Source organism: Vicia villosa, linkage group LG3 (genome assembly GCF_029867415.1).
Source record: "Vicia villosa cultivar HV-30 ecotype Madison, WI linkage group LG3, Vvil1.0, whole genome shotgun sequence".
Classification (NCBI taxonomy): domain Eukaryota; kingdom Viridiplantae; phylum Streptophyta; class Magnoliopsida; order Fabales; family Fabaceae; genus Vicia; species Vicia villosa.
The window spans coordinates 181,922,340-181,994,428 of record NC_081182.1 but is presented as its reverse complement, the minus strand read 5'-3'; the positions used below and the strand labels follow the sequence as shown (position 1 = coordinate 181,994,428).

Below are 72,089 nucleotides of genomic sequence, written 5' to 3'. Positions count from 1 at the left end.
ACACAAAAACACAAAAAATGGTTATATTGCAATATTATAGAGTGCATATATTACACTTTGAAACTAGATAAATACATCAAAAGATCTGTCGCCGGCTAAATATATTGGCGGTTCCAATTTTGACTTTTCCGCATTCGAGATTTTATCGATATTCTTTAATCTTTCGAATTCATGCATCCTATCAACAAATACATTCGGCCACGTCTCGGAAAGTTCAGTATGATGAAGATTCCATTCCGGTGACGTAGGTGGTATGGGGCATCCCGGTTTCAAGTAAACTTGTACAAAATGACGCGATTTGACGAGCCACCCAACACATATAATATGATCAATTGGATTTGTAGGAGGTGCGGAGCGGAAAAAAGATTTCCGAAAAACCATAACGCGTCAAGTCAATGCATACCATGTCATATGCACATGCAATAAGATGTCCTATTTCCGAGAATCTCATCCAATGCGAAACCGGTGCGTAGGCGCCCTCCCAAGGAACATGAGCTTCGTTGACCGATTAAAATTTGGTTTCGTCTCCAAATACCCGCGTGTACGAGTCTTTATGGTTCACCAAATCGACGATAAGATCATGACGGACTAGCTCATGGGCATCCTCTCCCTTACAAAGTAAAGCTGATACGGCCCGAAATCCGCAATTACCGTCCCCCACCACATTGACGATCCGGTCGATGTATTTATGCATAAAAACCGGCATCTCGTCAATGAATGGAATTTTTGGAGCAATTTGTACCTCTTCAATTGATGGAGCAATAGGTGTTGGAATTGGAACTTTTGGAATAATAGGTGTAAGAGGTGTCGGAGGCGGTTTGCTTAGGCGGGCTCCCTTGTTTGAACTCTTTTGAGGTTTTTGCGATTTCGGAGTTGGTGAGTCGGGAAAGAGTTTGTCGACGTGCTCACAATATGAAGGAGACCGTGTTGTTGAGTTGTCATTTGGCATAGACCTCACTTTCTTCGGAGCACCTTTTGTCTTAACGGGTTGAGACGATGGTTACATGTCGGTTGTTTCGGGAAATCCAATCCTCTGCAATTGTTCTTTGATGTATAATTTCGTGTTGTCATCATCCTTCAAAAATCTCTCTTGTATCGCCTCCAATTCGGAAATAATAGAGATATTCGAATCTTCTTCGACACAACCATCATCATCAAAACTAAGTCTCTTCCAATAAGGAGTGATTTCATTCATTATTATTGGCTCACCTAATCTCACTTTTTTAGCAATAGCACAAGCACACGGGAGACCATATGTGATAGTAATATTGCAACCACACTTTGCGGTATCGCCACCAATTGTTTCACCTCGATTCGCCTCGTGAAAGATATAATTCAATCCGGCCCGAGATACATTGCCGATCAATTGAGAGTAAAGGATGTTGTTCTTAAATCGATGCTCCAAAACCGTAATGCTCTGACCAAACGAAGTTTGTATTTCGTTGTGTTGGTTCGAAATTATGTGATTTATGGTGTCTCATGCTTTACACAAATCACCTTTGCTATCACACAACCAATTTTTCAAAGTAGTATGTGCCGACTCAACTCTATTGGTGGTTGTATTCCCAAGGTGTCTGACCATTTCAGTCCACGCACAAATAAACTTCTCCTTCACTTTGTCAAGAATGTTGCTTTCAATGTATTTCAATAAATCGGGATATTTTTCACATATTTTCCGAAATTGCAATGCGACATCGGCATATAATTCTTTTGTCGACGAACTTGCAATACGAGCCCATGCATCCATTATTTGGTCAACAATCACTCTAGGTTTCAACACTTTCCCACCTTCGGTCGCTACTTGTTTTGTCCCCACAACGGGTTTAATCTTACTTCTCACATTACATGATATGTGATATCGACAAAGTAATGTATGAGAAGAAGGAAATGCCTTTTCAACCACATTCATCAAAGCGAAGTCGCGGTCCGTAACAATTGTCTTGGGCATCTCAACTTGTTTTTTCAAAAGTGAGCGACACACCTCCAAGGCCCACCTAAATTTATCCTCTTTTTCACACTCCAAAAAAGAAAAACCAACGGCAAATGTCTTCTCGGTGGATGTAACACCGACCATCTCGAATAATGGGAGTCGATACTTGTTAGTCATGTAGGTAGAACCGAGAATGAGCACCGTCGAGAAAGTGTTGAACAACTTTATGGAATCCGGTTGAGTCCAAAAAATATCTCGGACCGTAACCTCGTCATCGCAATATTTGTACCGCACCACATATTTGTTATCATCCAACATTTTCAAAAAATGTTGCATCTCACTCCTATCTCCCCTACTCGCCTTTTTATTGCGGTACCGTTGATTATACACTTGTCTTATATTTGAAATGTTGTCGGGTTCCTTCCTTTTCAAAATTCAAGGACATGTCTTTAATAGATGCTTTCTCAATCGGATTGAGCCTACATGCCACCGGATGGCCTTGTACTTTTGCGCACAAATCATGGTTATGCAAACCACAAACAACAGAGCATATCCACTTCGTGATAGCCAACATGTAACAACGGATTTTAAATGGACACTCGTATTTTCTAATACCCGTGTCGTCTCTTTTAAAATTCTTTAGAGGAGGATGGTATTTCCCGCTTATTTCGCACAATATTGTTACAAACGGGTTTCTTCTTGCCGTACCATTATCCGAGATCTTCCTATCACCACACCAAAACCAAGACTAGTTGCGTTCCTACGAATCCATGTTAGCATGCTTTCACGATCATCAAAGTCTTGCTTGCTACAAAATCCACCTCCGACATCTACCACATTTGTGACTACCCCATCGATACTCGTAGCTACATTGAATAAAGTAGCTAATTCTCTTAAAATATTATCGGGGTGCACCATACCTATTTTGAAAAAATCACACAGAATTACAAGATGCGGGAAAAAAACTGCTGGGACTATTCCGTAGATGCATCTACGGAAGTGTTCACCTTCAAGATGTTCCGTAGATGGATCTACGGAAGCAACGTAACTTTTTTCCAGAAAATTTCATTGATAATGTGAAGAATGTAGTGGTTGAAAGTGATTATTTACCTGAAATTCAGACTCTTCTTGCTCCCTTTTATTTGTTGCACCAAAAACTTTGAGTGTTGGAGTGAAATAAGGTATTGATGATGTAGGGTTTTTAGGGTGTGGAGTATGATGAGTTTGGAGAAATGAAACAATGAGGGGAGTGATCATGCTGGTTCAAACTATATCAGACTCTTTCGTAGATGCATCTACGGAACAATGTGGCGCTAAGTTATTCCGTAGATGTATCTAAAGAAGCTTCCATTAAGATATTTTAATGTGTATTTTTATCTCATATACACTAGTTTATTACCTTCCCGTAGATGCATCTACGGAAGGAATCAATTTTTTTCAAAATTTGGGGTGCTTCCGGATGTGGATCTACGGAAGCTGAAGTCAAATGTGGAATTTTGTGTGGTGTGTAAGATAACCATGGGGTGGGTTGAGAAAATTTCCAAAAAAAAATAGAAGAGACGAAAGATTAGTGAAGATGAAAAAGAAAAAACAAATTAGAGAAGATGTGCGATAAAAACGAAACTGAAATAGGGAACATATGCATAAAAATAAAAAGGTGAAAAAGAAAGAATATAAGAGAGTAAAGATGAGAAGAAGAGGGAAGATGTATGTGGCAAAGAATGCGCGATAATGCTACTAGATATTTGAGAAGATCGGGACTGAAATCATGTGTAAGGATGAGAAAATTGTTCGTAATCATAAGGCTAAGGTATAATAGGTTTAAGTTTAGGTTGGATGTGAGTTAAGTAAAAGTTAGGTTGTAATATAATGCAGCTTGATTCGGTTTGGTTCGGTTTACAAAATACAAACCGAACCGAACCGTGCGGTTTTGTTAAAAAATGACCCAAACAAATCCAAGCCAAATGCGGTTTCTTACGGTTTCGATTTGGTTTTATTTGTGATTTTTTATTGGGTTGATTTGATTTTGAACACTCCTAGTTATGCCATTATTTATTTATTTTTTGTTAAAATTAAAAATATTTAAATATTTTTAATGTATTTATTATAAAGAGATATAAATTATAATTAGTATTATTAATAAATTAGATATGACATATTAGACAAGAACTATCAACTACAAAAATATTATTTCATTTTTATTATATTTTAAAATAAATGTGCATACTATACCAATATTCATGCGACCGCACAGATATTCCATTAGTTTAAAAGATAAAAATTTTATTTTTAAATATCAATTTTTTTTCTTTATATTTTAATACAATTGAGTTTATATAATCATGACAAAATATTCATTTTGGTCCCTTAATTATACTATTGGGTTCTGATTGGTCCCTTAATTTTTTCCATGTCACCTTGGTCCCTTAACTTTCTAAATGTTTCATTTTAGTCCTTTTTGTCTAATTACCGACGAAAAAACTTTGAAATCGATCGCTAAATCCATCTCTAATTAGACAAAAAAGTCTAAAATAAAACGGTTTAGAAATTAAGAGATCCAAGTGACAGAAAAAAAATTAAGAAATCAATTTGATCTTAAGTGTATAGTTAAGAATAAAAGAGAAATTCTCCAAGTTGATTTAGATTACTCTCACACAAATTTATATCAAGTTTTTTTCTCCGAGTTTGAACCTCTTTCATTTCTTTCAAGGGATCCTTTTATAGCCAGTCTCATCTAGGGTTTAGTGAGGTATTGGATCATGGGCTTCTTGATTATCCATCACTTATAGTCCATGATAATCAACATATTCCCTCTATTTCTTATCCTTCGTACCATTACTAGGATAGGTACACAATGCATGCAGGGGACAAAGCGTTCGATGGTAAGACTGTTGTGAAAAAGGGGCAAGTCGCGTGCTACAGTGGCTTTACTATTTTAGAGTCTGTTGTCTTCTAGTACTTTGATCTTATCTTCGCTAGTTTTAGCTCAAAGGCACTCCAATTCTCTGGTTGATGCCACAAATGCCCTAAAGCTATGAACATCCACTCTTCGTAACTTCCATTGCATTTTACACTTAGCTGAAAATTGGGGTTAAAATGGTGCTCCAAATCTGTCATACCAGAACTTATCAGAAATCAGTCCTACACATGTAACAAACTGTAATACGGTTGGAGAATTGACTTTTTATTTTGTTATTTCGTAAAACATGTTACGTTAAGCAAGAGTCACCACCGACTTTTATTTTATCCAATTAGGAAAGGCAAAAAGAACAGGAAAGAACTTTTTAAAGATTTTGAGTTCAGGGGATAGGTTATACAAAGAGAAGGTATTAACACCCTTTATATCCATGGTTACCCATGGGCTCTTAATTTCTTAGCTCACTTGTTTTGAATTGTTTGACTTGTGTGTGTTTGAAAATATTTGGTAAGAGAGTTAACTTTGTAATGATTCATCATTCGAATATATACAAAGTATTTATCTTGAAAATATTTTGAGAAAGATGCTTGAAAACGCTTTTTACTTTGTAATGATCCTTGTATGGATATATACAAAATATTGTGTTTGAAGTTGTTTTGAAAAACGTGAGGTGTAAAGAGCATTGTGAGTAAGCAATCAGGAAGACCTACCTATTAAAGATTGTCTTTCCTATTCTATGCCTTTTCTTGAGATAGAGTACTATCTATACCATTAGTGGGTAGGTAGTCCTATCTATTGGATGTGAAGGAACATCGAAGAGTCATCGAATGGTCATAGAAGGCAACATGTAAGGATACCTTAGCAATTCAAAGGGACTATCATCATTTTATCGTAGCGTCATTGAGGGACAAAATCATTTATTCGTAGGCAACTCGAAGGGACTATGATCTTTATATCAGAGGGACTATGATGATTTGAATCGTAGGCAACATTTGCTAAAGGTACCCCTACGCTCGAGGGACTTGACCATATATCGAAAGGCAACAAGAGAGGGTTACCCTAAAGGTGCAAGTGTGAAAAGTGTGTTTGATTCAGACATTTTATCTTGATTATGGTTAGCTATGTTCAATTTTAGTCTTGCCATACAATCCTAAGACATACATCTAACAGATAAATATAAGGTGCGGAAAATAAAAATCCTACGCTATTACATGGCTTCGAGATGGGGGATTTACAATTTGCCAAACTGGGATAAAAAATTATTACAAATCCAAACAAAAATTAAAGCGAAAAAAGGAAAATTAATATATACAAAAATAATTAGAATTGCAAACGTCCATGAAAAAGAGTCTGATGCCTCAATGATAGGAGTACCTCACAAAAATAAGAAATGTTAGTGCGGATATATATATATATATATATATATATATATATATATATATATATATATATATATATATATATATATATATATATATATATATATATATATATATAAAAAGAAGCATATCAAGTGAGATGAGAGGAATAAATATCAACCATTGGATTCATCAAGAGAGAGAATGTCAATGCATTAATGTGGCTATTAATTTCTCTCTCTTGATGAATCTAATGGTTGATATTTATTATATATATATATATATATATATATATATATATATATATATAATTATAGATAAGAAGTAATAAAAATAACTAACAAATGTTAAACATATTAAATTCTAAAAAGGAAGTTAAAATTAAACAACATATTAAATTATTTTGAATATGAGAAATTAAACTAATCTATTTTTTTAATTTTATCATTAAATGAAAAATAAAGAGACAACTATTTAAACAAATTATAAAAAGCACAAACATGTAAATTGGCTAAAAACTAAGCAAATACGGGGTGGAGTTCAAAAATAGGGCGCTGGGCCCAAACGGAAATGAGGCGCAAAAACAATTAGAACATAAAACCTCAGAGGGAGGTGCAAAGTGCAAGAAGAGGTGATAACAAAAAACGTATTGGGCTGAAAACTATTAAAAACAGAATATGATATTGGGCCTAGCTAAAGCCCTAATTCAATTTTGAAAACACATCAGGGAGGGGTATAGACGCCAAAGAGAGGGTGCACAGAGAGATTCGGATGGGCCATAAACGCCTTGGCCCAAATAACACCAAAAACTCTAAAACTAAAGACAATTTCTTTATAGACCCCCCAACCTTCTAAGATACCCGCGACGAAATTCTCAAAATGCCCCTATATTTCTAAAATTAAAAGCTATAGAAATCTAAAAAATAGTAATAACAATAACAAAAAAAAAGAAAAAAAGAAAAAGACAAAAGTGTCAAAATAATAGAGGTGGTGGGGTTTGAACTCAGATCTTTTCACATATTTAATTCCTCACACTCACCATACTATCCGCTAGGCCATTACATTCATTCGACATAAGATTGCATAGCCAAATGAATCGTGGAGAAAACCCAAATGACCAGAAATTTCTTGATCTCATACCTTAAAATCCTTTTGAACTAAGGTGTTTAATTGTGTGATTGCACGCGGTGCAAATGACTTAAGGGAGTGTATGCATGTGAAATGAGAAACATAAGTAAGACAAAAGTGAAATCAGGAGGGAAAATTTTGGGGTGCAACACAAACACATAAAAAGTCAGAAATGAGACCACCTATTATGCTTTTCACAAACTTACTTAAAACAACAAAAATTAACTCAAAGTAACCTAAATTCTTACTTAATAATAAGATAAAATCAAGTATTAAGTGCTAGAACACCTCACACATAGTGAGTTATCTTGTCACATGCAAGTAAGTGTGGCATTTATTCTAGGGTGCCTTCCAAATGTAAGGATAATTTCTCGAAGTTCTGTGGTCAGAGTCATTTCTTGGCTAAGGCCAGATTTTACGTTTATCTTCAGGATGGCTTGTATCAAGAAGAGAACAATTATTTGGTGATGGTTTCCTTGATTCCCTTGATAACTTGTTTTCATATAATATGAAGTGCCACAAAGAAAATGATTCAAATGAAGAGGACGCCTGGGGCCACTTATTTTCTTTTAGAAGTTGTTTTTGTCTCGGCTTTGGGAAGAACTCTAAATATGGAGCCCACTATTGAATTGTCCTCTTTTACCATTCCTACCCCACCAGGACGGAGGTTCCTAGTTCACCCAATCAAAATGAGGTAGGAGATGCTCCATATTTGTCGTCACATGAGATTGATGATAATTACTTGAAGGGATATTCCCCTAATGCGCCTTATAGTCGGGGGAAGAACATCAAAAGATCTTGGATAATCATGCAAAACTTCAGAGGATTTGATCTCGGGGGATGCTCAAACTTAACTCGGGTGCATGGTCATTGCTACTTCTATCCCGCCCTAGTCCCTAAATGACTAGGGAACTTCACTCTTTTAACAGTAACGAATATTATGAATATTTTTCAAGCAAGGTTGAGGGTGTTCATTAAGAAGAGTTTATAGAAAATGTCATATCAGATGTGTTAGGAGTCAGTTGTCCTAGCCTTTGGTTCCACCAGTAATGGAGATGTCTTCTTTCTTAAACATCTTCAAAAAGAGAAAAAGGCGCTTGTCGAACGTGCTAGTACACTTACTATCAAGTGGAACTATTTTTTTTGGAAGATCTCACAAAGACGGGTGGTCTGTTGGCGGAGATGGGGAAAAAGATACGGTATTTAGGGTACCCTCGTCTATAATTTGAAAATGTGGAGTTGTTAGCTCTAGAGATAAAGGATTAGGACGCTTCCCTATCATATGCTTAAATGATACTATCCAAAACTGAGGTTGCTAAGTCGATGCCACTCAAGCACAAAATTCCTCTCGTAAGAAGGTAAAAAAAGCTAGAGATGGCTTTGAAAGAAGCTCAAGAGGGTTGGTAGAAGGCTTAAGTTGACCTTTAGGAGATGCGTCTCAAAAACCTGAATTTATCCAAGGAGTATGCCAAGTCAGTGAAGGAAAGTTATTCCGTTCTACAAATTTCATTTGAGAATGCACTCAAGCAATGGAATTTTTCCATCTCGAGGTGAAAATTTCAAGGGAGCAAATTTGACTTAAGCAATAGGTGATGGATGGATGGCCGGTTAATATTAAGTCTTATTCATAGTTTTTTGTGGTGCTCTTGCTCGATGTAATACGTGTTGTTGACTAAATTAATATTCACCGATATGACTTTATTGCATTATCTTTCTTAATTTACTTCTAGGGGTAGAATAGGTCAGGCCAACTAACAAGGGCCTATGGCCTAGCCTACATAGGTCCATACCAGCTCAGGCTTTTTTTAAAATAGAAAAGGCCTAGGCTTTTTTAAAAGCCTAATTAGCTAAAAGGCTAGGCCACATGGCATACAAAAGCCTTTTAAGCCTATTTGGCAGGCCTACTTAAATATATATATATATATATATATATATATATATATATATATATATATATATATTCACATATATATATATATATATATATATATATATATATATATATATATATATGTATATATATATATATATATATATATGTATATATATATATACATATATATATATATATATATATATATATATATATATATATATATATGAATATATATATATATATATATATATATATATATATATATATATATATATATATATATATATATATATATATATATATATATATATATATATATATGAATATTTTGATTATTATAATATTGTATTTATACTTTGAATTAAAATACAAAAATCAAGCTTAGTCATTTTGAAGAGCTGGTGAAAATTAATTACAAAAACCTTATGAACAATGTCATAAGTTGTTTTCATAAGTTCTTTCAAACAAATAGTATTACAAAATTTATTTTAATATGTAAACTTGAATAAAGAAACACAAATAAGCATTTAGTCTTGTTGATCTTTTAATTTGTTAGTTTATTTCAACATTAGTTAAATTTGTTATTTACAAATGCTCAAATAAAATAGGCTTTTATGTAGGTTCTTTGGTCAAACAGGCCTTCAAAAGGCCAGGTTTAGGCATAAAAATAAGCCTTTGATAGGCCACAGGCCAAACTTAGGTTTTAAAATTTTTTACATGCCAGGCTCAGGCTTGGCAAAGCCTAGCTGAGCCCAGCCTATTGTCACCCTTATTTACTTCCCATTATTTTTACCTGTTATGTACGTTGCCTCGAGTCTCGAGTTCTCTTTATTGGGAATTATGTGGCGCTAGAGGTCATGCTCAAATTTTTTATTAGACCTCTCTGGGGACCATGTCCGACCAAGGGTCGGTACCCCTTCCTCGCCCCAAGATTGAACTTGGTTTGAGGTTGACGTATTGGGGACTCACCTTTACACTCTAGATACTTAACTAAGAGACTATGTCATTACTTAATAATCTCTAGGCACCGCACCTTAGTGTTTTGCACCATGGCTTACTCGAACATACTTTTTATAGCTATATCTTGAAATTATCATTATAGAGTAATTTATGCCATACCTAGTGAGAGCACCAACACCTTTCTTTGTAGGTCGTTCATCATTTCTCAAATTATTTTATGAAAGACACCATGTTGATCTTCATTTCATTCTATTCGCATTTCCCACTTCAATTGCAATGCAATGCTTTATGTATCCCTCGGGCTACAGATAGATCAACACATATTGTTACCACATTTTTGTGGACATTATGATATTTTATCTTCACTTGGACATGGGAGGCCACCATGTCGATTATTGCTACAAATGACCTACCTATGGTGCAATGTAGATGCTATTCCAAGGGACTACCAAAAACTGCAGATCAAACATTCTGTGTCTCTTCCTTCTCTGAGTGTGACCATTAGTTTGATGTATCCCTAGAGATGAGTTACTGTGTCATTAAAGGCTTACATTTTGAGCTTCTCGAAACTCTCCGCATACATGATATCACATGAGCTCCCCCACTATTTGAAGATTATCGATACGTCGAAGTTGGCCATAGTCGTGGTTATTACAAAAGGAAAGATTTTATTTGGGAATCCACCCACTTTTTTGCTATTGTGGAATCGGAGGACAAGTTTATCTAGCTTCCCGTTAAAGGTTACCACTCCTTCTTTGCTGACCACTGTTAGATCGACAATTCTTCTCTTAATGGTGCCCTTGGACGGGTTCCTTGGCCTGGAAAGACCTATAGTAATAGATACAATGTACTAATGTTTCACTTATCGATTGCATTCTTCTTCTTCTTCTTCTTGTTATTCTTCTTCTTCACTACTATCCTCCTTCTTCTCTTTGGTCCCTCATACAACCTTAATAGTTTTCTTAGGAGACCCTTTCCCCGAGGGGGGATATTTTCTTTCTCTCTTTCTTGGTTATTTTTTTGTCCACCTTCCTGGGTGTATTGGATGAGTATTCCTTTCTTTATCAGCTCCTTGATCGTGTCCTTCAAATGGTCGCCTTGGTTTGTGTCATGGTATTGGCTCTTTTGGAAATGTTAGTACCTTATTTTGTTAGCCTGGACAGATTCTTTGATTGGGTATGGGGTTCTTAGATTGGCTTCCTTAAATTCAACATTTTCACAATCGTTTAGGACAAGAGCCTAACTCAAGGTCCCCCGTCTCCAACATCCCAATAACGGTTGTTGTCTCTCTCTTGTCCCTAGTCGTTTTCCAAGTGATCTACTCCTCTACCCTTTTCAACCTCTTCGACCATGATGGTTTTGCATTCAGTATTTAAGTTTTGATGATAATAATACATATATTTGTATGAAACAATTTGTACTCTAATAGTTTCTTCGGTGTGAAGATTCACTATTTTGGTTGATTAGGATTACTGTCCAGATAATCACCAGAATCAGGGTCATCACACATCATAAGGACTTTTCATCTTAATTCTGAAGAGACGTCAGTAGTTCTGAAGAATGTTGAACAACTCATCAGAAAAGGATCTACAAATATTCTGAAGCAAAACGACTATTCAAATATAAGAATTTAGTTCAAAAATGCTTATTGCTTCCAATTTAGAAATTAGAATGTGTCGTTCAGATAGGTTGTTGCTCTTGACTCTGAAAACCTCTTTCTGTATCTGAAGGATTCTCTCTCTTGGAACGTATATATTACTTGATCTCCTCACTGCATGCTCTATTTCAGATAAGAAATACATCACAACTGAAGAACGATCATAAACTTGCAAAAGAAGCAACATGGTACAACAGTACATCACCTTTTCCACTTTTGTAGGACGTATTGTATGAATCCGCCGTTTGTGTGCTCACTATTCCCAATACTTTTTAGAGCTATTACTTGAAGGAAAGCTTCATCTTGTCCTCTCTCAACGGTCATCTTTTCAAGGGATTATATATTTGAGACACTTTCTCTTGAAGAAGCTGCCGATCTGAAAAACTACTCAAGCAATATTCTCAAACTCACCAAATAAACTTCAAAGAGAAAAATAGAGAAAGAAATTTCTTAAAGAAACTGCACTAAACACTCCATTGTGAGAAGTCTAGTTTTTCTAAGAATCTGTAAGAACACAAAAGTTGTTGCTCATAAATTGTGTTAACATTTGAGCTAAACTGTTTATATTTCAATCTGCTTTTTAGAAGCAATATCTTGTAAACATTTCATTTGTAAATCTATTGAGATTTGTTTTCCTCAAGTGATTAGGTTGTTAGTCTGTATACTTGAGAAGGCTAAGGTTTCTTTCTAGACTCTTAGAGGTTGTTTGTAATCTTTCAAGATTAGTGGATTAAGTCATTTTCTAAGGCAAAATCACATTGGCGGGTGGACAAGATTAGCCTTTTCTAAGGTGAACCAGGATAACTGAAAGTGTTCTTTTTCTTCTTTCCTTGAACTATCTCTCTAACTTTTGAAACCCATTTTAAAAGAATCAAAGTTTTTAGAAAAAACAATTCAAACCCCCTTCTTGCATTTTTCTCAACCTTCAAGTTCTTCCTCTTAATTGATGTAGGGATGGTCCCTAGTCAAATGACTATTTAAGCTAAAAACCCTTTATAGCCCTAAGTTCTCACAGAACAAACAACCCTATATTCGTCCCTTTTTAAATATCCTACACTTTAATATGTCATTTGTTCCCCCACTTCCATTGCTACTTTGGTGAATCACTAAATGTACTCTCAAAGATTCTACTTCTTCTTCCTCTAGATCCTACTAAGGATGGCTATCATAGTGGGTTATTTTGGAGCGGTAAATTGGGTGGCAAAAGAGTCATAGACTTCCATTTAGAAGTTTACGCTTCTGTCTATGAGGGATTTGAACCACATCATTGCGGCTCCTTTGAGGGTTAGCATGTACATTTTTATTTCACGACCTCTTGGGTGTGGTAGTAGAAGATTCAGGTGTCCATGTGTTCGATATGCTCGTCTAGATCCCCAAAGCCGTCATAGTTTTCAAACTTAGGAGGTTTCTCGAGGGACTTTAAGACTCCACTGTCGAGGATATGCTTCAAGAGTGAATTCCTCTTCTTTTGGGAAGCTTGATTTTTCAACATCATGCCCCTTGTAACGTCCGTTTTATTTTTGTATTTTTTGTATTTAATTGTGTGCCATGTGATTTAATTGTGAATTATGTGGATTAAGTGTGTTTATATGTGCTTATGTGGCTTTATTTTATTTATTGAGTTTTATTAATAAATAACATAAGTTAGTGATGGTTATTAGTTATTGGGCCTAAGTTAGTGTTAGTAATTGTGGGGTACTAATTAGAGCCCATTAGCAATGCGAAAATATAGTAAGGGTTTAACAAAACAAGGGTTTTAGAGAATTAGAGAGTTAGAAGCTTGTTTTGTGAAATTGGGAAAAGAAGATAAAAGTGTGAAGAAGAGGAGAATTCAAGATTGAAGTATAGAGTTGGTTTCAATTCAAAACCTAAGGTAAGGGTGGGATTCTTTCATGCTAAAGGGATGTATGACGATGTTTAGGGTGGGTTTGATCATATGTTGTTTTTCCATGAATGTGTGATTTGAAATTATTAGGGTTTATGATAGAATTCTTGAAATTGTGCTATTAATCATGTTGTAGATGTTTGTATGAGAACTCATGCCTAGAAACATGAATAGGAACCCATAACATGTGATAAACTGATGTTTGAAATGAGTTTGAATGGTTAAAATGGAATTTGGGTTGGTGTTGGAAGTGTTGAAAACACACAGATTTTTTCTGGTTCTGGTGTAAAGCGTTGGGCGAGCGTTTTGCTTCGCGGGGCGAGTGTTGTTTTGTGGCTTCCGCCGGGAAAGCGAGTTGCTTCGCCGGGCGAGTGTAGCGGCGAGAGGGTGGCTAAGTTTCTGCCTCCAAGCGTCGGGCGAGTGATTGTTTCCGCGGGGCGAAATGCCTGGTTTGTGAAATTTCAAATGATCATATCTTTTGATCCGTAACTCCTTTTTAAGTGTCGTTTGAACCTCCATGAATCTCTAATTAATGTCTTTCTAGTGTATATGACTTGAAAACCTTTCGATATCTCTTTGAAACCTTTCCTTGACTTGTATGTTGCTATTTGATGATGTTTTGAATTGTCGTGAATGATAACGTTGATGTTGTTGTTGTTGGATTTCAATATTGATTATATCGTTGAAGTTAATTAAGTCGTTCAAGTTGATAATGTCGTTTAAGTTGATTAAGTCGTTCAAGTGTGAATATAGGTGTGCATCATTGAGTCGCATCCATTGCATTATTTGAGACGACCCTTGTGGCAATTGTTTGAGACGACCCTTGTGGCAAATGTTTGAGACGGCCCAATGGCAAACTGTTTGAGACGGGAGTTTACTCCAATGGTAGCACATGCATTTGCATAGTTTGAGTTGCATAAAGTAAAGTCGCATGATGAGCTATATTTGAATGTTTGTGCTTATGATGTGGATGTTAAGATGTGTGATGAGATAGTTGCATCATTGGATATGTGTGGAAATTAATTATATGTGTCATAATCGAACTATTGACATTATCACCGTTTGTAAGTTGTTTAAGTGATGTGAATTATGGTATATGATATGTGTTGAGAAGTGGTGACCAATGTATGATCCTTTCTCTTGCTTTGAATATTATCATACGTTTCTTTATAATGAATGATATCTCACCCCTTCTGTTTGAATGTTACCATCCGTTGGTAACGTGCAGGTAACGACATGGAGTAGCCGTTTACCTATTAGCTCGTTTCGGTGTGTCTATGCTCTAATACGTAGCACTCGGGGACGTCTAGCTTGTTTTGATTATGCAGTGTTGTCTTGTTATTTCTTGTTGTTATATTTGGATATTGTTATCTCTTATTGGAATATGTTGTTATGCCCCAAGGAGATATGTTGGATTTGTTGTTGCCCATGATCGGCATGTATGATTGACTATGTCGTTGATGTCGTTCCGCTGCGATGTTATTACTATTGGGTTTTGGTAATTAATGAAGTATGAGTTATCCTCCATTATACCAGCTATGTCTCTTTATATGTGAGCATGTTTATGATTTAGTTTAAGTCAAAATTGTGACGCCTCAAATGTGATGTATGGTTTGAGACATTTATACTCTGATTTTATTGTATATTTGCATGGTAGATTTGGGGTGTTACACCCATCGTCTATTCGTGAGTAGTGTGACAACGGACGATATGGGCAATAAATTTCCAAGGGGCGTGACTGCTCTTCTTTCTCTGGATTCGTGTGGTGGTGTATGATGTTATCAACACCGGGTGTGATATAGGGATTTAGGGATCATCTTACGCTGAGAGACGGTGTCAATAAAGATCAGTCTTAGCTCGACTTCTTTATTGTCGTGTGATGCCTTGCACATAGAAGGGTCTCACAGGGAGCATATGGAGATTTTTTGATTCAAAGTATTATTTCAACCAAAGAGTGTGATTTATGTTGTTGCACCAATTTATAAACATTGTTGAGTATATCATTAGTCCCTTGCATACCTAGATTAGTTTTTAGCTGATGGAGACTTTGAAATATCTCTTGTCTGAGAATTATTGGTTGCGATAGAAATTGTGTCAAAGTTTGGCCTTGGAGTGTTTGTTGAAAAGACTGGAAAATTGGGAGGATATGGAATATGCCTTGGCCGATTATTTAAGGACCAAGAAAGGAAGTTACCAGGATATGATTGTCTTCAACCTTAGGAGCGAGAATATTGACTACTAAAGCATTCACAACGGCGGTGCATTTTGAGGTTGATCAAGTAGGTCTCAATGTTTCCAGTGTTTCAAAAGTTTGATCGGTGATTCAAACGGGAGAATATGAGACAATGATTTCTCGTGGAATTTTATGGGAATCATATGTAAATTTCAACAGACGACTTCATTGTTTTGTTCATGAACCATAAATGGTTGATAATGGAGTGAAGTAGGACTCATGTGCGATGAAACGAGCTTATGGTATAGTGGAACGGGGTGGACCTGCAAGGTTAGCATTCTAACACCAAAGTCATTAAATGAATGAGAAGTAGTATAAGTGTGAGAATGAGTAGAATATATGAGTCATAACGGATAAAGGGATTTATATAGAGAGGACAGTTAGAACCACTCCCACTTGATTCAACATCTTGTGTAGATCATTGTCTAATTAGACTTGACAATGGAAAATTTGAAGGAGGTCAAAATTCTATGCTCTGAGCTTGATTGAAATCATATATAATCCTATGTTCCTTGCTTGTATTTAGGCCTTGACATGTGAGGCTTATGAGCAACATCCTATTGTATTTTTTCTTGAATTACGTTATTTGTACTATTTGTGCTTGAAGGCCACTTAGTAGATAAAATCTTTATGATATTCTTGTAAAGTTTGGATCCAAATTATTTTTATAATCTTTAAAGTATACCTTCTTGTTAACTTGACTTCATAAGGACTAAACATTTTGATCTTTCAGAGGAATGACTCCCCTAAGACAATGAAGGATGAATATATTCTTTGTTCCAAAATCTTGTGAAGAATCTTCAGATAAGAGACAACACACGATTTCTTATCATTAGAGGATTGTGACTTATTCTTCTCCAAACTGTATCCTTCTTTCATACTTAAAGTATTCACTCATGAGCGATTTTGTTTAGTCACCAGAGACAACAGTTGATTAGAGTTTTTGTTTGTAAAACTTACCCAACACGCTTAAAAAGATTATTATTAGACAAATTATTCTTTTATTTTGTTGGTAGTTTGTATCGGGAGAAATCCAAGTCCCACAAGGTTAAAGAAAAAGCCTACCGATGATTTATATATAGAGTAACATCCTTTCACATGACGAGTCAATTTTATAGGAATAAATTAAAGCAAATTCTAACTTCAACATAATATTATTGTATTAATGATCGGACCATGGGTCATTCACTGTTTATATACATGCAAAAAACTCAATAATGTTGGAAGAGAAGAGGCGTATTAAAAAAATTATCAAATCTCACATTGATTAGACATAAAATCTCTAAAAAAATTATAAAGAGTTATGTCAAACTCTAAGAATATTCCATAATGGTTATACAAGCTGATTTTTAGACCAAACTCTAATTATCATGATATCAAGAGCTTTTCGATTTGGTCAACCCACCTTATCCAATAATGTTTATTGAATAAGGTGTATTGAAAAAATCAAGTCTCTCCTACCAGTAATTTGGGTCACTCATTGTTTATATTCAAGCACCAAACTCAATAATAGTGCGCGTGAAAGGATGAATGTATTGAAAAAAACTCATGCCTTTGTTGGTTAAAAATAGAGTCCCCAAAGAGTTCATGTAAATGACATCCGTCACGTTACAAGCAATTTTGCAAGGATAAATTATGAGTATATTTGATTTATCTTTTGAAAGAATAAAAAACAATTCTAAATGTGTATAATTGATTCTAATTTTTTTTTTGAAGTGTTTGGTTATTCTAAAATAGAATTGATTGTCTCCATAAAATTGTATGACACTTATACAACACGTGTCGAACAATTTAGACGATTGTTTAAAAATAATTTGTTTTTTGTCCTTTTCTTCAATACAACCTATACAAGTTTTAGATAAATTTCACACACATGTATACGAATTAAACATGAAGCAATGTTATCAATGAAGAATTAAAGATAATAATTTTGATTAAATTATTTTTAACTCTTTTAATAATAGATGGATAAATGAAGTTTAAATAATATCATATATATGTAGCAGTGTCAGTGTCCTATATTTTTGACATTATCTATGTTAAAATGTCTGCGTGTATCGTATTTCAATGCTCGTGTCGGAGTCTATGCTATGCTTCATAGATCTTAGGGTCTGTTTGGTAAGACCCAAAAAAGAGCTTTTAGCTTTTAGCTTTTCAGCTCACATTAATGAAAAAACTCTGTTTGGTAACTCTATTTTAGTTTTTAGTTTGTAGTTTTTTTACTAGCTTTTAGTTTTTTTTTCAAAACCTATTTGAAGTAACTTTTGAGCTTGTAGCTTTTAACTTGTGACTTTTTTTCCATTTATACCCTTATTATATCAACAAAATATTATTATCTTTATTAATTAAAATGATCTTTTATGTCATTTTGTATCTATCAGCTAATAAAACAGCTAATTTATCAAACACTCATGTTAGTTTATCAACTACTCCCTCCGGCCTGAATTATAAGCAAATATTCTCTTTTTAGGTTCATTGAGTAATGAATGTATCTGGTCTACATAAAAGACCAGATACATTCATTATTCAATAAACTTAAAAAGAGAATATTTGCTTATAATTATGGCCAGAGGGAGTATCAGTTAATTTTATGGAACAAAGCCTTTATCAATCCGTCACTCTTTAATCAAAAGTCATGAACTGAGAATCAAATTATATGCAATTCAGTTATACAACTAGGGGTGGCAAAACGGGCCGGGGCCCGCAGGGCCGCCCGCGCACCCGCCAAAAATTGGCGGGTTGGGTTGGGATTCTAGGCTCGCCGCTCGCCAAAGCCCGCCCCGCCAAAACCCGCCGCCCGCCATACCCGCCCCGCCAAAGCCCGCCGCTCGCCAAAACCCGCTCCTCCTCCAAAACTCACTTTTTTTAGTTAATTCTAGTAATTTCAATTCTTGATGGTTTATTTTATACATTTATTTATAAATATATGTAATATTTTTGAGTAAATTTGTTAAAAAATTACTTTTATAAAAAATTGTTTTAAAAAATAAGTGAAAAGTTTAATTAAAAGGTAAAAAAAAAAGCATATTAATCTATTGAAAAAATATAAATAAAAATAGGCGGGTAAGCCCGCCGCCCGCCAACCCGCCATCTTGGCGGGGCGGGCATGATTTTGATGCCCATTTTACTTGGCGGGCATCCCGCCCCGCTCGTTTTTTAGCGGGCATAAGGCGGGGCGGGCGGGGCGGGCGGCCCGTTTTGCCACCCCTATATACAACACACATTCACAAGTATGATTGATTTGAAAGTTTCACATAAATAACATTATTTAGAATTTAATGGATGTTACAAATATCTTTTTCTTGACGAGCAAACTCATTGTGGCAAAAATAATAACTTTTATCCCTACTTTGACAAAAATACCCTCCACATAACAAAGAAACCATCCAAGGGCCAGTTTTCATCGCCTCATGCAAGAATCAACGGTTGATATCAATTCAAACAACAACCACCTTCTCTTAAACCCCTTTTCCAAAACCTCGCTAGGGTTTAAGCAGAAGAGAAAATCACCGAGAACAAATTCAAGGTACGTTCTCTTCCTCCAACTTTCTCTTCATGCTTATCTCAATTTCAGCTTCCATTTCTTCATATAAGATGAAAATTTAGTTATGATCCTTGTTCATTACATTAGTTTTTTCTTTGATCATAGATTCATAGTGAAATATAGGTTAATTTTTTTTGATAATTTTCATCAGGTTGCAGAAATGGCTTTCTTTGGAAGAATTGGGAATATAATAAGGAATGCGGCGAATGCAAAGATCAGTTCTGAGATTAAGCTACGTTCTTTTCCATCTGTTTTCCAAGCTATTCGGTGTTTTTCGAGTGTTCCGTCTACAAAGCTGTTTGTAGGAGGTGGGTTTTAATAACAATCTACTCTATTTTGTATACATGTGTTTTGTTTTTCTCGTATATACTGAAAGCTCTGTAGCACCGACACTTCTGAAAAATGTGTTGTTGGTGTATGAAACAGACACTTGTGATTATGTTTAAATTATTTATTTTTTTCAAATTATTACCGGTGTCGACTTGTCGGTGTCAATGTTGTGTTTCTGGTGTCTGCGCTTCATAAATTGAAAGGAAACCTTGTCGGAGGTTCTCGCAGTCACCGTTCAAGCTGTGAAGCTATGAAGTACTGACACAATACAAACACCGAATACGTAGACACTGATGAATCATTTTGGACATTAGAAGTGATTGAATATAAATCTATGAGTTTGTGTTGAACATGACACGTGTCAGACACCTAACACGCCTTTGATTTAAATTTTTGATGCTACATAGTTGTGTAGTCAATATCTTGTAAAAGCAAGATAAGTTTGCTATGATAAATCTGTAATAGGTTTGATCCTTGTTTTATATTTATACCCTGTCATGTCAAGGTAGAATCTTTATAGTTATATTCAGTGTTATCAAATATCCACAATTGCGGCGCTATAGCAGATATACGCCGCGCCGCGGTTTTTAAGCTCGCCACAATGGTAATTATCGTCAGATATTGCTGGTTTTTCCGCTACAACAGTGCCACAAAGTGTCCTGTGTAGCGGGATTTTGGCTCTCTGGCATGGGCTGCCATTGCCATGAAGAACACTGGTTATAGTTGATAATGCTTATAATGATTACATCTACATGTGTGTTGCAGGTGTTTCATATTCTACTGATGAACAAAGTTTGAGGGAAGTTTTTGCAAGATATGGGGAAGTTGTCGATGGTAAGTAGTCAGTTTATCCGCTTTTCTTCTGCCTTTAATAAATTCTTTTGCAGGGGAAGGGGATTCAATTGAAGAACTGTTGCAGTCGTTTGTGTTGATTGAAGTCATTATTAATTTCTGTTTAACCTCATTGCTTTTGTAGTGAGGATCATTATGGATCGTGAAACTGGTAGGTCCAAAGGATTTGGCTTTATTACTTACAATACAGTTGAGGAGGCATCAAGTGCCCTTCAAGCTTTGGATGGACAGGTAGATCAGACTGTTGTTCTTAGTATTATTAGTGTTTCATTATTAGTAAAATTAAACTGCAGAATGATCGTATACACATAACACATATACAAATGATGAAACTTCATAGGTAAGCCATTAAATGAAACTTAGGTGTCAATTTTTTGCGCTTCTTAACTGTCAGTGCATGTGTCTGAGTTTGTCGATGTTGTTGCTTTTTTGTTACATGTCCTTAGAAATGTAGGGCTTTTACAAATGTGTCTAACTATTTACATTACTATTAATGTGGCTGTGACTAATACCATTAGTTTGGGTTCTGATCTTGACAAGTTTCATAAACTAGTATGGTCTCGTTGTCTCATTAGTTTGAGCTGTAAGATTGAGTATTATTATTAAATAGCTAATCATTGTGAGATTCATAATAGATAGAGAGAACCTCATCCTTGCGGTTTACCTGCTATTGTGGTTCCTTCATTTGATAGGTCATAACTCATGAGTGAGAAGATATTCATACGGTCTCCCGTTAAAATTTTCATTATTAGGAACTTATAACGCTTCTACATGTCGTATTTTATTTGTAAATCTTAAGTAACTCAACTGTGATAACGTAAACTAGTTTATAACTAATAATTCTTAAGTAACTCAACTGCGATAACGTAAACGAGTTTATAACTTCAAAAGTGAAGTGGTACCTGGTATGTTACATTCTTTGACCCTTTGTGTTTATTTAGTTTGGCATATATATTGTTGAGTCAATTATTGACTGACAAATTACATTTACATTATTATTTCTTTTTTATGAATGTAATTTTCTTTACAGGATTTACATGGTCGCCGGGTTGGTGTAAATTTTGCCAACGAAAGAGCCCGTGGAGGGTATGGCGGCGGTGATGGTGGTTTTGGTGGATCTTATGGAAATACTTCCTATGGTGGTGGAGGTGGTGTTGGATATCAAGGTGGTTATGGTAACTCTCCATATGGTGCTGCTCCAAGCGGTGGTGGGTATGGTGATGCTGGTGGTAATGTCACTGGAGGTTATGGAAGCACTTACAATGATGGAACTACTAGTGGAGGTTATGGTGGCAACAATGCGAATTATGGTGCTCCTGTGAGTGGTGGTGAAAGCAATACACTTAACTATGGCAGTGCTCCCGCTGTTGGTGGTTATGGCGGTGGTAACAATGGGAATTATGGAGCTGCTGATACTGTTAACTATGGTAGTGCTCCTGGTGCTGGTGGTTATGGTGGTGACAATGCAAGTTACGGTGGTGGAGAAAGCAATTCTGTTAACTATGGTAGTGCTCCTGGTGTTGGTGGTTATGGCAGTGGTAGTGCAAATTATGGTGCTGCTGTAGGTGGCGTGGAAAGCAATTCTGTTAACTATGGTTCTCCTCCTGTTGATGGTGGTTATGGTGCTTCTTCTGTCGCTGCTGCCGGTACGAGCAATGGTTTCACTGGTAGTCAATACCCTGGAAATGCAACAGGGTATGGCAGTGGCAGTTTAGGTACTGGGAGCAGCTTTGCTGGTGGATATGGCGAAAGTGGTCAAGAAAATTTCAGGAATGATGATCATGAAGCAGATGCTTTTGCTAAAAGGGCTTGATGGAGCCTTGAAATGTCTTGGGTGTTTACCAATATTAGGTGGACTTGTTCCTGATATTATTTTCTAGCTTGTATAATCAAAAAGAAACGAAACTACTATTCTGCGTCTCTTTGCTTTGTCATGAGTCAGGAATCTAAATTTTGTTGCATGTTTTGATTAGTTGAGATCTTCACTAGGAGTTTGAGTCTCATTGACACTGCTTTAAACATTGTGTGGGTTTATATACTGTTAGAAACTGGTATATATCATTCAGAGAATTAATGAATTAACACTGAACTTTCATTTTCTCATATTTTTACAGTTTTTAATGTTAGTAATTGTAAGTTTGTAACTAATGTACATAGCAATCATGTTAAGTTTCTTCCTCAAGCAATCTAAAAATTTCTGTTCTTCATAATAACAGTTAAGCTGTGTTTAATAAACCCAACAAAATGGAACTGTTTTACTGGCCTTTACTATACCTCAGGTTATTTTGACAGTTCGAGTGAGGTTTTATACCAGCCCAAGCAATTTAAGACGGTTGAACTATAATCTCGCTATTTCAATGTCCGATCCATTTTTCAAAGCATCGGTGTTTTAAGGATTCGTGTTGTGAAAGCCACTTTCTGGTCATTCACTCTAGTTTCATTTTTTTGACAGAATATTCATTCTAGTTTCTTGACGACAGTAAGAATATAATTGTAGAATCAAAAGTTACTATTATCAAGACAAGACCGGATCAAAGGAACCTTTCACTGTATCCAATAAATAATACTTTTTTTCTTTCTATTACTACATTTCTAGTAACTAGATGATATCAATGTTGTTCATCTTCATCCATAGAATACAATATCTTTTTTGCATTTTGAAAAAGAGGAGAACCTTTCTTGGTTCTTTCAACAATTTGCCTTATCAACTGCCTCTCGATCTCATCATTATCACAATCGCGGCTTTCATCTCCACTAACATTTAATTCACTAGAGCTTTCTCCTTCCAACATTGTCTCCTTGCTAAAATAGGGTTCCATTGAAAGACTTCCTTCATCAACCACCGAGTTCGTTGCTGAACTGTGCTCAAAACCTGTTGCATGCCAGTCATGTGAAAGTGGTGAACCTTGTTCAATATTGGTTGATGGTGAATTGTCTTCAGAATCATTTATCTTTATTAGTTCTTCATAGGCTTCATTGTATGCATCAAGTGCTTCACCTGATAAATTGAGAATTAAGGGCTGAGACATAGTGTCGCAATCTTCACGAGTCATCAACGAGTTTTCTTTAGTAGGAGAAGACGCCTTTTCAAAACTACCATCATGCTTGGATTCCAAAAACCTTACTCGCCTTTGGCTATTTTCAAGGGCAATCTCAAGCTCCTTCACTCGTTTCTCGAGTTGGTGTTGTATGACTTCGTGCAAACGTACACTCAGTTCATGCGGCGAAACTCCATAGTTTGAAGGAAGAGGTGTAGTGACGTTGGCATCTGTTCCGATGAACTTGTTCGCTGGCAACTCACCTTGAGCAAAATCTGCTACAAAGTCCGGGTCAATCTGCAAAAATATTGCAAATTTTTAGTTTTGCATCGAGCCCAATACAAGTAGTGAGTGAAATAGCATATGATAAATCGTTTGTTGGTTTCGTCGTAAATATCAGTATTTTCCATAAACATTATGTGTTGTAATTTCAAGGCAAAACAAGGCATGAAACATTGAGCCAGGAGAGCTAAAACCATATCTATAGCTTTGGGAGGGTTTTCTTTTTCCTGTTGTTATTCTACACACCAACACAAGATAGTCGCGAGAAACTCAGTTACTGCCACAATTCCGTTTTCTATTAGACGTAGCACAAATAAGTATATGTTGAATTGACAGTGAGTTTGGCAGAATCACGGTGTGCCATCGTGATTTTGACAAATGTTACACTTTGGAGTTTCAACAAAATCATGGAGGCACATTGATTTTGCCAAAGTCGGCGTCAATTCAAGCATGCACTAAATGATAACAATGCTGCAACTAATTTTATCAACAAAAAAAAAGAATGCTGCAACTAAAATAAGAAAGAATGAATGTGTCAAAGAATTGCGTAGTTACTCGAAAATGTGACAGTTATGCTTACCTCAACAAGCTCGGATAATTTTCTATCCAGACTTGAATTATTCATGTCCAACCCTAATCTCTCAAGTTCTGCTTCAAGCTCGGCTTCAATTTTGCTCATAGATTCGGAACTTTGTTCTTCCTTCTTATCATAGGATGATTCTTTGCACTCTATTCTTGGAGAGCTATCCACATGCTTTTCAGGGGAAAATTCATGTAGCTCCTTACTATTGAAGGAATGATCACATGTTTCTTGTGAACCGTAATTTTCATTATGTAACTCCTTCACGGTTAACGAATCTTTCATATCAAGTTCATCTTGAAGATCTTGAACCAAGTTCTCACTCTGCTTTAACAATTCTCTGAGCTTGATTATTTCTCTTTTATTTCCCATGATGGAAATTATTATCCCAAGAGAAATCCCAAAGCAGAAGAGTAACGTCGGATCTGATGATTGCAGATGCGTTAATATTAATAAACAACTATCAGAGTAAAACATATCACATGACAGAAACCGAGTATAAATGTTCATCGAGTAAACGGTCAATTTGGTCGATAAATGTATGAGACAGTGACTATCTTCTTTGAATGTATCAAAATTACAAATATATTCGTGATCGTATATTTTTGTAATTTTGAACACCTCAATGACTTACATTGAACACATAGGAGAATGTTTTTGTAATTTTGATTAATTCAAGGACTACAGTAAAATCGCTCGACACATTCAAGGATCAAAATCACCGTTTACTCAGTGTTGTCGATGGCGGATGACAGTCCATGGCAGAGCCAAAATCTCGCCATTCCAGCCACTTTGCGGAGCTGTTATAGCAGATTATGGCGAAAATATCCGCAATATCGGCCGATATTTACCATTGCGACCACAATATAACAATTTTGTGGTCTCCGCAATGGCATCACAGCCACAATTCTGACCACATTGGCCGCATTTCCGCAATGTAAAAGTTCGCAGCTTAATCGCAACAACAGTTTAAAACCATGGTTCTTAACACAGGCATGAACATGAAATACGTGAACAGTTATTTCAAACACAACACAGGCTAATGAGATTTGCTTTAAATCAGAAATCATACCATGTCGGGTGAGTTTTCCACTAAGCACGTCACTAAAAATGCTTGAACTTCGATTTCGTCCAATAATTGTGTCTAGTTTCATCTTCTTGGTATCACTTTCGTCTTTTGCTCGACTAGCTTTATGCAGCTTACGCTCCTTACTTGCAGTTGATGAATTGATCGAAGTAGCATTGCTTCTATTGACTATTCGGCTTCCATTGCTTACACGAAATGATCTTGTAGCCATACATTGTGATGAAAGAGGACTGAAAACATACTCTTCCATTTTAGCATGTTCTTTATATATCTGAGCCATGAAACAACTTTCTAAGGAATTCAATGGTCTACTAACATGCCTGGGAAAACGTTTCGGCGACGATAGACAGGTTTTATTTCCGAAAGAATTGTGTATAGGAACCACATTGGCAGAAAAATCAGAAACAAAGAAACCACGGTTGCCAAAAGTATCACTATTTCGCTCACTTCCATCTTCACCATGCTTAAAGCTATCATCATATTCATACGGTGATAATGGCATACCTAAGTTCGATAGAGACAACAAATCAACCTCATTATAATTCCGCAAATTTTCACAATTCAACCCTCGATTAGACGACATGTCTCTTGTCGAAAAACCATCCAAAGAGCTCGAATCTGACGCCTTCTCATCCCAACCTGTTCTATCTAAAGAAACATCTTTTCCCTTTTTTTGCACCTGTGTATGTTTGCCGAACGAAAATTGGTAACTCGGGGACTCAATATTCCCAAATTTCGAATCCTCTGAACACAAACGATATGAATCATCACCATTCTCCGAACTCTTGTGCCAATGTTTAGCTAAACAACCAGCTCCAACAGCCGCCGCAACAACCCACAAATCCATTCTTAACCCAGCATCATCAATCACCGATCACATAAAATAAAACAACAGATTGTTCAAATTCCACTACGCGATAGCGCTATATCGCAACTATCGCCGATATTCGTTATTCGACAACGCTGCACTAAACACTAAACAAACTCCACAATACAAACTACCACCCTCTTCTTTCAACTATCAGTATCAATAATCAAACAACCAAATGAAGAACTTTCCATGAATGAATCAATAAATACCCTTCAAGTATTCTGACAATAACAAAACCCTAAACACAAACATTCAAACAAAAAATCCTCAATTCACTCATTGAATCAAAAACCAAACAACAACAAAACTAAAACTACTACAAGGAACCAAATTTCACTATGAAAGTATAGAAGTTGAAGCGTCGCTGCTAAACCCTTTTCTGAGAAAACCCCTAATAAAAAAAAATGGGGTTTGTGGTTAATTTTTTTCTGGCATTGGAGAAAAATTATAAAAAAAACAAAAACGAAACGAGTAAAAAAGAAAATAAAAAAGCTTACTTTCCGGAAAATCCTCAGTAATCGTGAAACGGAATCTAGGACACACGAAGTATTGTCGAATCTCGCAGGTTGTTTAATGTTTACACCGTTATCTCCAACGAAGTGTTTTCACGGATGAAAAAACATTAATGTTTTGTTGCTGAGAAAAATATGGAACAAATAATAGAATTTTATTTTTAATTTTTAAAATTTTATTTTTAATTTTTAAAATTTATTTTTCTGTGTATAAATTCAAAGTTTTGCCGAGTCGTTGGAATCTCATCCAAATTTCGCCGTGTGTTACGTCATAACTAGTAGGAAACCCGTGCTGTCGCACGGGTCTGGTCGGATATCATATTACATGTATCAGTATATCACTTGTAAATTTCCCTTATATAAATAAACCATATATATTTAGCCAAAATACTTTCCAAGTTTTAGTAAATGTTAATAAATGTTAAACACAATACACAACGGTAAAACAACGAAAGAGCTATTAATACATTCATTTTTTTATGTCTTTAAATAAAAACAATAAACATATTTGTTTGTATAAATATCATATGCTATCTTCTTGTATGATTGCAACCAGCCAACAACATGCATCATATACCTACATTATAAAATGTATAAAAAAATATATGAATAATGTAAAACTTTGAGGCATATAAATATTGTGTGTTTCATCTACAGATATAAGATAGAAAAGAAGAATAAGTTTACCATCTAACAAAGTGATTGAAAAACCTCCTTGTATACAACATTTGTAGTAGTGGAGCACGAAACATTCTCTTTGTCGTGTATTAAGATTTTAAGACCATTTTTCGTAGTAACTCTTAAAATTGCAACATAAAGTTGTCAGTGACTAAAAATGGGAGAAGGCAAAATTATACGTATCAATGACTAAATTATTAAATATGACATCATATTTTTCAGTTAGATAACATTAATATATTTATAACTTATAATCATTTATCAAAATTTAATTCATGTGTTTGGAATATCAAACATAATATAACTTATTTTGCAGTTCATAAATATTCATGTAATTTCAATCAATAATGATATTTCATAGATATATTCACATTTACCCGTCAATTAATTTTATAACTTCAAATATATAAAACAATAACAAAAGAAGTAGTTAAAAGATAAACATTAAAATGATTCGTCAATCACTGGTATCTCATAGATACGTTCACATCTACCCGTCAATTTAGATGAGTTAAGAAACCCCAGTTAAATCCAAATGAGTTAATTCTAAAAATTTATTAAACCTATTTGAGATATTAGCCCATTTTCCCAAACTTAAAATGTATAACAACCCCGTCAAATTAAACATAGTTAGAGAATAAAATGTATTAAACCTATTTGAGATATTAGCTCATTTTTTTCAAAACTAAAATATATGCAATCTCCCGTCAAATATTAAATGTTTCTACGTTTAATGTATACTTAAATGAATTAAAAATTAAACAAATAATAAAAATATGGATATGTTAATAGAGTAATTAGATCTTGAATATGTACAATTAACAAAAAATAGAAATTTAAAACCTATGTATGGTAAATAATATATATTTATTCTCATAAAGTTTTTTGTAATTGTAATCAAAAAATATTAAATAAAGAGAGGTAAGGAAAGTGTTAATTGATTGATAATTATGAAAGTGTCTTTTTTTATTTATGAATGTGATTGGTTGTGATAGACAAATAAAAAAGAAAAAATAAGGGAAAATAGAAAGAGAGAAGAAAATGGATAGTAGTGTTACTTTTGCTTTGTACAAGATATTAATGATATTTTACCATAATAAATCATCAAATTAATCTTTAATATTGTTCTTAATTAAAAAAATTATTTTTAAGTTTATTGAATAATTAATATATTTAGATATATAGTCCAAATACATTGATTTTTAATGAATCTAAAAAATAAATGTTTTCTTATTTAAAGACTAGAGGAAGTATTGATTTTTAACTTAGGCTTTCATAAATAAAAAAATGGACTCTGTACCTAAGTGAACAAATTAGATATTACCTATTAAATATGTTTAGGATTGACCAAAATAGTCTTACATTGTTTTTTTTTTAATCAAAAGAGCAAAATATTATACCAAAAAAAGAGAACCAGATACACAAGGGGGACCGAACCAAAACCCCTTAACGACAAAGCCTAAGCCTGGGGGTACCCGACTTGTCTAACAAGTACTCTTTAATAATATTTTGAGGAATTTGAGTGTACCAATTCGTAGCTTTAGACTGTAAACCATAACTCGTCAGATAATCCGCACAAAAATTGGCTTCACGATAGTTGTGGGTGATCCTAAAATCAATAGACATCGCATACTCCCAACAAAAGAGCCAACGAGACCGGAGTTTCCAAGGCACAGAGTAATGGTTTTTGAATGCATTAACCACGAAGCTACAGTCCGTTTCCAACCAAAAGAACCTATAATTATTCTGCTTGGCCTTCTCTAAGGCTATAATGGCTGCAGTGAACTCCGCCAATTCCGGACTTCCACAACCAATAAAGACACTGAAACTTAAAATGTGGACGGAGTTATGATCCCAAAAAATCCCACCACACGCAGCAACCCGCGGGTTACCATTCACAGCTTCGTCTATATTACACTTAACCCATCCTAATAGAGGAGGGATCCAAAGAACAGTTTTAGTATTCAAAGGGTTCCTAGCCTTTATGTTTATATCAAACTTCTTGAGCATCGAGAAGTCCACCATGGAAGAATTGGAAACTCTCTTAGTGTTATTGCCAGTAACTTTAGCCTGGGCCGAAATCATAGAAACACAAGAATGCCAAGTCACCAGTTTTTCTTCAAATCTTGAATTGTTCCTAGCTGTCCAGACATGGTAGAATACTCCCACAATGCAAGTATGAGCAACAGCCTTTGCTTGAGGAGCCCAGTTACAATTCAGCAGAGCCTTGCAGTCATTAATACCACAAACCTCCTTATTAATTCCAAGCCTGTTCACTAACCAGTTCCAAAGTCTTTTAGCAAGCTTACACTCGAAGAACAAGTGCAAGGCTGTTTCGCACGCAGTAGAGCAGAGAGAGCAAACATAAGGGAAGGCAAAACCACGGATCTTCATATTATCATCTGTTGGCAGTTTATTGTGAATATATCGCCATACAATCATGGAGTGTGCAGAAGGAGAGTCAAGGTCCCAAGGGAAATTCTTCCAAACCAAGCTGGGACTGGGATTAGTGATATAGTTGTAAGCCTCCTTGACCGAAAGGCAACCATTGGCACTCGAATTCCAAGCAAAAAGATCCACAGAGTTATCATCAGCAATGCTGAAACTCGAGACGGTGTTCAAGAGGCCTGGGAAGGCAGTTTGAATGTTGTTATGAATCCTCCAAGAACCATCCCACCAGTCCCTAACCTTAGAAGCGAGAGCAGAGTGGTATTGAAGAGGAATTTGATATTTAAGAGCAAGCACCTCGCCAGTCCAGTTATCGAGCCAGAAATTCACATTGCTGCCATTACCTAAGCTCCAAGTACAGTTATTATGGAAAATACCATAAGCTTCTTTTATACCATTCCATATGGAGGATTTAATAGCATATCTAATACACTTGCCATTTCTCTTCACTCTTCCATTAAGAAGAACAGACCAGCTTTGGTTTGTATTAAGAAACTTCCAGCACATATGCATGTTAGTAGCAGTATTGAAAGCCTTTAGAGAGATGATCCCCAAACCACCTTCATTTTGATGCCTACAGCAGATTTTCCAAGCTACAGTGACACATTTTTTCTTCTCTATACAGCCACTCCAAATGAAGTTCCTTAACCAGGACTCGATTCTCTTTATGATGCTTCCAGGCCAATTGTATATGGAGATGCTATGGACTTCCATGCTAAGAATGACAAATTTCACAAGTTGAGGTCTTCCAGCCATTGACAAAATTTTAGCTTTCCATGTTGCCAGCTTCAATCTAATGTTATCTGCAATTGGAAGAAAGAAACATGTCTTAGGTTTACCAATGAATATAGGCACACCAAGATATATGAAGGGAGGAGATGCCAGGGCAAAACCAATAAGACTAGCTAAATTCGCATGTCTAGCCTAAGACATTCCTCCAGCATATATCAAGGATTTAGCAAGATTGCAAATCTGTCCAGAGCAATTGCCGTATTCAAGAAGCAGATCAGCAATGGCCTTAATAGATTTACTATCACCTCTGCAAAAAATCATTATATCATCAGCAAAAAGAGTATGAGAAGGAACCAAAATAGATTTGTTAGCTTTTATAAGATTAATTTTATCATTCAAGACCAGGTTAGTTATGCCTCTACTGAGCACATCCTCAGCAAGACAAAAGAGCAAAGGAGACAATGGATCTCCTTGTCTAACGCCATTAGTACAGTTAAAATAACCAATTTGTTTGCCATTAAGCCCTATAGAGATATGGGCAGATCTGAGAATTGCTAAGATCCAGCCACAAAACACATAATTGAAGCCAAAACACTGTAAAATTTTTATGAGAAAGTCCCAGCTCAAGGTGTCGGAGGCCTTAGCAACATCAATTTTTAAGGCAACATTCCCACTGAATGCCTTGTTGTTGAGAGTATTTATAGCTTCTGAAGTAAGGCAGATACTATCCCTTATGCTTTTACCTGCCACAAACCCGTTTTGCTCAATAGAAATCAGGTTAGGAAGAATGGATCCAAGTCTATCAGCAAGAATTTTAGAAATGATTTTGAATTTAAAATTAGCTAGAGCAATTGGTCTATACTGCCCAAGGCTGCTAGCCTCCTTAATCTTAGGAACCAAGACTAAAGTGTTAGCATTGTAGTTGGGCATAATCCAGTGTTTTAGAATAGAGACTAATGATAGTTTATTATATATATATATATATATATATATATATATATATATATATATATATATATATATATATATATATATATATATATATATATATATATATATATATATATATATATATATATATATAGAGCATATCAAGTGAGAGTATTTTAAAATGAGAGATGAGAGTAGTAAATATTAACCATTGGATTCATCAAGAGAGAGAATGTTAATGCATTAATGTGACAATTAATTTATCTCTCTTGATGAATCCAATGGTTAATATTTGTTCCTCTCATCTCTCATTATAAAATGCTCTCACTTGATATGCTCCATATATATATATATATATATATATATATATATATATATATATATATATATATATATATATATATATATATATATATATATATATATATATATATATATATATATATATATATATATAAGGGGTTCTCACACCTAAAGTGAACAGTACCTCGTAGCTGCAGTGACGTAGACTTGAGGTCGATCGAAATATAAAATTGCAGGTCTTTTAGTTTTATGTTTTTGCCAGTTTGCGTGTATGTGTTATTGATTATTTGCGTATTTGTAATTTGTTCATTATTTTATCATTCACGTGTTTGTAATTCATTCGCTTTTGAACTGTATCATGTTCGCTTCAGCTATTTACCATTGTGCCCTAAGTCCCTTCGTTATTCAATAAATTAAAGTGTTGATCCATGATATTATTCCTTTTTTAGCCTAGCAAGTTGATTTTTGTCTTTTCATCAGGCGTTGCTTGAATCACAAGTTAGAACTGTCGAAGATATTATTAGAATTGCTAATTAATTATTTTATTCGGTTAGTTATTAGATTTAATTATTTTATTATGTTAATTATTAGATATGATCAGTTTTAATTAGATAGTATCTAGCTAATTAAGTTGTTGCTAATTTTATGCATCTATTTATGTAAAGTTGTTATACTGTAAACACTATTTATATAAGCCATATTCAGCAGGAATAAACAATTCATTCGGAATAATTCTTTTCGACTTTATGGTATCAGAGCCTCGTTTCAGATCCGATGGGCCACCTTCTATGGTTTCCGCTATCAGGCCATCCACCATTTATTTCCACGCTTCAGTTGTCTAGTCTTGGGCGTGAGGGGGTGTGTTAAGAGTCCCACATCGGACAATATATGGCATGAACATGTCCTTATAAGTGGGGGCAATCCTTACCCTACAAGCCGGTTTTGTAAGAATGAGTTAGGCCAAACCACATTTCTTCATATGGTATTAGATCCTAAATGGCCAAACCATCTGATGATGATACCTCTGGTATCAATTCTATGAGTTTTACTCGCTTACTCACCCTAAACAATGAGTCCTTCTAAAACATATCCATCACTTCTCACAAGTTGAATGGAAATAATTTCTTACAGTGGTCACAATCTGTGAAATTGTTTATTCGTGGCCGTGGAAAATTCGACTTTCTCTCAGGTACTACTACGAAACCTTCCAAGGAAGATGAATCTGAAAGATGGGAGGCAGAAAACTCGATGATTATGTCTTGGCTCATAAATTCCATGGATCCAAGTATAGGGAGGACTTATCTCTTCCAACCTACTGCTCATGACATTTGGAATGCTGTGAACGAGACTATTCTGATCTCGGGAACACAGGACAATGGTTTGAGCTAAAAACTCAGTTTTGGAGGCCAAAACAAGGAGAGAAAACTGTCACTCAATACTACACCGACCTCAAGACCTTGTGGCAAAAGGTTGGCATGTTCAGCGACTACGAATGGAGATGTGATAAGGATAAGACTCTATTCCAGAAGATGGTGGAAAAAGAACGCGTCTTTGAATTCCTTGTCGGCCTTAATAAGGAATTGGATGAAGTCAGAGGGTGCATTCTTGGTCGTGATCCACTACCGAGCACCAGAGAAGTTTTCTCCAAAGTCAGACGAGAGGAAATCCGGCGGACAGTCATGCTTGGAGGCTAATCAACAGCCCCCACCGAGTCCTCTGCCTTGTTCTCGGGACAGCCACCACATCGCAACGATCGTCGGAATGACAGAGATCGGCCGATATGCGAGCACTGTAATAAGTCGGGACACACTAAAGCCAAGTGTTGGAAGCTACACGGGAAGCCATCTGAGAACCCTTCAGCCAATCGGAATCTCGTGATGCAAAGGGATTCCATGCCTCATCTGAAGATGCTTCTGAAGAGCCGAAACCTGCCTCAGAACCGTCTGCCTTCAGCAAAGAACAACTAGAGAAATTGTATCAACTTATGAGTTCTCATTCCATATCCAACACCTCTAACCCATCATCTTATATTGCCTCTTCATCATTAGCCTAGAAAGGTACATATCCTACATCTTTCACAGTCGGTTCTAAATCAAACCCTTGGATCATAGATTCAGGGGCAACATATCACATGACCGGTAGTTCATCCATATTCTCATTCCTATATCTAGTAATCTGAAAGTAAAAATTATTGATGGTTCCCTAACCTCTATTGCTGGAAAAGGCTCTATCATTATTTCTCCATCTCTCACATTACTAAATGTCCTACATGTCCTGAAACTCTCTTGCAATCTCATCCCTGTTAGTCGTATTATTCATGATTGCAAATGCATTGCTACAATAACATTTGCTGGATTTGAATTTCAGGACCCTTGTTCGGGGAAGATGATTGGCAATGCTAAGGAGGTTGATGGACTGTATCACCTGGTCACGGAAAATCCTTCAGATAAACAAGTTTAGAAACCAAGATGCTTTAGTACCTTGTCTTTTGAGAATGAAATAATGTTGTGGCATTATAGATTAGGTCATCCTAGTTTTAATTACTTGAAATATTTATTTCCCAATCTTTTCAAAAATAAATATGGTTTTTCTTTTTGGCAAAACATCATAGATCTGTTTATCCATCTTCAAAGTACATGCCATCAAAACCTTTCTCTCTTGTGCATATTGATATTTGGGGTCCTTCACAAGTAAAAACAGCCTCAGGATCTAGATGGTTCATCACATTCATTGATGATCGCACTAGAGTCACATGGATTTATCTACTAAAATAAAAATTTGAGGCAGCAAGTGTTTCCAAAAAATTTCACACACAAATCAATACTCTATTTCAGAAAAATATTCAAGTCCTTAGAACCGATAATGGTCGAGAATATTTTAATGCTATCTTAGGTGATTTTTTGAAACAAAAAGGAATAATTCATCACAGTTCTTGCGTTGATACTCCCCAACAAAATGGAGTAGCTGAAAGAAAAAATAGGCATTTAAGAGGTGGCTATGGCTTTACTGTTTGCTATGAATGTTCCTAATCGTTTTTGGAATGAAGCACTCGTAACAGTGTCTTATTTGATAAATTGAATGCCTACAAGAGTTCTTAATTATATCACTCCTTTGCAAGCTCTAAAGAATATGTTTCCTGAAAATAGATCTTTCACTGATTTAACACCTAAATTTTTTGGTTGCATTGCTTTTGTTCATATACACGGCCAAAATAGAGGAACACTTGATCCCCGGGAACATAAATGTATTTTTCTAGGATATTCACTAACGCAAAAAGGGTATAAATGTTTTGATCCTAAATCTGGAAAGTATTATGTGAGTATGGATGTCACCTTTTTTAAAAAACAACCTTTTTTGACAAAAACTCTCTTTCGGGGAAGAATGACTCTGAAATGAATTTTTGCGAACAAATATCTTTGCCAAAATCGGTTGTGAATAACTTGGAACCACCTAGTGAACTTTGTGTTTATTCTAGAAGGTGGACTCGACCAAGTAATGTTCCACCGGCCCCCGAGGTGTGCCAACCATCGGACTCAACTATGGTCCAAGGTAGAACTCCTCTTTCCCCTATTTCTATTCCAAATTTAGAGCCTTCTACAGAGTTCTTTGAACCTATAGCCTTGCGCAAAGGTGTCAGATAATGTACTACAAAACATCCAATATCCAATTTTGTATCTTATCATAAACTCTCACCAGATTTTAAAGCTTTTTCAACCAGGATTATGGATGATGAACTAGCTAAGTTGATACATGAAGCTCTAGAGGTTCCGAGATGGAAAGATGCGGTTTTTGAGAAGTTAAAGGCCTTGAAGAAGGGTGACACGTGGGATCTAACCCATTTACCTGAGGGGAAACGATCTGTAGGCAGCAAGTGGGTGTTCTCCATCAGATACCATGCAGATGGCTCGGTCGAGAGATACAAAGCAAGACTCGTAGCACGAGGCTTCACTCACACATACGACCTTGACTATGCAGAGACCTTTGCTCCTGTGGCCAAACTAAACACTGTACGTGTCTTACTTTCACTAGCCGCCAATTTGGATTGGCCTCTCAGACAGTTTGATGTGAAGAATGCATTCCTAAACGGCGAGCTAGAGGAAGAAGTGTTTATGGAAGTTCCTCCAGGATTTGATGAATTGAAGAAGAATGGCAAGGTTTGTAAGCTAAAGAAATCCATATATGGATTGAAACAATCTCCAAGATCCTGGTTCGAGAGATTCACGAGAGATGTGAAACAACATGGTTACACTCAAGAACAGTCCGTTCATACTATGTTCTACAAACACAATAATGGTAAAATTGCTATTCTAATTGTGTATGTATATAACATTATTATGACAGGAGATGACACAGTAGAGTTGAAGTCGCTGAAGAACTTCTTGTCCAACCAGTTTGAGGTCAAGGATCTAGGACAAATCAAATATTTCCTTGGAATGGAGGTGGCTAGATCCTCAAAAGGTATAGTTATCTCGCAAAGGAAATATGCCCTCGATCTCTTGAGAGAGACTGGTTTACTAGGATGTAAACCAATGGCAACTCCTGTTGATCCGAATTAAAAACTCGAAAAATAAGATGGTGTTGAGCCTTTGGATAAGAATCAGTATCAGAAGTTGGTGGGGAAGCTGATTTATTTGGCTCATATGAGACCAGATATTGCATTTGCTGTGAGCTTGGTGAGTCAGTTTATGCATTGTCCCTCAGAGAAGCACTCCAAGGCTGTTTACAGAATTTTGCATTACTTAAAAGGAAGTCTGAGTAAAGGAATCATGTTTTCAAAGAATGGAAGTCGAAGAATGGAGATCTTCACTGATGCTGATTGGGGCGGAAAAGAAGATCTACCACCGATTATTGCTCCTTTGTCTAGGGAAACTTAGTTATATAGAGGAGCAAGAAGCAACCAATTGTCTCTAGAAGTAGTGCAAAGGCCGATTTCAGAGCCATGGCGCAAGGAGTATGTGAGTTTTTATGTCTTTGAAGGATCTTGGAGGAGCTAAAGGTTGAAGGAGATAAACCGATAAAGTTGTATTGCGATAACAAATCAACAATCAGTATTGCTCAAAATCCTGTACAGTATGACAAGACTAAACATGTTGAAATAGATCGACATTTCATCAAGGAGAGACTGGAAAATGGTGATATTTGCATACCATTTGTTCCATCATCGGAGCAGCTCGCCGATGTTCTCACCAAGGGACTGTTTACTACGATGTTCGAAGGATTTCTAGCCAAGCTGGGAATGATCGATATCTATTCTCCAGCTTTAGGGGGTGTCGAAGATATTATTAGGATTGATAATTAATTATTTTATTTTGTTAGTTATTAGATTTAATAATTTTATTCTGTTAGTTATTAGATAGGATCAGTTTTAGTTAGATAGTATCTAGCTAATTAAGTTGTTGCTAATTTTATGCATCTATTTATGTAAAGTTGTTATACTGTAAACACTATTTATATGAGCCATATTCAACAGAAGTAAACAATTCATTCGGAACAATTCTTTCCGACTTTAAGAACACTTGAATCAAGGTTTTAAGTTGCTTCGAATCATGTACATTGTTTAATTCGAATCATACAATTTCTCAAAGTTGGAATTCAGCTCTGTGTGATTTGATTTCAATCATAAATTTAACTTGACTTTAATCCAAGCTTTCTTTGAAAGGAAGAATTTGGCTCTGCCAGGTTCGATTCGAATCATGGATACATCGTGACTCGAATCACAACACGGTTTGCTTTTGACTTGAGTCATGGGTTTGAATAATGATTCAAATCATAGCCTTAAAAATCCAAATTTTCACCTTAGATTTAAATAGTTGTTTCTTGGATTCAAAATAATGACGACTCTCATTATGATTCTTTTTCATGATGAGAGTTTTGGTGAAACCCTTAAGGCAAAAATGTCAATTTTTCTTTTCTTCTCTAGTGTGTCTATTCCTAGCATCTTTGAATATTTCTCTCGTTTGAAGAATAACTTCTTGAGCATTAATTCATGTCAAATTGCATCTCCTTTTTTTGTTACACCTTGTGTGTGTAATTTGCTGTTGAAAGAAACCAGAGAAATAGAATTGATCAATCTTATAGTGATTCAATTTTGGTCAAGCTCGTGATAACCATCAAGAATCAATACCCATTTAACCCACAAATTTGAGAGAACCTTTATGTGTTCTTTATTCACCTACATCTAACTCCTTGTTGATATCTCGCGAATTTTAAAGTGTTTGTGTGAGATTTCTTTAGCACTTTCATCATCTTCAATCCTAGTCTTTATCCATTGTGTGGGCATTCACCTTTACAGATTGAGTCTTTGAGGGTGACTAGTGGTACATTAGGGTATATAATGTTTTTGTGTGAAGTTTGATGTTTGTAATGGGTGCAGGAATCATTTCTTGAATGTGGTTTGGACGTTGTATTATCTATCACGAGGAGAGTTTCACTATACTCGATGGAAGACTTTGGCGAAGTCGAGTACACCACTTCCTCACACTACTTTTGTTGCTTAGATGGTCTTCCAACTTTACCTTTACTTGTCCCCTTACCTTTACCCTTTCCTTTCCCTTTACCTTTCCCATTACCTTTACCTTTACATTTACCTTTTTTCTTCCCTTTTCAGTCCTTTGTTCCTCAAACACATCATTTTCAGAAACCTCATTTTCAGCAACTGCCATGTCTTCATTCTTACCCACATCATCATCATCATCAAAATCTTCAAAATTTATCACCAATGCACTATCTTCACTGCCACCATCTAGTCCCTCTTCAATTATTATGGACCCGTCTTCCAAATCCATTTTATTCCCACCACCATCTAATCCCTCCTGTTCAATAGAGTTATAACTCGGTCTCTCATTAACCATATTGGCCTCCTCGCATAGTCCTTCATCTTCCTTTATGTTACAATTCAGTACCTCATCAACCAATGTGGTCCCCTAATCAGGTTCAACTTCAGTGGTCCCCTTGTCATTAGTGTCTCCTTCTTCCACGTCAGGTTCAACTTCAATGGTCCCCTTATCCATAATGTCTCCTTCATCCACATTAGGTTCAACTTCAATTTAAGTGCACCCATTTCAACAATGTCCCCTTCATCCATAACATGTTCAACTTCAGTGGTCCCCTTATCCACAGTGCCTCCTTCATACAAAACATTCTCAACTCCAGTGGTCCCGTCTTCATTATTCTTTCCTAATTTAGTCCTAGTGGCATCATTATTCTCAATTTTTTGATTTTTTTTACTTTCGCATTCTGGTTTCTAGAGAAATGGGCCATAGTAATTCAGAACTTGTGCCGAGAGGTATAGGCACTGACCAAACATTATTCCTTCCTAAAAATCGAATCCTGTATTTTCTGGATTACGTCCTTAGCAGGAACTCCTTTACTACTGGAGCTCAAGTGTTTGGTTATCAATTTTTGATTTTGATATCATCAATCTAAGATATTTTCTGTTATCATTATTTGTTTGTTTCTTTACAAACTTTACGAAAAAGCAAAAAATTATTAAACGTACCAACCAAAGAAATATAGACAGCTCAAAAAAAAAGAAAAAGAAATATAGACAGCGACATACCAACGGTCATGCGACTTATGTTTCTTAACATTTCATATTTGCATTGTTGACATTAAATGACAAGTTGTTAGGTTTAGGTTTGAAAAATAAGAGATTATTTGGATCGAAATGGCAGAGGTTATTAAATGGAGCAGCAGTTGCATATCCTTAAATTTTCTAAATCCATTTAAGAAGGTTCATTTATAGAATTAAGTTTACTATATTCAAACATTTTTTTTTTAATAGAATGCATATTAAGTGAAATCTTAGACTTGTGGAGTGGTATGAAATAAAGTAACATTTTATTAATTAAATTATTTAAAATTGAATAGACCATAGCATAACTTCATAATTTATTGATTTAGACAACATAACGAATTTGTCTTCTTTTGTTTTAAAATTGTCAAATGATAGAATTCATAGTTCAGTACTGATTCTAAACATAGTGTTTGAGAAAAATTGAATACAATTCTCACTAAAATTTTATTACTTCTATCGCATCATTAGCAACCAATCGCATGTAAACAATTCACATGCCACCACCACTAATTTCTTTGTCCTTACCATGGCCCTCCTCTTGAACTCATCACAAATTTTCCCAACAATCATAGAACTAAAGAACGTGGAAAATGAGAAGGATGGGCCAAGAGAGGGGTAAATGGCTATTCTAGAATTAAGATTACGAGTGGGGGTAGTTTGGAGAGAAAAATAAGTAAAAGTGGAAAGAGTGTATAAGAAGAAAGAAAGGGTGCAAAAAGGAGTCCGTTGGTAGATTTATAACTGGGCCTTATAAAAATTTTCTTTACTTCTAAAAATTTTTATTCTAAATTTTTCTTTGATTTTTTATTTTTTGAATCAAGAAAAAAATATTAATTCAAAAAAATAAGGAATACAAGGTGATCATGATGATCCAACCTACCAAAAAGACTAAAGATAACTTGCAAATCCTACAACAACATCATCATCCCAACTATATGAATTCAAAGTTTTTCACTATGCCTCCGATATACAATGTTTTCTATTATATTTCTCTCTATATTTTTGTTATCTACAACCTGTCCAAAACTAAAATGGTTTCTATCTTGCCATATGCTATAAACTGTTTCAGCAACTGCCATCTTCATAATTGCAGCTTTCCACCCTTTACCTTTAATGTTCCTAATGAGCCAAATAAGCTCCTCATCCCACTCTTTCGGATCATGCACTATATCCATCCAATTAAGGACATTTTTCTAGATAGCATTTGAAATTCTGCAGTTAAAGAATAAATGCTTAATGGATTCCTCTGCATTCAAACATAGACTACACTGGCTGTCTTAAAGCATACCAAACCGTTTTAATCTATCCTTTGTAGCTAGCTTGCTATGGCATGCTAGCCAAAGGTAAAGTCTGGCTCTAGGCCCGGCTCTGTTACACCTTAGCAGGTTTCTCCTAGGAACCTTTTTATTGTCATCATTTAGAACTGCATACATAGCTTTTATTGGAAATTTCTGTTGATTCAAGGCCAAGCCCCACTGAATGTTAGAACAAGATTGGGATCTATGTTCAAAATCTGGTTTTGATGATAACAAGCATATATTTTGTGAGTAACAATTTTATTACTAATAGTTTCATTAAGCGTGCAGATGTTCCTACAAGACTCATTCAACATGCAGGATAACAAGATTGGGATCTATGTTCAGAATCTGGTTTTGATGATAACAAGCATATATTTTGATATGAAACAAGCATGATAATTATATTAGAATTCTACCAGGTCCAAAAGTTCAGAGAAGGTCCAAAAGATAGATCAGAAGTTCTGAAGAACTTAGCTTCAGCACATCAATTACATCTATAAGCCAAACACAGTGATCGATAAAAACAATAATGATAAAGTCACATGTGAATCTTGGAACCACGCGGAAGTAGATACAAGCTCAACTTACAAGTTATCTCTATACTCAAGATAAGATATGCCTTGAAAGCATCTCCTTGTAGTACACGTGAAAGCTCAACTTACAATTTATCTCTATACTCAAGATAAGATATGATGTGAAAGCATCTCCTTGCAGTACACGTGTTACAATACATTTATTGAAACATTCAAAATGTTCCAACGGTACTATTCAATTTCCTATAAAAGAACAAGAGCTTAAAATCAAGTGTGTGGAATGCATGCATAATTGCACCAAGTTACACTAACGAAATCCACGAATACAGAGAGAAGAAAAAGAAAGTAAGAGTGTTTTTTAAGTACTACAACATGTCCATATAAAGAAAACCAAGTGAAGAAAATAAGATTCTGCATGTTATGCAGTATGCTCCAATGGAGAAGTGAAAGTTAGAAATATATCTGAAAGAAATCCACAAATACATGATCAATAGATTAAATCCTCACATTAGATGGCTAAAGAAACTAAATACTCTGAGTTGTTGCTATACAGTGTTGTATGTTTGCTTAAGTTCATTAATGTGCTTTTAGCTTGACAAGCTCCATGATCAGTATCAAAAGTGAAAAGGAAAATCATCACACAAGAAGCAATTCAAAACAAGAGCTGTTGCTCTTAATCTGCTTTCAGAGAAATGAAGACGAAGATCAAATTGAAGAAGCACTCAATACAAAGAGCTAATGTTCATACTCTGCTTATCAACAAAGAAATGAAGATCTCGTTCTAAAGATGAAGACTACAAGACTACAAGATAATTCTTGTAAGAATACATATGACACAAGAGTTTTTACTTATATTGTGTTATGTTATCTCTTAAGAATCTTCTAATCATTTGTTTAGACACCAGAAGATATTACTTGTCAGTGTGTCAAAACAATATGTAGCTAGATAACTAGAAAATCTTCTTGATGAGAAGCATTAAATTGTAACCAAACTTAATGTCGATTATTCCTTAAGTGACCAAGAAAAGGTCAGAAGCTTGAGATGACAATGACTGTGGTCATTGTGGAAATCCTCTTAGAAGACCAAGTGAAGGTCAGAAGTTCAAAGGGGTCAATGAATGTTATATCTGTGAATCAGATCATTGAACAGTTCATTGGAGTAAGTCACGAGCAGTTGGCTTGTGCAAGGTTGTTAGTCACCAGCAGTTGGCTCGTGCATTGTATTATTAGTCACACCTATTGGTTGTGCAGTTGTAATCAAGATTGATTATAGTGGATTAAGTCCTCTATAGAAAGAGGATAAATCACTTGAGGAGGGTAGATTGGAGATAGCCTTGTTGAGAAGGTGAACCAGGATAAAAATGAACGTGTCTTTTACTTTCTGAACTTTCGTTTAGCCCAGAACTTCCACGCAGTCCCTATTCAGAATGATGCTTAACAAAGTCAGAAGTTCTGAGAAAGAAAAGAAACTAAATGAATGTATATCTCATTGGTTATACATTGTTATGCTTCCGCAATATTATCTAAAGTATATCCAAAATGATGAGATATTAGAAGAAAAAGAGTTAAATGAAAGGGAAATAAATATTGAAGAACACAATTCAAACCCCTCTTTCTTGTGTTTTTCTCCACCTTCACTGAGTATGCACTCTGCCAATATTCTCCCTTTGGTTCATGATACTCTTCACAATCCAAGAACTATTATTGCTAAGATCCACCTCCATCACATCAGCCCCTTTGAAGTAATATATGTGGATCCATTCCACCCACAAATTATATGTTTTCCTACACAAATTCCAGAGACATTTCAGCATGGCCATACTATTCTAAACATTCAGGTCAACAATGCTTAGCCCTCCTTGCCTCCTATAGCTAAAGACTTTTTTCCAAGCAACTGGACTCTTCCTGCTAACCTCATGATTACCTGTTCATATAAATGTTTTGCATATGTCATCTATCTTCTTAATAAAAAACTTGGGGATTGTAAAGCACTGCATCCAATATTGGGTAATAGCACATGATATGCTTTTGACCAATTGGATTCTACATGCATAGCCAAGGAGTTTCATGGTTCAATGCTTGACCAATGGAATATAATGGTTAATGGTAAGCTTCTTACTTGTAAGAGGCACACCTAAGTATTTAACTGGTAGAGATCCTTCTTCGAAAGTATTGACCCTCCTCAACTGATCCTTAGTACTATTGTTCATCCCTCCAAAGTACATCCTGCACTTGGTTGGGCTAACAGTGAGACCTGTAGAATTATTAAAAAATTTAAAAGCCACAATCATCATCTCAACATATGAATGATCACCTCTACAAATTAACAAACCATCATCCGCAAAAATGAGATTGGTGAGAGACATCTATTCATATTTTGCATGATGATTAAAATTTGGATACCTCTGCATCTTGACCATATATTTGTTCATATATTCCATTATGATGACAAAAATCAAGAGGGATATGTGATCCCCTTGCCTTATCCCTCTCTTAGCCTGCAACAAATTAGAATATTCCCCATTTAAATTAGACCTATAAGAAACGGTAGTGATTACAGTCATGATCCATATGATGAATTGCTTAGGGATGCCTATTTCCTTCAAAATGCATTCCATTGCACCCCCAATCAACCATGTCATAAGCCTTCTGGAGGTCCAGTTGCATCATACATCTAGGCGTGCCTCCCTTTATATCATAACCTTTAAGAATCTCATAAGCCAATAATATGTGGTTGTGTACATTTTGGCCAAGAACAACTACTACTTTACAAGGACTTATAACACTTTGCAGGACCTTACCCAACCTAGCAGTCATGATTTTGGACAAAACCTTGAAAAAAGTAGCGCACCCATCAATTGGCCTGTAATCTTTTACATGCTTTACAACTTAACTCTTTAGAATCAGAGTAATCAATGTGCTATTAAAAGCTTTGTAGATTCTACCCGTGTCAAAGAATTCTATAATGGCAAATTTCACATCTTCTTTAATGATATGCCAACTAGCTTTGAAAAACCTTGCTCCATATCCATCAATACCTGGAGCTTTCAAGTTTCCAATACATTTGAGGGCTATAGAAATTTCTTGCTCAGTTACTTTACTCACAAGAAATTCTCTTTGCTCCACATTGAAGTTGATTCCCATTCTCATGGCTTCTATGTTAATATGTTTCAAATTAGTATCATATTTACCCATAAGGTTACCATAAAAGTCCATCACCACCTTTACAATATCACTATGGGATTGAATGATAGTTCCATCCGTTTTGTGAAGCACTTTCATACTTCGGTTGTTCAGTTTGGTTTTGATGGTAGCAAAGAAGAAAGAGTTGTTATCATCTCCCTTCCTTAGCTAGTCAATCTTAGCCTTCTTCATTAGCATTCTCTCATCTATCTCATTATACTTATTGACTTGCTTAGTAAGATGCTTCAATCACTCAATTTGTTGGGGATCCGTTCTATTTGATATAAGCTCATATTGAGCTATACTGAGATCCTTTCTAGCTTTCACTAGGTTCTCTTTCAAATTAGACAAGGGCTTGCTAAACAGCCTAAGTATAGGCTGCAATCTTTTAAGTTTATTCCACAACAGATACATTGGACTTCCCCTAATAGGCTGCATCTAGCTACTCCTGACCACAAATTCATAACCATCAATATCCGCTAAGCAATTACTAAACTTGAAATGACTTTTATCTTTTTTTATCTTTTATCTTTCCCGCCACACACAGTAAAGCATGATCCGAAACATTGGGAGGAAGAATACTCAAGGTGGCATCCAATTTGTCTTTAAACCAATCCTTATTGCCCAATACCTTATTAATTCTTGAGTATATTATGCCGACCATATGTCTATTTGACCAGGTGAAGTAGTCACTGTTAGAACAAGATTTGTTCTGATCAATATTCTTAGTTTTGATGATAACAAGGATATGAATTTTGTGTGAGATAATGTGGTACTCTAATACATTGCAATTTCCCTTTCAGGAAATATATAAAGAGTATGCACAAATCAGCGCTCAGAAGCTTTGTCTCAGAAGGTTCAGCATGCAACATCAGAACATGGTCTGGCAAGACATCAGAAGATGGTCAAGGCAGAATCAGAACATGGGTCTATGAAAGCATCAGAAGAACTTGAGGTCAGAAGCAGAAGCACTGAAGTTCTGATGGTATCACGCTCAGAAGCACTTCAAGGTCAGAAGACAAGAAGATGCTATGCACCAAGCTGTTTGACTCTGATGATATTCAAATATTATATTCACAAACATCAGATCAGAAGAAAGTATAAGTGGCAGGCTACGCTGACTGACAAAAGGAACGTTGGAAGCTATTAAAGGCAACGTCAGTAGACACAGCGTGAACAAGGCTCGAGGTAGTTGACAAAAGCGTGAAACATTAAATGCAAAGCTGTACGGAACACGCAAAGCATTAAATGCGCCCAACGGTCATCTTCTCAAACGCCTATTTAAATGAAGTTCTGATGAGAAGCAAGGTTGACGATTTCGCCAACAATTAACTTGCTGAAACGCTGTTCAAATTAAAAGCTCAGAAACTTCATCTTCATCAAAGCTCACTACATTGCTGTTGTAATATATTTGTGAGATTAAGCTTAAACATTAAGAGAAATATCACTGTTGTGATTATAGCTTTTAAGAAGCATTGTAAAACTCTTAGTTGATTACATTAATTTGTAAGTAACTAGAGTGATCAAGTGTTGATCAGGATACTCTAGGAAGTCTTAGCTTGTGTCTAAGCAGTTGTAATTAGAGTGATCACGTGGTGGTCAGGATACTCTAAGAAAGTCTTAGCTTGTGTCTAAGCATTTGTTCCTGGAGTGATCAGGTTGTGATCAGGATACTCTAGAAGACTTAGTCGCGGACTAAGTGGAAAACCATTGTAATCTGTTGCGATTAGTGGATTAAATCCTCAGGTGAGGTAAATCACTCCGTGGGGGTGGACTGGAGTAGTTTAGTTAACAACGAACCAGGATAAAAATAACTGTGCAATTTATTTTTATCGTTCAAGTTTTTAAGACTACACTTATTCAAACCCCCCCTTTCTAGGTGTTTTTCTATCCTTCAATTGGCATCAGAGCGCCGGTTCTAAGGTGCAAGCACTTAACCGTGTTTAGAAAAGATTCAGGAAGAGAAAAACGCTTCAGTAAAAGATGGCTGGTGAAATTCCAACAAATCCAGCTGCATCTACATCTGGCTCTGCTGAGCAATACAATGGTAACAATGGTTATACTAGACCACCAGTATTTGATGGTGAAAACTTTGAATACTGGAAAGATAAACTGGAAAGTTACTTTCTTGGTCTAGATGCTGATCTATGGGATCTTCTGTTGGATGGTTACAAACATCCTGTTAAAGCTACTGGTGTAAGGCTCACGAGAAGTGAAATGACTGATGATCAAAAGAAAGATTTCAAGAATCATCATAAATGTAGGACTGTTTTGCTGAATGCTATCTCTCATGCTGAGTATGAGAAGATATCTAACAGGGAAACTGCCCATGATATATATGAGTCATTGAAAATGACCCATGAGGGAAATGCTCAAGTCAAGGAGACTAAAGCTCTTGCTCTGATCCAGAAATATGAAGCCTTCAAGATGGAGGATGATGAAGATATTGAGAAGATGTTCTCAAGATTTCAAACTCTAACTGCTGGATTGAGAGTTCTGGATAAAGGCTACACCAAGGCTGATCATGTAAAGAAGATTATCAGAAGCTTACCCAGAAGATGGGGCCCAATGGTGACTGCATTCAAGATTGCGAAGAATCTGAATGAAGTTTCTTTGGAAGAGCTGATCAGTGCCCTGAGGAGTCATGAAATAGAGCTGGACGCAAACGAGCCTCAGAAGAAAGGTAAGTCTATTGCATTAAAATCTAATGTTAAAAAATGCACTAACGCTTTTCAGGCTAGAGAAGAAGATCCTGAAGAATCAGAATCTGAAGAAGAAGATGAACTGTCCATGATCTCCAGAAGGGTAAACCAACTCTGGAAGAGCAAGCAAAAGAAGTTCAGAGGCTTCAGAAGTTCAAAGAAATTTGAACGAGGAGAATCTTCTGGTGACAGAAGATCTGACAAGAAGAAGGCTGTCTGCTATGAGTGCAATGAGCCTGGACATTACAAGAATGAGTGTCCGAAACTTCAGAAGGAGAATCCCAAGAAGAAGTTTCATAAGAAGAAAGGTCTTATGGCAACATGGGATGATTCTGAATCAGAATCAGACTCTGAAGGAGAGCAGGCAAACTTTGCGCTGATGGCGACAGAAGATGATGGATCAGAATCTACATCAGAATCAGATTCTGAAGAGGTATTTTCTGAACTATCTAGAGAAGAGTTAGTTTCCAGTCTAACAGAGCTTCTTGAATTAAAAGCTCATCTTAGTATCAAATACAAAAAGCTGAAAAAGCAATTTGAATTTGAAACTAAGAAGCTTGAGTTGGAAAATTCTGAATTAAAAGAAAAAGTTTTAAAATTATGCAATAATGTTGGATCTCCTTCTGATTCAGAAAAATCCACTCCCAGTCTGAATCATATTCTGAAAGAATATGATTTAAGTTTCAGGAAGTTCTTATCTAGAAGTATTGGCAGAAGTCAGCTAGCTTCTATGATATATGCTGTGTCTGGGAACAAGAGAGTTGGCATTGGTTATGAGGGTGAAATCCCATACAAGCTTGAATCTGTGGATGATATGAAAATATCATACAAGCCTCTGTATAACCAATTTAAATTTGGCCACTCCCATGATATTAAGCACACATCACATGCACAAAGTTTTCACATAACACACACCAAGAAGCATGTGACACAACCTAAGAAATATCATGGAACTCAGAATAAGAAGTATCATACTGTTCCTCCTGTTAAATATTTTGCTAAACCCAAGTTCAATCAGAACTTGAGGAGAACTAACAAGAAAGGACCCAAGAAAATGTGGGTACCTAAGGAAAAGATTATTCCTATTGCAGATATCCTTGGCGGCAAAGAGGACAGAAAGCAAAATGTCATGGTACCTGGACTCTGGGTGCTCGCGACACATGACGGGAAGAAGGTCTACATTCCAAGACCTGGTGCTTAAACCAGGTGGAGAAGTCAAGTTTGGAGGAGATCAGAAGGGCAAAATCATTGGCTCTGGAACCATAAGTCTTGGTAACTCTCCTTCCATAACTAATGTACTTCTTGTAGAAGGATTAACGCATAACTTATTGTCCATAAGTCAATTAAGTGACAATGGTTATGATATAATCTTCAATCAAAAGTCTTGCAAGACTGTAAGTCAGAAGGATGGCTCAATCCTATTTACAGGCAAGAGGAAGAACAACATTTATAAGATTGATCTTTCTGATCTTGAGAAGCAGAAGGTGACTTGTCTTATGTCTGTTTCTGAAGAGCAATGGGTCTGGCACAGAAGATTAGGACATGCTAGTTTGAGAAAGATTTCTCAGATTAACAAACTAAATCTGGTCAGGGGACTCCCAAATCTGAAATTCAAATCAAATGCTCTTTGTGAAGCATGTCAGAAGGGCAAGTTCTCCAGACCTGCATTCAAGTCTAAGAATGTTGTTTCTACCTCAAGGCCGTTAGAACTCTTGCACATTGATCTGTTTGGCCCAGTCAAAGCAGCATCTGTCAGAGGGAAGAAATATGGATTAGTCATCGTTGATGATTATAGCCGCTGGACATGGGTAAAGTTCTTGAAACACAAGGATGAGTCTCATTCAGTGTTCTTTGAATTCTGCACTCAGATTCAATCTGAGAAAGAGTGTAAAATCATAAAGGTCAGAAGTGATCATGGTGGCGAATTTGAGAACAGATTCTTTGAGGAGTTCTTCAAAGAAAATGGTATTGCCCATGATTTCTCTTGCCCTAGAACTCCACAGCAAAATGGAGTTGTAGAGCGAAAGAATAGGACTCTACAAGAAATGGCCAGAACCATGATCAATGAAACCAATATGGCTAAGCATTTCTGGGCAGAAGCAATAAACACTGCATGCTATATTCAGAATAGAATCTCTATCAGACCTATTCTAAATAAGACTCCTTATGAATTGTGGAAGAACAGAACGCCCAACATTTCATATTTCCATCCTTTTGGATGTGTATGTTTTATTCTGAATACTAAAGATCATCTTGGTAAGTTTGATTCCAAAGCACAAAAATGTTTCCTTCTTGGATATTCTGAATGCTCTAAAGGCTACAGAGTATACAATACTGAAACATTGATTGCAGAAGAATCAATCAATATCAGGTTTGATGATAAGCTTGGTCTTGAAAAACCAAAGCAGTTTGAGAATTTTGCAGATTTTGATATTGATATATCAGAAGCAGTAGAACCAAGAAGCAAAGCTGCAGAAGCTGGCAGCAATGGATCAGAAGATCAAGTTGCTGCATCTTTAGAGAATCTCAGGATTTCTGAAGAACCAACTATCAGAAGATCACCTAGACTTGCTTTAGCTCATTCAGAAGATGTGATCCTTGGAAAGAAAGATGATCCCATCAGAACAAGGGCATTCCTTAAGAACAATGCAGAATGTCAATTAGGTCTTGTTTCTTTAATCGAGCCAACTTCTGTTGATCAAGCTCTAGAAGATCCAGACTGGATAATTGCCATGCAAGAAGAACTAAATCAGTTTACAAGGAATGATGTATGGGACTTGGTTCCTAGACCAAAAGGATTCAACATCATCGGTACTAAGTGGGTTTTCAGAAACAAACTAAGTGAGAAAGGTGAAGTGGTAAGAAACAAAGCCAGACTGGTTGCTCAGGGTTATAGTCAGCAAGAAGGGATTGATTATACAGAAACCTTTGCACCAGTGGCCAGGTTAGAATCTATTCGTCTATTAATTTCCTTTGCCACTCAACACAACATCACTCTTTATCAGATGGATGTCAAGAGTGCCTTCTTAAATGGTTATATAGATGAAGAAGTTTATGTTCACCAACCTCCTGGTTTTGAAGACTCCATGTCTCCAAATCATGTTTTTAAATTAAAGAAATCATTATACGGATTGAAACAAGCTCCCAGAGCTTGGTATGAACGTTTGAGTTCTTTCCTTCTGGAAAATGATTTCACTAGAGGAAAAGTGGACACTACTCTCTTTTGTAAAACTTTTAAAAAGGATATTTTAATTTGTCAAATATATGTTGATGATATTATCTTTGGAACATCTAATGCTACACTTGGAAAGGAGTTTGCTGAGTCTATGCAGGCTGAATTTGAAATGAGCATGATGGGAGAACTCAAGTATTTCCTTGGGATTCAAATCAACCAAACTTCCGATGGAACCTATGTTCATCAAACGAAGTATGTGAAAGAACTTCTGGAGAAGTTTAATCTTTCTGAAAGCAAAGAAGCCAAAACTCCTATGCATCCAACATGTGTACTGGGTAAGGATGAGGTAAGTAAGAAGGTAGATCAGAAGTTGTACAGAGGTATGATTGGATCTCTTCTATATCTAACTGCTTCTAGACCTGACATTCTCTTTAGTGTTTGTTTGTGTGCTCGATTCCAATCAGATCCAAGAGAATCTCATTTAACAACGGTTAAAAGAATTCTAAGGTATCTGAAAGGTACTACTAATGTTGGTTTAGTTTACAGAAGATCTAAAGACTACAACTTAGTAGGATTCTGTGATGCTGATTATGCTGGAGATAGAATAGAAAGAAGAGCACTTCTGGAAGTTGTCAATTTCTTGGAAGTCATCTGATCTCATGGTACAGCAAGAAGCAAGCTACTATTGCCCTCTCAACAATAGAAGCAGAATATGTTGCTGCTGCTGGTTGTAGTAGACAAATGCTCTGGATGAGAAGTCAGCTGGAAGATTATCATATATATGAGAGTAACATTCCTATTTTCTGTGATAATACTTCTGCTATATGTTTATCTAAGAATCCTATTTTACATTCAAAAGCTAAACATATTGAGATTAAACATCATTTCATAAGGGACTATGTTCAGAAGGGTGTTATATCTTTAAACTTTGTGGATACAGACCATCAATGGGCTGATATCTTTACAAAACCCCTTGCTGAAGATAGGTTTAAGTTCATTCTGAAGAATATCAGTATGGATTTATGCCCAGAATGAGAAGATGAGAAGATCTTATGTATGAGTATCTTCTGAAATGAAATTGGATTTTTTTTATAAGAAGTTCTGATTAAAATCAATTAGAAATTGTGATTCAGTTTTTACTAACGTTTCATTGTCTAAGTTGATTCAGAATCTCTTTAAAAGCAAAACAGCTGTAACTGGCTATCCAGATGGTAAACACGTGTTCACTATCTCTGGACAAGCGTGCGTGCAGTTGAGGGGACGTCTACTTAGGTAACTGTGCAAATCTCGTCTTTTGTCATTATTATCTCTCCTCACGTCAAATAACATTAAATGCCATTCATCATTTCTTTTATTGTCCTTTATGTTTTTTATATCCGTCAAACGTTTCCCTTCCCTAGAACGTTTTCTTTCCCCACATTCCCTCTATTTATTTCTCCATTTCTTTGCATTTTTCAATAAATCTTGGCTCTCTTTCTCTTTCTTTTTCTCTCTTGTCCAACAAAGTTTTTCTTTGGTATAAACCCTAGTTCATTCATCTTCATCCTAGCGTTTATCATGAATCCTTTCAACTCAATGAGAACGGATGGAAGGGTTAATCAGTTACAGGATGTGAAGCATATCTTGGGATGGCTCTCCAAGTCTCTTTCAAGACAGATCTCTTCTTCAATGCTGTTATCAACATTTATCCAAAGGAAGAAGACCTTCTTGAGTCACTGGAGCCCGTTTGCAACATTAGCTCCCTGTCTATGAACTTTCCCTCACTTCCTCTTTGGTCTCTTGGATCTCTCCTACAGTGGAGGTTCTAGTCTGGACAGGCATGAAGAGTTTTCAAGCTTCCATGGCTGAACAAACTGAAGACCAGAGGGTTCTTGAGTTGTTTGCGAAGTCTTTGCGTAGGATAGAGTCTTAGGCTTTAAGTCTTTGTAGTTTTATTTCCTTGTTGCATCTGTTTTCCTGCATTCTTTTTTTTTTGTAATCTTTCTTGGTTAATCAATGAAAAGTTATTTATGTTTCTTTCCTTTTGTCTCTTGCTTTACATCTGAATCTTTTATGCTTTTTGATGTTATGACAAAAAGGGGGAGAAAATATATGATAAATGATCTGATTAATATTATCAGTTACCGAGTAAAAAGGCTCCACATTTACTAATAGAACTTGCAAAGTTCTATGTTTCTAAGTTGTGTTGTTGCAGGAATCAAAGATTCAAGATCAATATAAGAAGCAACAAGATGAATCAAGCTCTTGGATTCTTGAAGCAAGCTGAGTGCTAGGAAGCTTCAGAATCAGAAGCAAGAAGGAAGAATGATCAGAAATATCTCTTGGATTCTTGAAGCAAGCTGAGTGCTAGGAAGCTTCAGAATCAGAAGCAAGAAGGAAGAATGTTCAGATATTCTGATAATAGAATATGATCCAAATCATTGTCTATTTGCTCTGATACATTGTCTATTGGATCTGATATATTCTATATGGCTTATATGGCTCTGATACATATTTTGTGTTCTGATACACATTTTATGTTCTAACTCATTCATGCTGACTTTTGTCGTTTAGTTTTGTTCTGTAACATTTCAGGATGTAGAGATGCTCTGATGATGCTCTGGTACATTCAACAATGTTCTGATACAATCTAGCATGAAGTGATGTAAGAAGAAATTCAAAGCTCTGAAGCTATCCGAGGGAAGCAGAAATCAGAAGCTGTGAATGTTCTAAAAGATCCAGAAAACTCAAGTTCTGAAGCTGTCCTAAATGGAAGCATGAATCAGAAGCTGTGAATGTTCTGAAGATCAAAGAAATTCAAGTTCTGAAGCTGTCCTAAATGGAAGCAGGAATCAGAAGCTGTGAATGTTCTGAAGATCAAAGAAATTCAAGTTCTGAAGCTGTCCTAAATGGAAGCAGGAATCAGAAGTTGTGAATGTTCTGAAGATCAAAGAAATTCAAGTTCTGAAGTTGTCCTAACTGGAAGCAGGAATCAGAAGCTGTGAGTGTTCTAGGAATCTAAAGAAATTCAAGTTCTGAAGCTGTCCAATGGAAGCAGAAGTCAGAAGCTATGAATTATCAGAAGCAAGAAGCTTATGTGATCGTCTCTACCGAAATAATCAGGGAAGTCTTTTATTATTAAAGTTCTTCGAGTATTTATTTCAGGGGGAGATTATTCATCTCAGGGGGAGATTGTTAATCTCAGGGGGAGACATATTCACATGCTTATGCTATAGCTGTGTAATTTGTCTTTAGCCGTCTGCTCTTTCTGATCGCAAATTCATATCATTTATATATGTTTTTGTCATCATCAAAAAGGGGGAGATTGTTAGAACAAAATTTGTTCTGATCAATATTCTTAGTTTTGATGATAACAAGGATATGAATTTTGTGTGAGATAATGTGGTACTCTAATACATTGCAATTTCCATTTCAGGAAATATATAAAGAGTATGCACAAATCAGCGCTCAGAAGCTTTGTCTCAGAAGGTTCAGCATGCAACATCAGAACATGGTCTGGCAAGACATCAGAAGATGGTCAAGGCAGAATCAGAACATGGGTCTATGAAAGCATCAGAAGAACTTGAGGTCAGAAGCAGAAGCACTGAAGTTCTGATGGTATCACGCTCAGAAGCACTTCAAGGTCAGAAGACAAGAAGATGCTATGCACCAAGCTGTTTGACTCTGATGATAGTCAAATATTAAACATCAGATCAGAAGAAAGTACAAGTGGCAGGCTACGCTGACTGACAAAAGGAACGTTGGAAGCTATTAAAGGCAACGTCAGTAGACACAGCGTGAACAAGGCTCGAGGTAGTTGACAAAAGCGTGAAACATTAAATGCAAAGCTGTACGGAACACGCAAAGCATTAAATGCGCCCAACGGTCATCTTCTCAAACGCCTATTTAAATGAAGTTCTGATGAGAAGCAAGGTTGACGATTTCGCCAACAATTAACTTGCTGAAACGCTGTTCAAATTAAAAGCTCAGAAACTTCATCTTCATCAAAGCTCACTACATTGCTGTTGTAATATATTTGTGAGATTAAGCTTAAACATTAAGAGAAATATCACTGTTGTGATTATAGCTTTTAAGAAGCATTGTAAAACTCTTATTTGATTACATTAATTTGTAAGTAACTAGAGTGATCAAGTGTTGATCAGGATACTCTAGGAAGTCTTAGCTTGTGTCTAAGCAGTTGTAATTAGAGTGATCACGTGGTGGTCAGGATACTCTAAGAAAGTCTTAGCTTGTGTCTAAGCATTTGTTCCTGGAGTGATCAGGTTGTGATCAGGATACTCTAGAAGACTTAGTCGCGGACTAAGTGGAAAACCATTGTAATCTGTTGCGATTAGTGGATTAAATCCTCAGGTGAGGTAAATCACTCCGTGGGGGTGGACTGGAGTAGTTTAGTTAACAACGAACCAGGATAAAAATAACTGTGCAATTTATTTTTATCGTTCAAGTTTTTAAGACTACACTTATTCAAACCCCCCCTTTCTAAGTGTTTTTCTATCCTTCAGTCACTTATACTATCCATCTCACATAAGCCAGTTCTTGTCATCATATCTTGAAGATCTTGGTATTATACCTCAGTCACAATCTTGCCACCAATTGAATCTTAGGCCTTTGAAACATTATTGAAATCTCCAAGGACACACCATGGTCCTTGGTAGTCCATAAGTAAAAGTTCAATATCTTTCCACAAAGTTGTTCTATTCTCTAGTTGATTGTGGGCATACACAACAGTGATTCAATGCTTAAACCCACTTGTAACATCATATACCCCACAATGGATATATTGGCCAAAGCTTTTAGTATGCTTCACCTCTGCCTAAGTATTATCCATTGTATCCAGATACGACCATTCTCATGATAATGGTAATTGTCCAAGCAATTATTAGGAAGCTTTAACTTCTCTCTAATTCCCTTGGCTTTATTACATTTGCCTCTAGTTTCTATCAATATTGCTATAACAGGTTTAAGCTCTAGGAGACAGGAGCTAATCTCCCTGAGCTTACCCACCTTATTAAACCCCCTAATATTCCAAGACACTATCATGTTCCAATGCCTCACTACTACAAAACACGCATACAACAACGCCAAAGGTTCTTCCCAAAACCGTGGTGACACTTCTAAACTCATGCGCTAACAATTTTTTTATATTTTAATAAAAAAATTAAGTGTATAACCACGGTTACTTTCATAATCGTGGTGATACAATCAAGCTTTCCTATGTTTGAACCTCAGCTCCCTCAAATAATTTCTTTCATTTACATTAATGCGCCCCATTTCATTTTTATTTATATTTCAATAAAAATAATAGGAATATCTCTACGGTTCTTTTGTAAAACCGTTGTTATATGTCATACCCCAATTATGATCCTAAGATCCCACTCCATTATCATCATTCACTTCATGTAAAAGTCATTTATACATTATTTGCTAACCCAAAATATACAAAAATGTATTTTCTTGTTGCTTGTCTCACAAGGAAAGTGATTGATCAAGGGGCTCAGGAAAATCAAGGTTTCGTGATTCTCAAAGGAACTCAAGCTTCCCATATGCTTAAGTGATTCTCATAATCCATGATCAAGCTCGACAGATACTTCAAAGCAAGACCAATAATTTTCAAATTCATCTAGTACACCAATTAGGGTTTTGACCTAATTTTCTGAGGATGTTGACTTTTGGTCAAAGCATGGTCTTATGGTTCAAAACATGATTCAAAGATCACAAATACTTCATTATGACCCATACATGTCATCCATTTGGCCAAAAGAACTTGATTCAATTGGTATTGGAGAAAATGCAATTCAATTAACAAAAGTCAATTGTTCAAGATTCACCTTTGACTTTGGGAAATTTTGGTCAACCATGGACTTTTTTGGTCAAAGATCGTGAATATATGATTATTGAAGTCATTTGATCAAGTTTAATAAAGAAAATCAAGAAAAAGTTTCAAAAGTCAAGATTAGGGTTTTGCAAAATTTTCTAAGCTATGAAGATTTTACATGTTCAAGTACTCAACTTTTGAAGCTCATAACTTCTTCACCAAGTCACCATTTTTCATGCTCCAAAGATCAAATTAAAGAGAAAATTACATACAACAAATTTGTCCTTAAGGATGAATTCTCAAAAGATGCATAAATTTTGAGTTATGAAGCCATTAAGAGATTCGAAGAGATCAAGTTCGGCTTCCATACTTGAATTATAGGTCATTTATTTTAAAACCTTAAAGATCGAATCTCCAAGACATGCCTTGTAATCTTTCTTTTCAGGCCATCTAACCTTTAAATATATCCATAATAAGAAGATTACACAAACTTTTGGGCCATTGACCAAGTGATTAAGCCTTTGTTCACAATATCATTCCACTTATGGCATAAAGATGGCACTTTCATTTCCATAAAGAGGCTTTAATCACAACCACTTTGATCTTGAGCCCATAACTTATTGCTTCTGACTTTGTAACATCACAAAACCAACAAGAAACCCCTTAAAGATCAGAAGAGCCTCCCTAATCTCTTGATTAAAGCTTGCCAAAGACCTTTTGATCATATTTTCCCCCCACAATTCACAAATATTTCCTATAAATAGGAGTCATTGCTTCTTAATCAAAACACACAACAAATTGCAAAATCACTCTCTCGCTCAAAAGCTCCATTTTTCCCTCTTGCACAAACTTGAGAATTTTAAATTCTAACCAAGTTATGTGTAAACTTAGCATTCAAATACCTTCCATATATCAAATAGAAGCTATCCAAACCATTCTATTGCACTTGTAACATCCATATCATCATCTCCATTTTCACTTTTGGTCATTTGCAACTTGAATTGAGCAGAGTAATACAAGCACTTTCAAAGCAATTCAAGCATTCCAATAGCTTCACTAAGGTCCCAGGAAGCTGTCCAGATCATTACATTACTTATGGAAGTTGGTTAAAGAGGCATTGGACCTCCTCCAATTGGTAATATTTTGAACTTTCGAACTCTATCATTTGTGTACCATTTCTGCAATTTCTCGATTCAATATTGTTAAGCATCGTGCGGGGATCAAAAGCCCTCAATCACATTTCATTTATCATTGTTATCCATCATTTAATTTTGTTTTGAAGAATTAAGGTTCATATGATTTTATGGGAAATTCTTGAACCACGGTTAATATAAATTAATGATTGATACATATTTGAATTCGTATTGAAAAATTACAAACCTTTCATGTTTAAACCTTTTAAAATGATTGAGAAATGAGCAAAATCGAATTCTAAAAATTGATTGTCTTGAGGTTGAAGATGAAGTTGAATTTGAACTCAGGGTCATGTTTAAAAATATATTGAATGGTTTGTATTTTAATCAACGAATGTATGGCCACCCTAGTGGTAGAGAGCGCGCACCTTTGTTACTTGTAAGCCCAAGGTCTGGGGTTCAAATCCCCCTCGTCCCAGACTTTTGTGATGTAATCGTTGTGACCTGGGTTCAAGCCTCCTTGGTAGCATCCATATATTTTACCACTATTTTTCTCATTTTTCTTTACAATTTTGATTAATTGTTTAACATAGAAAATCAAATTATTTTTGCCTAATTTTTTGTACACACATTATTTATATTATATATTTTGAGAATATAATTTAAAATCCTAAAAATATTATTTATTTAATCACTTTTTGATTAAGTCAAAACTAGTACTTTTTATGCCTTTTAAAAGGTATTTTTCTCAAATATTTTCAAATGATTTCTTTATCAAATGGGTTGTTTATACTTGTGTGATCCTATTAAGGTTAAGTTTAGCATCTTTTGAAGTTGATAACTTGATCAATTTGACTTTCCCCTAAGGGTTTAGTTATTTCTAAATGAACAAAACTTTGTACATACACAAAAACCCTAATTCTTGATCCATGAATTTTCTCTTTTATCTTGATGCAACACCATATTGATATTGGCTTGTACATGATTTTCATGCTTATACCATGATAAAATTCACCATATCTTTTGAACTTTAAACTTGTGTAATTAATTGTATACAAAAACAAATGTTTGTCTTCACTATGTTTGTACTTGACAATCCATATTTTGTTGATCAAATCATACCTTGTTTTACTACTTGTGTACAAATTCAAATGATCCACATACTTTTATTATATACTCTTGTTATATACTTTTACCTTGATATTATTATAGACTAACCCCACATACATGAGCCATTTTTTTATATATATTTATCCATTTGATCATATTACATCATACTCATACCTACATGATATGATATTGAGGTATGTTCCCTTTTATTCATAACCTTTTATACTTGAGTTCATTTGTATACATTGATATCTTTGATTATACTTAACTCACTTTGTTTGTATCCATGATTATCCTTAATGCTTGCTTGAGATGTTTGATTCCTCATTGTTGCTAAAAATCCAAAGGATTGAGATAGTATCGACTAAAATTGTCAAGGTACTCACTCTCTTTTCCTCCTCTTTTACTTTGTGCTCTGTATTGTTAAAGCATAGCACTCCCCCTGTTTTAAACTTGGTTTTGTATTGTTAAAGCTCAACCATTTTTAAATCAAACTTTGTTGTATGTTGTTTAAGCTCAACATTTTCAAAATGTGTTGTGTATTGTTAAAGCTCAACACCCAAAAATATTTTTTCAGTTTGGCTCTTTTTTTCCTTTTAAGAGGAATTAAAATGCTCTGACTTTCCTATTGCACTTAAGGGGTATGTAGGCACAAGATGCGATGTCTTGCCGGGCAAACTTTTGATAAAACTCTTTTCTCGTCATCCCACAAACAACAATTATAACAATAAAACAATAATATATATTTTCAAAGAGGTTCTTGTAGAGTACTACATATGTGAGGGGTGCTAATACCTTTCCCTAGCATAACCAACTCCCATTCCTAAGATCTGTGTTTTATTTTATTAGTTTTAATTTAAAAACTTCTTTGGGTTTTATTTCACTCTTTTTCCCATTTTCTTTGGAAACAATAAAGCGCGGTGGCGACTTTCACTAAAATACGAGCCGGGTCAATCCAATGGCCTCATGCTCAATTTTTCGCTGCTACATTATACATTGACGCTTCTTTATATATATTAAACACAAAGTTTCCATTTTTCCACTGATAAAAGAAACAACCCTAACATTGACGCTTCTTTTTATGGTTGTGATGGTCGTATGGTTTCGTACCAATGCAAGAAAGGACAAAATAAAGGAAGGCTATTTTGAAGATGTTCATTTTGGAAGAGTGATGAAACATATAATTTGTTTATATGAGATGACGATATGGTAGAAAAATGGGGAAAATGAAGATGAGAGCATTATGAAGTCAGAGCAGAAGGCTTTGGGCTATTTGGTTATGTATGAAGATTCAAAAAAGAAGAACAAGAAATTGAAGAATAAGCTGAAATCAGAGAGATTTTCTAGAAACTTGAAGATGTTATGTTTTGTTATCTCCTTTATGTTTAATATTTACTTAGTTATGAAATGTAATAGTTGAAGATGTTAAATATGTTTATGGTTTAGGGTTTGAATTGCATTGTTGATGTGTTGGCTGAAGATTTCGTTTAGAAAGGATATTCTTTGAAGAGTTAGAATTCGAAGGAAGATGGTTACTGATGACCATTTCTGAGATTAAAAATGGCTACTGATGTCCATGTTTCGAGAATGATTGTTTGAGTTGGAACGAAGATAGTTAGAATTGGAGCTAATTCGAAGAGGGTTATCTTTGAGACTTAAACGTTTTACGAAATACGTAAGGTACTGAGGCTTAACGTGTTTTCGTGGCATTCTCGATTCTGATCACGTTGCCACGCGTCGAAAGAAGATTCAGGCGGGAGGATTTGAATTTCGAAGTAGTCTGTGTAACCGCACAAGGACAGATGGCATCCCAGGGATTCTTGTGAGCAACGTGGCATCAAATTAGTGTAGGACCGTTAGGGTCGAAATTAGTATAAATAAGGGTCTTAATGTTAGGATTCCGTGTGTTCATTTTGTACAAATCACTCACAAATCACTCACAAATCACTCAAGTATCAAGTGTTTAGACAACGAGTTCGCTAAGAAGTGTACGTATGACACCAACACCATTTTAAATACATTTGTATTTTTCTTTATTCAAGTATCTTTCCAATTCCTTTTATTTTTCTTTGTTTAACTTTCATTTCGAAGCACTTTACATTTCTGCATTTTTACATTCTTGCACGTTATATTTCTGCACTTTACATTCCTGCAATTTACATGCTTTTGTTTACGTTTCTTTTGTCGAAAGACATATTAACATGTGTAACAAGTGTTGTTTTTAAGTGAATATTCATTCGATCACATCACAAACAAGTTTTCTTGAAGTCAGAACAAACAAACATGAATCAAATCATATCGAAAGGCAATTGTTTGACTATGTCCTAGGATCAATCTAGTCGATCCTGCGAGTAACCAAAGTATATTTTATAGTTTGGAGGACTAGCGGTTGTTTACCGGAAATCACCGTAAACATGATGTTGAAACTGCAGATGTATTGAACATGACAGGAATGTAACTAACAGACAGTTTCTTATGAGTAAGTTCATTGCATGCTATTGAATTTTCAATTACAATTATCGTTCAAGCTATTTGTTCGTATATTACTTTATAGTTTAAGCTGATAGTTTAAGTTGTTAGTTTAAGTTGATAACTTAGGAGAGTGATAAATCCCAAAATTAAGAAGAAAGATTAAAATTCATTGCATAAACTTTCATTCCAAAAGGCCTTAATAATCAAATCTAAATCCTCTGGTTGAGAGGAAGTTTGACCAATCATAGGCTGTCTCATCCTCATCATCATAGTCGAAGAAAATCACCTGCCTTCTCAACATTCCTCTTCTTCTTCTTCACACCCTGAGAGCTCTCCAAATTCTTTCCTCATCTTGATTAGGAGGATGGTTTTGCAGCACAACAACCTCTACAGCAACAACATCTTGATTCTGAGGATGGTTTTGCAGCACAACATCCTCTACAACAACATCCTCATTCTCAGCATTGATGGTAGCTTGAGCAGAAGAACTCATTTTGATTCCGTTGGATGAAGTTGTTTTTATGTTATGGTTATTCTGCTTTTATATTGTTACTTCTGATTCTTCATCTTCTTTTCTTGGAAGTTTAAAAACCAAAAGATGCACGCATAGTTTGCTCATTATTGGTTCTTTAAATTCTATACACTTTCTCTTCTCTTGGAAGTTGGAAAGATCATTTGCCTACCTTGAGCTGTTTAAATTTATTCTTCCATTCTTAAATATTCATTCTACGTATATTTTGATGTACTTAATGAAATTGTGTACTTAGTACAACTAATTTTGATATCAATTCAAAAATGGTGTATTGCCAATTATAGTATGATACTATTGATATTTATTCATAAACAATATCACAACGGTTATTAGGCTTAATCGTTGATATATGAGACGCATTTTTTAATTTACTACAACGGTCACAAGACCGTGATTAAAAATACTGCATAAACAACAACACGCTACATAACAACGTCTGGACCTACGTAATTATATACTTATTTCAACGTTGTTATATATCTTTTTCGTAGTAATGCCTATAACAATAAGAGGGTCATTCAAAACCTCCAGTGCCTCAAAGTCAGTGATGCAATTCCCTTTAGAAGATGAACCAAAATAGGCAATACCTTTTGATATATATTCGAATCATCCAAGTCGCTAATAGAGTTCAACCAATAACTCTTTAGTTCGACCACTTAACCTCGTAACCTTGTCTTTAAGTCTTTGATGCATTGGGTAATGAAGTAACATGTCTTTACTACGATTTTTATTCCACCAAAAGATAAATAATATCGTGTACATTTGCTAGACATAAAAACATTCTTAACACTACAAACAAAAGGCAGTGATTAAATTCTGGAAACATAGTAGTAACTCATAAGATCAACTTAAAAACTTAGGTAATGCATTATTGAAGTACATTGATACAACAAATGCAGTGCATCTGCATCTGCATGAATAAAATAACACTCCCAAAGATAAAAGAAAAACAATGGAAGAAGAGTAATTCTGAACTACAAGAGGAAAAAAAAAAATCAATCACATCTATCTAGTTTAAGAAAATTCTTTCTCTAATGGCTCTTGCCGGAATTTCATGTATATGTTTCCGGCCATTTTTCGCCCATTCTCTTGATATTATAAAAGGGTAACTTAAAAAATATGAATCCTATCACGCTCGTTCGAAAAGAAACATAGAAAGGAGAAAAAATTACCCTAACGAATTTATAAGGTCTTGAAAATTGAAAACTAGCCAATCAGCTTTTGCAGCAACAGCTTGTCGAAGTACAACACCAGCATAGCAAACGAACAAGTCTGCACCACCTGGTCTACGAGCCTAAATGTGCAGAAAAAAAAAGCCATACAAATTATCACAAGTGAATATGCTATTCAAGAAAATCTAACAATGGCACAAAGAAAGTTCATTCATCTGTCAACAATTTAAGATCACTATTCATCTTTTCGATTGAAATCTAAAAGCTGTTTTCTCAAATGGACGTGAGAAGTGAAAGCAGCTTTTCTAACAAATAAGGGTGATCCACATTTGTTTAGAAATTAGAAGAAACGACATACGTGTCTATCTTTTAAGCAGACCTCAGGGGAAGTGGGTGTAATTTTCTCTATGAAACCCGGGAGTCAAATTTTCAAAACATAGGATTGAAAATGAGATATATCACAAAATTACCACGAGATATCCGATATTTTTTCTTACCTCAAAATCGGTTGCACCATCTCCGATCATAGTTAATGCTTTATATCCATGATTCTGGAAAATTTTCATGATCAGATTTACAAGTGATGTAATAATCAGTTCAAAAATTTAACAAGTACATGACTAACAACCTTCTTGATTTGTTGTACAGCAGTGGCTTTTCCTCCACTCCTCGATGTATGCTCATTTTCATCAAATCCGAGAAACTGACCCGAGCTTCCGAAAAGTAGTTGATTGGCAAAAATGTTCTCTTTTGGAATCCCGAGTATTGATGCAACAGGCTTCATAAGAAGTGTGTTATTAGTTCGGAAGAAAACTAAGCATCTAATCTAAAGAAAATAATCATTTGTGTCGGACAGTAACACGCCATCAGTCTCAAGTGTCGGTGCTACATAGCTTTTTAGTGGTAATACACTACAGGTTTAAAGAAAATCTCTACAAATTCACAACATGCTATGAGTAAGTAACTACTGATATCCACTTAGTCGAAAATAAATTGGAAAACATATTCATCAAAACTATTCGCCATACATTGATCATTTGACGAAAGCCCCCGGAGATTAGATAAACATGCTTGCCATTGGCTTTTAGTTTCTGAATTAACTCGTGTATGCCAGGAGAAAGCCTGCATATTAAGAAGAATCGTAAGCAGTGTTCCAAATATGTCTGAAATGATCGGTTCGGTTCAGGATAGAATAGGATAAACAGTATTGAGAAAGTAGAGTAAAGAAAGCAGGCAGTTAAGCATCAATGATACAAAAATCAACCTTCTGGCTGGTCTTACAAAAAACTAGCATGGTTCCATTAAGCTCCTACAATATAGTAGAATCTTGGATAAGATTAGCTTCGTTACGATACGAGTTTGTAGTACTAGCAGGCAGCCTTACATTGCATTTACAAGGGACTGATTCCACAACCAGTGCTGTCCATGGTGCACTGCAGAAAGTAGAAGTTTGTTCGAATTCTACGATGCTATATTGCTATAGCACCGGTGTAGCCACTATTTGACAACACTTTGTACTACATAGCTATTGTGGAACTATAGCGAGAGCGACTTGTTCAAATCACACTACATTGTAACGCTATAGGGCGGCTATAGCCACTATTTGACAGCATTGTCTAGAAACCTAATCGTTTGCATTAGTCATGGACGAGTACTTCATACGGCCACGGAAAAATCAGTTTGGTAGTTAATGATAGACTTAAAACTCTAAGCCAAGAAGAACTGGGAGAATCAGAACTTCCAGATAAATTTTTTGCGATAACGGGCCAGTCAAAATTGAAAACAAAACACTTCTAAGTCTAACAAATGAAGCCACAATGCTTATTATCAAAATTTCAAATCTACTCGAGACAAAAAACAATGAAGACAGACACTCAACAAAAACAACCAGACTCCGTAACATACCTCGGTGGCCTTTGCTCAAGAAAATTCTGAACTTGAGACAAAGATGGATTGAACAAAGATAATCTAGCAGACAAGGCTTCTTCAAAAGGAACAGAACCACCCATTGCTCTGAAAATTCAACACGTAAATCGAATATCGTTAAGAAAACTACAGATATTCAAAAAACATAAACCCTTTTCTAAATCTAACCTAGCAGTCCATTCTGCAACAGCCTTTCCAGCCCCGCAGAACTCAGCAAGCTCGTCTATCCCTTCATCCAAGCACACAGTGCTATCCACATCAAAACACACAGCATCACCATTCTTCCACAGTTCCAGAATTTCTAACCGTCATCAAAAACACAACACAAAATCACAAATTTTTCACATGAAATGCAAAAAGAAATACAAAAACTCTAATATTATCGCTAAATTTCCATTTATTCGCCTAGCAGTGTTTTACCGTCCACAAATATTAAAAACACACAATGTCTTTAATATTTAAATACTCTGCACAAACACCATAAATTTTACACATTCCATAAATTTCCCTTATCTTGTCAGACTTCCAAAAAACACTCATCATGGTGAAATTTGATATATCAAAACCAAGCTTTTAAAAAACAGTTTACCGCAAAAACGGACGCCCAAAACAGTATAAAAAAGTGCCAATACTGTTATTCAGCGTTTGTCTGTGAATTTCCCTTATCTTGTCAGACTTACAAAAAACACTCACCATGGTGAAATTCGATATATCAAAACCAAGGTTTTAAAAAACAGTTTGCCGCAAAAACGGCCATAACAAAACGGTATCAGAAGGTGCCATTATTTTTATTCACCATTTTTATGCTACCAAAAAAACCACACAAAAATTCATTGTCGTTACTACCGCGACAAAACGCTGTTATAGCCATGAAACCTGTTACTGCACCTTTATGGAAGTGAAATTTTCAGAAACAGAATATGAAAGTACAAATTACAAAATATTCCTCAATCAATAATGCAACACCCATACCGACCGAAATCACGAAAAAAATATCCCCCAATCAGTAACAGAACACTTATACATACCGAAATCACAAAAAAATACTCCTCAATCAGTAATGCAACACCTATACCGAAATCATGGAAAAAAATATTGCTCTATCACTAATGCAACACCTATACCGACCATCATGGAAAAAATATTCCTCAATCAGTAACGCAACATCTATACCAACCCAACATCTATACCAACCGAAATCACGAAAAAATATTCATCAATCATAATGCAACACCACCTACACAGACTGAAATCACAAAAAAAAAAAAAAAATCCTCAATCACTAATGCAAAACCTATACCAACCGATATCACGAAATCCTTTACGCGAAAACCTATACCAACCGAAATTACGAAATACTTTACGCGACCATAATAGAATACTTAAAAATTCCATAAAAACAATGAAATATAACTAACTTAGTGAAGTATAATAACTATGCACTATTTGAAACCCTGTTTGACACTATTTTTAAATTCAATTCTAATTCAAAGCATAAAGTGAAAAATAAAAAGATACAAAAATGCAAGATTTATGTAAACCTTTGGAAGGAAGAGTGTTCTCGAAATGATCAACTTGGGGGTTTCCAACGGCAGCAGACATAATCAAAGGAGAAAACTTCTTCTTCTTATTCACAATCCCAATTTGAATTCCACGAACACTCTTTGTTAGATTCGGTTCTGATTGAACGAGAAAACAAGATCGTTGCTTTGAAATGGGAGTTACACGAATTGGGTTGATCCCGTAACTCACCAAACCTTCCATGGGGAGAGAAAAATGGAGTTGGATCTGTGATGAGAGGGAGTGTTGAGAAATGAAAAGAGTGAAGAAAGAAGGTTTTTGCGAAAGGAGAATGAGGGGTTGGTGGGAGGTAACAAACTAAACGTCTCACTAACCAATGTGAGTGAGTGTCATGTATGAGAAATGTTCTTTTTTGTTATTTTTTATTTTTTTATGATGATCATAAGTTGGCATATTTAATTTTTAAAGTTAATTTTTTTCACTTTTATTTGGTTTTGCTGTGAAAAGAATTGTTTTGAATGAAATGATTAATCGTGTTTAAATTCAAAAGCTACAAATTCATCTTTAAGGATAATTAATTTTAGAAATAAAATTAATTCTACTTTAGAAAATAAACACTTCAAAATTATTCTAAAATTAATTATCCAGTAATGTGAGTCGTTAAAATGTATCATCATGGTAGAAAGATTGCGAAGAAGCCGCAACCCGATGAACCATATTTTCAACATGTCATGCAATTATCCAAGCTGCAAGATTTATGCAAGACTCAGTATACTTTTACTAACCATGTTTTTTGCCTGCTTTCGTGGATAGATGTCCATCACAATTTATGACATGTCATCCCTCTTATATCTTCCGATCACAAGAAGATTATTAAACTACTCCATAATCACTACCTCCTAATGCATTGGACATGATGGTGCAATATTTGTAAGTTGGCCTAGGTGATATCTGGCAGGAGATAATTGACAACAAAAGATGTCATGCTAGATTTGGATTTATGGAGAATTTGTACACATATCACATGTATGTGGCAGTTGAGGCTGATAATGATGATGCAAATGTCGTGTATCATAGAGTATATGCATTTAGGTCATACCTCATGTATCTAGTTGGCACCTGCATATTTCTAAGACCTACAAAATAGGTTAAAAGCTCCACAAAAAATAACATGAAAATTGTTATTTAATAAAATAAAACCTAAATATTTTGTATTTTACTAGAAAACTTAATTAATTAATAATGAAAAATAATAATATTAATTAAATTAATGGCTAATCAAATTGATCTAATTTATATATTTTTCCATCCCAATCGTAATTGCAGGGAATTGAATCGTAGTCCTCAGTGCCAATCCCCACTGAACCAACTAACGATTGGTACCTAATTTATGTTTTACAAAAAGTTATTAATGTGTCAACCAGTAAAATACTAAAATGACACTAAAAAATATTAGTTGTACTTAAATTCTTTGGTTTTACAAAGTTTTACACTGTTTGTTAAATACTCATTTTCCAATCAATTCTCACGTCCGGATGTATGTAAGGGTAGAAAAAAAGTAGGGTTAATACCATTTTACCCCCCTGCCATATAGGTTTTTTCTGGTTTTGCCCCCTGTAAATTTTTTTTTTTTGAAAAACAACCTTGTCATTTCAAAAAGCTAACTTTTTAGCCCTTAAAGTCAAAATCCGCAGGAAAATTCGAAAGAAAATCCGCAGGAAACCTGCAGATTTTTCTGCGGATTTTGATTTTAGGGACTAAAAAGTTACCTTTTTGAAATGACAAGGTTGTTTTTCAAAAAAAAAATTTACAGGGGGCAAAACCAGAAAAGACCTATATGGCAGGGGGGTAAAATGATAATAACCCAAAAAAGTACAACGTTTTGGGTAGTGTTCGTTTTGCTTATGTTTTAGTTTCAAACGGGTCTAGAGTTTATGTCTGCATCCTAAAATGTGTTTGTTCAGTTCTTTTGCGGTTTTTGGATCTGCGGATATTAATATAAATTCTTATATTTTTAAAATTTTTCAAGACGAGTCAAGATTTCAGCCTACACATCAACTATGTCTGTCGCATCCTTGTATTTGTTGGAAATCCACCAAAACCTATGATGAATTTCTATCAATCTTGATGAACAAGATTGTTATTACCACACGATAACAATGAAAAGAGAAAAGAAATTTAAAGAAGAAAAGAGATTAGGGTTTCTGCAGAGTAACTCTCTGCCCACAAACTGTGGAAAACTTTGTTATTCACTTGCAACTGCAAATTATGTGAATACAACTTAATTGACTTTGTAATACGGTGAACTGTCTTTAAAGAAATGTTGCGGATAGCAAGAGTTGCCACCGACTTTTATTTTATCCAATTAGGAAAGGTATAAAAGAACAGGAAAGACCTTCTTTGAAAAGAGATTGAGTTCGGGGGGTAGGTTATGAAAAGGGAAGATGTAAGCACCCTTTTCATCCGTAGTTATCTACGGGCTCTTAATTGCTTAGCTCACTTGTTTGTTTGAAATGTTCGAAAAGGTGTCGTGTGTGTTTAGAAAAACAACTTGATTTTGAGAATGTCTAAAAAGACAATCGTTAGAAAACGGGGTGTGAAAAGCATTTGATTTGGATTGATTGTGAGTAAGCACTTAAGAGTTCCTACCCTAAATTCGTAAGTTCTTTCCCATACTTTAAAGTTTTCCTTGGGTGATAGTGAAGGATAGAAAAACACTTAGAAAGGGGGGGGGGGTTGAATAAGTGTAGCTTTACAACTTGTAAGATAAAAACTATTTGCACAATGATTTTTATCCTGGTTCGTTGTTAACTAAACTGCTCCAATCCACCCCCTTAGAGTGATTTACCTCACCTGAGGATTTAATCCAATAATCACACAAGATTACAATGGTTTTCCACTTAGACAACTTCTAAGTCTTCTAGAGTATACTGATCACAACCTGATCACTCTAGGAACAAACTACTTAGATACCCTCTAAGACTTTCTAGAGTATTCTGATCAACAACCTGATAACTCTAGTTCTTACAAATTAATGTAAACAAATTCTTTTAAGAGTTACAATGCTTCTTAGATAAGCTATTATCACAACTGTGATTTTCTCTTAAGTTTAAGCTTAATCTCACTAATATATTACAACAACAATGTAGTGAGGTTGAAGATGAAGTTTGAGAGCTTTTGAATTTGACAGCGTTTTCGCAAGAGTATATGTTCAAGATTCGTCACATAGCTTCTCATCAGAACTTCTACTTATAGGCGTTTGAGAAGATGACCGTTGGGGGCATTTAATGCTTTGCGTATTCCGTACAGCATTGCATTTAATGTTTCACTCTTTTGTCAACTACCTCGAGCCTTGCTTTCGCTGTGTCTACTGACGTTGCCTTTAATAGCTTCTAACGTTCCTTTTGTCAGTCAGCGTAACATGTCATCTTGTACTTGCTTCTGATCTGATGTTTGTGTAAACAACGTTTGAATATCATCAGAGTCAAACAGCTTGGTGCAGAGCATCTTCTTGTCTTCTGACTTTGAAGTGCTTCTTAGCGTGATACCATGAGAACTTCAGTGCTTCTGATCTCAAGTTCTTCTGATGCTTCCATATACCATGTTCTGATTCTGCTTGACCATCTTCTGATGTCTTGCCAGACCATGTTCTGATGTTGCATGTTGAACCTTCTGAGTCAGTGCTTGCTGCGCTGATTTTGTGCATACTCTTTATATAATTCCTGAAATGGAAATTGCGTAGTATTAGAGTATCATATTATCTCATATACATTGTTATCATCAAAACTAAGAATATTGATAAGAACAAATCTTGTTCTAACAGATTGTACTATCCATACCATTTGTGGGTAGGTAGTCCTATACATTGGATGTGCGGGTCATCGAAGGGGCGTCGAATCGTCATAGAGACTATCCATACCATAAAGAGGGTAGGAAGTCCTATGAGATGTGAATAGTCATAAAGGCAACATGTAAGGATACCTTAGCCATCGAAGGGACTATCATCATTTAATCGAAGACAACTCGAGGGAGAAGATCATTTATCGTAGGCAACTCGAAAGGGCTATGATCTTTTATTCCGAAGGGACAAGGATGATTTTGAATCGTAGGTAGCATGTACTAAGGTATCCCTACGCTTCGAGGGACTTGACTATATATCGAAAGGCAACCGAAGAGGGGAAACCCTAGAGGTGAGTGTGTGAACAGTAAAAAAGGAGTGTGTTATGTTCAGGTATTTAGTCTTTGAAGTTAGTGAGCTAACGATTCAGTTTTAGTCTTTCCACTCCCTACTTTACTAACCACGCAGTTAATAGCAATTTATAATAAAATGCGGAAAATAAAGTCCTACGCTATTACAAGGCTTCGGGGAGATACAATAAAACCTGTCGGGAATGCGGAAAGTAAATCTTAATTACTATTACATCCCATAAGCAATTACATTATTTATAAAAATGCGAATAAACAGTAAAGGCACAAAGTAAGAGGGATTTGCGAGCGTCCGCAATAGTCAAGATTCTCAAGTGTGGTACCTCACAAAAATAAGAAAGTGTTAGTATGGATATATGAAATGATAATAATAAAGAAAAATATAAACAAATACTATCGAAGAAAAATCTAACAATTAAATCATAAGGAGTGAAATTAAACATTTTTGTATTTTTATATGAGAAATAAAAATCTAAGATAGAAACACTTTATTTTTTTTAATTATTAAAATAAAATTCTAATTATCAAAATATTTTTTGTATTTTTATGAATTTAAACAGACAAGATAAAAAAGTTACAATAACATATCAAGTGGGCTAACAAAACGTCAATAGGAATGTGCAAGTAGAGATTCGGACTGGGCCTAGAACAGCAAAGTCCACTGTCATTTCAACCTAAATAGCAAAGAGGCTGAACAATAAATACATGGGGTGCTGGAAAGAGATTAGGTACTGGGTTGTAGTTAGGCCCAAGAGTAATTTATGAACAGCCATACAGGGGGTGGGCCTAACAGTTATGGAGCCCCAAAATCAACAAATAGGGGTGTTCGCGGGCCGGTTTGGTTCGGTTTTGAGAGAATCCGATACCCGAACCAATTAAAATTAAATGGATTGGTTTGGATTGGATTTACAAATTTTTGCGATAAAGCCCAAACCGAACCGATCCAAGAAACAACCGATTGGTTTGGGTTGGATTGATCGGTAGATAAAAAAATGCAAAAAATATTTTTAAAAAATAACTTATTTACAAAAATTAATTTTTCATAATATTATAAAAAAAATAATATTAATAGTGTTCAAATTTAAATATTAGACTAGAAATTTTTCCCTAATAGATTCAAAAGTATCTAACAAGAAAAATATATAAGCTTAAGACTTTTGAATCTATCATTAGTCACTTGAATTAATATGATAAAGAATGTGATTCATAGCTTTATGATCATTTATCACATTTCACTATCAATTTTCTAATAACAAATTAAAATAGCATAACTTGTCCACACAAAACAATTTATTTTTTTCTTATTGAAGTTGAATGCTTGGTAGTAATTTTCATGATAATTAATTATGGTTGGTTTGGGTTGGACTTGCGGGTAGAAAATTGAAAATCCGATACCCGAACCGATTGTCATTGGATTTCATTGGTTTGGTTCGGTTCTTGCCCGAACTGGAAAAAAATCCAACCCAAACACAATGGTTTGGTTCAGATTCTGGTTTGGTTCGGATTTACCCGAACCAATGAACACCCCTATCAACAAATGAAATCCTAAAGACCTAAATGGTTTTTTTTCCTCTACTATTTTCTTTTCCCCTTTTTCACGTTCA

At 35.4% G+C, this 72,089-nt stretch overlaps 4 protein-coding genes across 5 annotated transcripts; 1 reads left to right on the top strand and 3 right to left on the bottom strand.

The window, feature by feature from the left end:
* Positions 1-508: 508 nt before the first annotated feature.
* On the bottom strand, positions 509-949 carry LOC131659484 (uncharacterized). Its single transcript, XM_058928669.1, has one exon. It carries the CDS (start codon positions 947-949, stop codon positions 509-511), a length of 441 nt encoding a protein of 146 aa, XP_058784652.1.
* An 18,413-nt stretch (positions 950-19,362) lies between these two features.
* Positions 19,363-22,765, top strand: LOC131662646 (glycine-rich RNA-binding protein 3, mitochondrial-like). Its single transcript, XM_058932492.1, has 5 exons — positions 19,363-19,470; positions 19,640-19,796; positions 20,584-20,652; positions 20,795-20,901; positions 21,701-22,765. Exons 2-5 carry the CDS (start codon positions 19,649-19,651, stop codon positions 22,481-22,483), a joined length of 1,107 nt encoding a protein of 368 aa, XP_058788475.1. The 5' UTR covers positions 19,363-19,470; positions 19,640-19,648; the 3' UTR covers positions 22,484-22,765.
* A 396-nt stretch (positions 22,766-23,161) lies between these two features.
* LOC131662644 (uncharacterized) lies at positions 23,162-27,181 on the bottom strand. Of its 2 annotated transcripts, none has more exons than XM_058932490.1 (4): positions 27,026-27,181; positions 25,643-26,919; positions 24,571-24,995; positions 23,162-24,005 (listed from the first exon to the last, which is right to left on the bottom strand). In XM_058932490.1, exons 2-4 carry the CDS (start codon positions 26,502-26,504, stop codon positions 23,280-23,282), a joined length of 2,013 nt encoding a protein of 670 aa, XP_058788473.1. In that variant the 5' UTR covers positions 26,505-26,919; positions 27,026-27,181; the 3' UTR covers positions 23,162-23,279. The 2 variants fall into 2 exon arrangements, with proteins under 2 accessions (XP_058788473.1, XP_058788474.1); XM_058932491.1 differs by having other exon boundaries at positions 25,643-26,766; positions 27,026-27,167.
* A 35,322-nt stretch (positions 27,182-62,503) lies between these two features.
* Positions 62,504-66,666, bottom strand: LOC131662643 (phosphoserine phosphatase, chloroplastic-like). Its single transcript, XM_058932489.1, has 7 exons — positions 66,300-66,666; positions 64,927-65,059; positions 64,738-64,845; positions 63,861-63,954; positions 63,461-63,610; positions 63,330-63,383; positions 62,504-62,954 (listed from the first exon to the last, which is right to left on the bottom strand). The coding sequence occupies exons 1-7, from the start codon at positions 66,520-66,522 to the stop codon at positions 62,829-62,831; spliced, it is 888 nt and encodes a 295-aa protein (XP_058788472.1). The 5' UTR covers positions 66,523-66,666; the 3' UTR covers positions 62,504-62,828.
* Positions 66,667-72,089: the final 5,423 nt, after the last annotated feature.

Excerpts from the sequence above, each read along its gene's own strand:
- LOC131662646 (XM_058932492.1), top strand. The coding sequence starts at position 19,649 with ATGGCTTTCTTTGGAAGAATTGGGAATATAATAAGGAATGCGGCGAAT. Across the intron at positions 20,653-20,794 it reads ATATGGGGAAGTTGTCGATG|TGAGGATCATTATGGATCGT; the intron begins GTAAGTAGTCAG and ends TTGCTTTTGTAG. Across the intron at positions 20,902-21,700 it reads TTCAAGCTTTGGATGGACAG|GATTTACATGGTCGCCGGGT; the intron begins GTAGATCAGACT and ends TTTTCTTTACAG.
- LOC131662644 (XM_058932490.1), bottom strand. The coding sequence starts at position 26,504 with ATGGATTTGTGGGTTGTTGCGGCGGCTGTTGGAGCTGGTTGTTTAGCT. Across the intron at positions 24,996-25,642 it reads TGGAAAACTCACCCGACATG|ATCCGACGTTACTCTTCTGC; the intron begins GTATGATTTCTG and ends TGCAATCATCAG. Across the intron at positions 24,006-24,570 it reads AATTATCCGAGCTTGTTGAG|ATTGACCCGGACTTTGTAGC; the intron begins GTAAGCATAACT and ends ATATTTTTGCAG.
- LOC131659484 (XM_058928669.1), bottom strand. The coding sequence starts at position 949 with ATGCCAAATGACAACTCAACAACACGGTCTCCTTCATATTGTGAGCAC.
- LOC131662643 (XM_058932489.1), bottom strand. The coding sequence starts at position 66,522 with ATGGAAGGTTTGGTGAGTTACGGGATCAACCCAATTCGTGTAACTCCC. Across the intron at positions 63,384-63,460 it reads CTGTACAACAAATCAAGAAG|AATCATGGATATAAAGCATT; the intron begins GTTGTTAGTCAT and ends AAAATTTTCCAG. Across the intron at positions 62,955-63,329 it reads ATGGTGCAACCGATTTTGAG|GCTCGTAGACCAGGTGGTGC; the intron begins GTAAGAAAAAAT and ends CTGCACATTTAG.